At 42.4% G+C, this 59,943-nt stretch overlaps 1 protein-coding gene across 1 annotated transcript; it reads right to left on the reverse strand.

Annotated features, from left to right (window-relative positions):
- Positions 1-13,637: 13,637 nt before the first annotated feature.
- Positions 13,638-41,202, reverse strand: slc7a5 (solute carrier family 7 member 5). Its single transcript, XM_039018082.1, has 10 exons — positions 40,502-41,202; positions 31,345-31,470; positions 20,208-20,313; positions 19,042-19,086; positions 18,692-18,815; positions 18,419-18,522; positions 18,207-18,303; positions 17,836-17,985; positions 16,624-16,801; positions 13,638-16,507 (listed from the first exon to the last, which is right to left on the reverse strand). The coding sequence occupies exons 1-10, from the start codon at positions 41,079-41,081 to the stop codon at positions 16,452-16,454; spliced, it is 1,566 nt and encodes a 521-aa protein (XP_038874010.1). The 5' UTR covers positions 41,082-41,202; the 3' UTR covers positions 13,638-16,451.
- Positions 41,203-59,943: the final 18,741 nt, after the last annotated feature.

Consider the following 59,943-nt stretch of genomic DNA (forward strand, 5'->3'; position numbering starts at 1 on the left):
CCTGTTCCCTCACTCTGTTTACTGGAGTGGGGACTATTAGGCATAGAGTAGGAAAAAGCGTAAGGCATTATCCTTGCCAAGGGTGTGCTAGCGCTTTCACCCCTAGTGGTGCATTATCCCCACTTGGGGATGGAGTCTCTAAAAACCCTTACAGGGTTGTCACCTCTAACAGTCTGGCAGTCAGTCTGGATCGATGCGAGAAGCGGGGTCTCTAGAGGCTGGAATAAGCTAGTGTCTGCGTGTCATGCGCACCCAAGGGTGTAATAAATCTGCAGAGGGGGAAGAGAGTGTGTCCCAGTAACTGGGGTACTTTGAAAATGAGTGAAAACATGCTCAATCCTCTTGGATTGTGCCCTAGTGAGTGGCGACAGGTATGGCCATACCGTGTCACCATGCTGGGCTATGTGCAAGAGAGAAATGACGTAAGAATGGAATGACGTAAGACGTCAGACGTTGTAGCTAAAAGAAAGAAGGAAACATACTGTTTTCCCAGATGTCCTAATCCTGAGCAGTAGAGCAGCTACAGTATGTGTCTGGTCTGTCTTGGCTCTAAAATATTGTGGAAGTAGAGTGTGCCTTGACTGCATGTACCAAGCGCAAGTGTAAAAACAGGACGAGGAAAAGACCTGAGCGTTGTGGACTCGCAAATAACCGATAGCTGTCTGGGGCTCTGACGTCTTCTCTTCTTTTTAACCAGAAAGTATAAGTAACTGTACTGACTGTTCTTTAGCTCGATAGACAGGGTTCTCCATCAATAGAGCTGAGTTGCCATTGGCTTGCCAAAAAATCCCCAAAACTAAGTGGGCTACAGATGTAGGATCTGAGCCAGTTTGCTACAGCAGGAAAGTTCTCCTGCAAATGTGATCAAATTTAGATCCTACATCTGTAAGGGAGTTTCAAAAACCTGTTCCCCTGTTAAATAAATTAAAACTGAGCTAATGAGTGACAGGAATCCACAGAGAGAATGGGGAAGTGTTAATCAGGTTACATTCCATGCCTTGTTCACCTAGAGTGATGGCAACCGATAAGATAAGACCGGAGGGAAAGCGGATATGCTGACTTTCGCCCCTGGCTGAAACCTGACAATTGAATTTAACACAGGTGGACTCCAATCAAGTTGTAGAAACATCTCAAGGATGATCAATGGAAACAGGATGCAGGATGTATTGGTCACATACACATGGTTAGCAGGTGTTAATGCGAGTGTAGCGAAATGCTTGTGCTTCTAGTCCCGACAATGCAGTAATATCTAACAAGTAACCTAACAATCTAACTAAGCCAACAATCTAACTAAGCCATCAACAAAGAGGTCACGTTGAGTGCTCTGAATTACCTGGGCTGAGGATTTGTACATCTTCTGAAAAATGGAGTCAGAAAAGCGTGTTGTTAGTAACACGACGCGTGGGGTGGAGGTGGTCAGACAGTGATGGCTCCACCGTGGGGAGTTGCAAAACCCGGATTCCTCCATATTTTGCATGTCCAGGCTAAGGGAGCCCCTAGCAAGGATCTCACTAGTAAGGAACTTTTCCCACGTGCCCTGAGGAAAGCTGGGACAGTGGGAAGCAGTTGTTTAACAGTGGCCATACGGGATGGGAGTCTTTTCCCATCGTACAGAATGGGGCTGCAAGAAAGAGGGGAGATCAGGAGTAATAGTGTTATCTGACTTGATAGGTGTTCCATTTCTTAAATATGAATCTTATCGCATATAGACCCATACACACAGGAGAAATAACCTGCTATTTCCTTGTTGCCCAGAGACAAGGCAAGCCGTGGTCACGCTCAATTACTCATCTAAACAATACCCCTTTCTCTCTCTCCCACAGATAAGCACACACACTCATTTTACGATGACAGCCACCGCTTTCAAATCTAATGGTGGACATTAATTGCGTCCAGATTGCCCTGTCCTTGTATGATAAGTAAGACTGGTTATTGAGGGAGAGTAGACGTGGGATATAAAGTGAAGGCATCTCCATGGTGATGATACCAGGCCGTAGCACCTGCCAATTCTGCCCAATGGGTGTTCCTCAGTGACATGTTGGGAAATGTTGTACTGGAGGTAACATATAAATAAAATGTTTTGGTCGCGTACACCGATTTGCAGGTTGTATAATCCCCTAGAGTTGATTGAAGCACAGGTGTTTCAATCTAAGTACATAATAGATCCCCATCAAAATCCGTCAGTTTAAGATATTGCATTGGATGCGTCTCAAGCCACCGCATCCACTGAAGTTGCCTTTTCTTATCTGTGGTGAAAGGTGGCAGAGCTAGAGATGTGTTTGTCAGACCATGAGACATCCCGAAAAATCCATCTTCTCAAGAAAACATCTTTAGCATCCAAACGGTTTGATCTACAAAATAATTATGACCACTATGGAAACGGGAGACTCTCACAAACATGATGGGGGTCTCCGTACCTACCCAAAAAAGGGTTCAATATGTGTAAAAAATAGTAATCAAATATTTTTTCCTGAGCTTTATTATCTCCTTTTTTAAAATAATTTTTGTATTTTTGAGACATGTCATTTATTTTTCATTTTTCAGGTTCCTTACGAGATCTTGACACCCACCAAGGGAGCCGGCCACTCGATGCAGAGTCTGGCCGCGGTTCACTTTTAAACACTGAAGAGCCCAAACTTCAAGTTGGGGAGAACAGCTCCCCCATCCTGGGGGCAGGGAGACATATACATTTACATTTACATTTAAGTCATTTAGCAGATGCTCTTATCCAGAGCGACTTACAAATTGGTGCATTCACCTTATGACATCCAGTGGAACAGCCACTTTACAATAGTGCATCTAAATCACATATACACTTGAGAGAGACGAAGAAAGCGGTCTTCACCCAAAGCCTTCCCAGAAGAGTGGAGGCTGTTATAGCAGCAAATGGGGGGACCAACTCCATATTAATGCCCAGTTCTTCCTGATCCCGTGAACCCCTGCTGGTCAGGACACATGGTCAGGAAAAACTCCTGGTGAGGTCACATGGTCAAGACTAACTCCTGGCCCTAAGCAAAGTGCCTATACATATACATAGAATCACCATGCATGACACTTGGAGATCCCAGTGATATGGGACATCAGCACATCTAGCACCACAGTAACCCCTAGCAAGTTTATCACTAGTGGAGGAGAGCAGGCGACAAGGTCAAGGTTATGGACACAGCCGGTCAGTGATATACTTGTGATATATCTGTCACCCTTCTGTCACCCTTCTGAACAAAACACAGAGAGATACACACAAAAATACTGTAGATCCAATGTCTGTGTGGAGGACATAAAGCTGTCTTTATGTCCTCCAGTGGAAATAAAACTACTTGGAATTTCCTCTGTGACAGCCTGAATGCAGAAGATGTGTCCTTATTAGACCCCTACAAATCAGGGGTTGGAACCGATTTAGGGAATACTGTAGAACCGAAAACCTGAAAATAACAAAACATTTTGAGGAACAGAATCAGAATCGGGAACAAAAGAGATCTATACTGTTCTGGAACAGAACCGTTATTTTAAAAGCATGGGAATGGTTAATAAGTTATTTTATGTCCCAGGCATTTCCAGTCCTACAAAAAATGCCACAAAGCGTCTATGCAAAGCCCTTAATTTGTCACTCAGAAACGTATTCCAGTATCTGCCAGCTGAAAATCTTTGCCAGTGTGTGTGTGGGCAACCTGCCCTTCCCCCTCGGAAGCATAGGCTACTGCCTACTGACGTTACAAGCGTGATTCAGAAATTACGGTGAGAGATTTTTGCTAGTTAAGGATACTATCGCATTAGCTTTATTAACTACAAAAAGGTAAGACGTGTTTTTATTTTAAACACACAAGCTTGTTAGCTAGTCTAACATTAAGCTAACTCTCTGAAGGTCAAAGACATTCAAAGTTCCTTCATAAAATCAAATCAAAGTGTATTTGTCACGTGCGCCGAATACAACAGGTGTTGGTTGACCTTACAGTGAAATGCTTACTTACAGGCCCTAACCAACAGTGCAATTTTTAAGTAAAAAATAGGTATTAGGTGAACAATAGATAAGGAAATAAAAAACAACAGTAAAAAAGACAGTGAATAATAACAGTAGTGAGGCTATATACAGTAGCGAGGCTATAACAGTAGCGAAGCTATAACAGTAGCGAGGCTATATACAGGCACCGGTTAGTCGGGCTGATTGAGGTAGTATGTACATGTAGGTATGGTTAAAGTGACTATGCATATATGATAAACAGAGAGTAGCAGTAGCGTAAAAGAGGGGCTGGCGGGTGGTGGAACACAAAGCAGATAGTCCAGGTAGCCAATGTGCGGGGGCACCGGTTAGTCGGGCTAATTGAGGTAGTATGTACATGAATGTATAGTTAAAGTGACTATGCATGTATGGTAAACAGAGAGTAGCAGCAGTGTAAAGAGGGGTTGGGGGACACACAATGCAAATAGAATCTGGTCCTCCGTAGGTATAATTCTGTGGGCCTGATTCAGGTAATGCATGTCATAACAAGATGCCCAAGTCAAGCCTCCTCCTCCACCCTCTCTCAGCTCTCTCCCCACCTGCAAACTTTCAGTCGCATTTCGCCCCCTACATTGCCCGCTCCATAGCAAGCTGCTCTATCCGCACTGATTGCTGAAGTAATTTAATGTTGAGCTAAATGTTAAAGAAATGTAGATTCCAGAGGTTTAAAAACGAACAGAAAGAAACAATAGACACCGTAACTTTTTGGGGTGTCGAACCGGTTCCGAACATTATTTTGCTGTTCGGAACAGTGGAACGGAACGAAACAATGGAACGGAACGAAACAAATTATGATTCTGTTCCGAAAGAAATGATTGGAAAATGATTTAAGTTCTAAACCCTGCCTACAATACAGTGCCATCCATCTACTGCCACTGTGTCTGCATGCACGTGTCTGTGTCTATGTCTGTATCTCTCTGTTATGTGATAAGGAGGTGGTGATATCTGTATGATAATGTTATGTGATAACATAACATGATATGTAATAACATCATCACACTACCTGTGTTAGCCTGTCATATGATGCAATACACTAAACTGGCACAGTGTGGCAGCACTAATAATGAAACTGTGAATAATGGTAGGGGAATGAGAAACTGACTGCAATGATAGCTGGGGCTAGGTAGGTAGAGAACTTTTGCACAATAATTGTTTGAAATCATTCAATGAATAGATTTGAAAACATGCTGTAAATCATGATTTATGGAGGTAAAAATGTACACACATTCACACTTTTCCTTTATTGTATTTCCAAGAACTTGTAAACCCCTTTTTCAAGGGTAGGCGTATTGTAATATTACAAGAGGGAAAGTGTATGTTCTTTCCCCTTTCCTGCCCCATAGACCACATGACTGCTCCCTGCCTTCTACTCCTACCTCCTGACCGACTACTAACCTTTTTCTGTGAAGGCGGCATTGTGAGATTTGTGCTCGAGCGTGGATGTTGGTAGCTGAGGGTAGTCACAGACTTTATCACAAGCCCCCCTCACGCTGCCCTCGGGGGGGACACTCTCCTCCATGCCTCCTCTGTTCCCTCTAATGAAGATGGACAGAAATCTGCTTTGCAAACTATGAACGCTTCCTTTAACTTATTGTTTCAAATTTAGAGAGCTTGTTTCCTCTCTTTGATTGTTTGTTTGCAAGGAGCAAAAGTGGCGATGGTTGAGAATCGTTTAAAGTGTGTGTGCTCACACGCACATGTGAATCAGCACAACCTGTGTCAATAATAGCATAGCAGTTAGAGCACAGGGCCAGTAACTGAAAGGATGCTAGTTTGAATCCCCAAGCCGACAAGGTGAAAAATATGTTGATTTGCCCTTGAGCAAGGCACTTAATCCTCATTTCTCCAGGGTAGCTGTTGATAATGGCAGATCCTGGCCGTGAACCCACTCTCAGGGGGAGTTGGGATATGCAATGAAACACATTTCCAATTCACACGTGTATTAATACACACGTGTACATGTGTGAAATAGGACAAATGTAAGCACCCACCAAATTATTCTAGCTGGGTGCAGGTGCCTGGTATCTGTCCTCTCAGAGCTGAAAGGCTAATCTATCTGACCGTGATGAATGGGGCTGCAAGAAAGAGGGGAGATCAGGAGTAATAGTGTTATCTGACTTGATAGGTGTTCCATTTCTTAAATATGAATGTTATCGCATATAGACCCATACACACAGGAGAAATAACCTGCTATTTCCTTGTTGCCCAGAGACAAGGCAAGCCGTGGTCACGCTCAATTACTCATCTAAACAATATCCCTTTCTCTCTCTCCCACAGATAAGCACACACACTCATTTTACGATGACAGCCACCGCTTTCAAATCTAATGGTGGACATTAATTGCGTCCAGATTGCCCTGTCCTTGTATGATAAGTAAGACTGGTTATTGAGGGAGAGTAGACGTGGGATATAAAGTGAAGGCATCTCCATGGTGATGATACCAGGCCGTAGCACCTGCCAATTCTGCCCAATGGGTGTTCCTCAGTGACATGTTGGGAAATGTTGTACTGGAGGTAACATATAAATAAAATGTTTTGGTCACGTACACCGATTTGCAGGTTTTATAATCCCCTAGAGTTGATTGAAGCACAGGTGTTTCAATCTAAGTACATAATAGATCCCCATCAAAATCCGTCAGTTTAAGATATTGCATTGGATGCGTCTCAAGCCACCGCATCCACTGAAGTTGCCTTTCCTTATCTGTGGTGAAAGGTGGCAGAGCTAGAGATGTGTTTGTCAGACCATGAGACATCCCGAAAAATCCATCTTCTCAAGAAAACATCTTTAGCATCCAAACGGTTTGACCTACAAAATAATTATGACCACTATGGAAACGGGAGACTCTCACAAACATGATGGGGGTCTCCGTACCTACCCAAAAAAGGGTTCAATATGTGTAAAAAATAGTAATCAAATATTTTTTCCTGAGCTTTATTATCTCCTTTTTTTAAATTATTTTTGTATTTTTGAGACATGTCATTTATTTTTCATTTTTTTGTTGTTGATATTGTTATTATTATTGCAATAAAAAAAATGACATCAATACAGGGACATTCCTGTGAATACAATGAAAATAATTGAATAATAGAACATTAGGTGAATAATTCAGCTTAGACCCCCCCTCACCCCCCCTGATATACATACAGTAGTAGGTATACCAGGATGAGCTATGTTGGGAATACAGTATATTCATACACAGTGAGTAAAGAACAGTATATAAACATACAGGACAGGAGGAGAGAAAGTAAAACAACAATAAATCACTCTGTGTCAGTAACTTCCAGTTCCACCCCAGACTTCAGGAAGCCTCCCGGTGCATTGTGACTGGCATCCTCTATCTCCCCAACAAACCAGCTCAACAACAGACTGTAACAAGCACAGTAAACAGACAGTGTTTAACCCCCCCTCCGTTTGTGTTGACACAGGGAAGTGTAAATCAGGGTGACATTGTCTGCCCCTCACACCTGTGACAATCCCCTTCCTGCAGAATCAATATTGGGTGCCTGTTGTTGAGGCCTATCTCATGTCCCCCTCACATACAGCAGACAACGTTTCACCAGCAGGCTCACAGTGTGGGAAGGAGCTTGATCCTGCACTTGTTTCCCCCTTCCCAACTCTGTCTTTGTGGTGGGTTATCGAGAAGACAAATCAATCAACTAATGTGGTTAGCAATGAACACCTGCCCGCTCTGCATGTAACTCTGAAAGAGGGTATCTACAAACTATCAGTTTAAACAAAAAATTAGGCACCATCAGTGAGGACACATGGAATAACCTCTAATGCACTTTAGTGAATTCACTCTGAGCACTCTAATGGGAAATGCTTCCATGTTTTTACCTTTTTGCCCTGTCTTCTTTGCTCAGTCTCATTGAACTGTGTGACTGGCACTGGCATGTCATAATTAACTGCAACATATTTAATCCTGTTTACCAAATGTTCTAGAACTACCAGGTATGCAAACACATTGATCCGATGTCACGTGAATGCTTCGCAAGATTACATTCACTCCTATGCCACAATTACTTGAATGGAATATACGTGCACAACCTCATATTTTTGGCTATTTTCTGTCCTACAGGCTTAGCATTATGTTCATTGTCACTTCAATGGGTGACAATGATGGTAAACTGGAGGTGTCTTCAGGAGCCTCAGAGACCAATGGTCAGTTAGGTCAATTAGGGCCTGTGTGTGAAATGTGGCAGCAACCCCAAACGCCATACTACAGATTCCCAAGTAGTTTCATGCACCTCACTACACTCAACTTCAAGTGTAAGTTTGGGAGTACATGGACCGACTTCATGCCTACATAACTCCACCATCCCATTTCCAACAAGCCCAGTTCCCCATGTGCACATTGTCAGCTTATTATTAATGAAGAATTCTCTTTCTTAAAGGAAGTGTGTCAAAGGCCATCCTCTGAACATTCACACTAACATCTATCACGTCATATAACACATCCAGACCATTGTAAAGACTGAAGCATCAAACACAATGACAGAATACACCAACCATGTTTAATCATTAATGATTTGCAAGAACAAATAAACCACTCCTCTCAATTTCCAATGATTCTAGAGCACTAATCTACTTTTTTAATGCATAAAGCATTTACAAAACACCACCCACTATGAGTCTTGTAAGAGAAATACACAATGGTTAATCATCTTTATTTGGTTCTTCCAAACAGGAACAGGTCAAATTAATGTAATAATTACTTACTAACTTGTGAGTCTACAGTATGTTGCTTGCTGATGTTGTCATCCAAACAAAGAGGCTACACACAGTAAGCTCTGTAATGCAGAGTACTTTACTTTACTCTCAGAGAGAGCTCAGTGCCGAATACAGTCCAGAGGACAGACAAAGGTACAAAGCACAAGAGCTTTACAGAGACTTAAGCACTAAGAGTAATAAAGTAAACTTACAATAGAGCTTTTCGCAAAGCATTGTGACAGGAGAGAGGGAGGGAAACAGAAGAACAGAGGCTATGGTGGGAGGAAGAAAACAGTCCTGGGCACAGTTTCCAAAAAGCATCTTGAGGCTAAGTTCATCATTAGAACCTTCGGAGGACCATCGTTAAATCTCTGAACTGTTTCACAAAACCATCAGTGTTTAATTCTGAGATTCAGAGTGTTTAATAGTCACATGTACATGGGTTGCAGGTGTGATTGTAGGGTACAGTGAAAATCTTAGGCACCTAGCTCCAACATGCAGGACTAGTGAAATAAAATCATGAAAATGGTCATAAAAAAAACAACAATAGAAATAGCACTATATACATCATAACAACTGTAGTAGTGATGAATAAATAAATAATGTCCATTGGGCTGGAGGCAGAGTAAAGACTGTTGAGAGGTTGGGAGGGAATGACAATAGATGAAGCAGCTGATCTCCGGGAATGCGGTCTCCAGTTTGTTCCAGGTCCAATGAAGAACTTTGAGGGCCTTTTTGGTGTCGGCTTGAGGCGGGGAGTACACAGACATGGTGATAATCCCTGAGAACTTTCTCGAAGGTAAAAAGGGCGACATTTGATGGCCAAGTATTCCAAGTCGGAGGAGCTCGTCAAGTTTGTTCATTAATGATTGAATAACAATTGGCGAGTAGTATACTCGGTAACGGAGGAAGAATCACCCGGCATCTTAATCTCACTAAGACCTCACCACATTTGCCTGTCCATCAGCATCATCACTTCCTACCCTCAGGTACTGTAGGACTCCCAAGCAACTTGGTGTAACAGTATTACTTTAGTCCGTCCCCTCGCCCCGACCCGGGCGCGAACCAGGGACCCTCTGCACACATCAACAACAGTCACCCACGAAGCATCGTTACCCATCGCTCCACAAAAGCCGCGGCTCTTGCAGAGCAAGGGGAACCACTACTTCAAGGTCTCAAAGCGAGTGACGTAACCGATTGAAACGCTATTAGCGCTCACCACCGCTAACTAGCTAGCCATTTCACATCCGTTACACTCACCCCCCTTCAACCTCCTCCTTTTCCGCAGCAACCAGTGATCCGGGTCAACAGCATCAATGTAACAGTATAACTTTACGTCCGTTCCCTCGCCCCGTCCCGGGGACCCTCTGCACACATCAACAACAGTCACCCACGAAGCATCGTTACCCATCGCTCCACAAAGGCCACGGCTCCTGCAGAGCAAGGGGAACCACTACTTCAAGGTCTCAAAGCGAGTGACGTAACCGATTGAAACGCTATTAGCGCGCACCACCGCTAACTAGCTAGCCATTTCACATCCGTTACATTGGCACCTGGCTGAAAATAGCGAGTCCATTTTTACGCTGTCTCAGGGAATTCGGGGAGGTCTGGTGGACTGTAAGTACCCAGTGATTCGTATTCCAGTAGTTCTACCCGGGTGTATGTAGTAATGCATGAAACAAACTGACTAAGACAATTTGAGAAAAACACTAGAAAACACTCAAGGTTCCACTTGAAAATGCCCCAGACCACTTGTAGAACAGCTAAGTGCGTTGTTAGATGCTTTTTTTGCCCTGCTGCATCACTTTATAGACAGAAGATCTCCACTAAACATAGAATGGTTTATCCATCTCTCTGTGACCTCCTATAACTGCAGAACAAAGTTGACTACAATTAAAAAGTTGCCAATGTCTTTGATACAAACAAGGGGCATATAAAAATATCCTTCAAATGAAACCCGAGATGACTGCATAAACATTTAAACAGTAAATGTTTGCCTATATAGTATGCCTATTTCAATCATATTGAAATACATTTTATGTTCAATCAATTTAGTTATATTTTGCTACTTGTAGGCTACTGTGTGTAATTTGTCTCAATATATTTAATGATGTGTAGCCTAACACGTGCGCAATGATGTGCTGAATCGATTATTTAGTGCATTTTTATTTGGTAAGCATTACATTACAACAAGCCGCCTCAATATTTGCAGCCATAGGTGGCAGCTAATCCATCGCCAGAATTGTGAAATAATTATGTTAAAATTTGAATGGAGAAAGCTTACCCGGGAGCAGCGCTCCCTTTCTTTCGATACTATCATGCCACTTTCAAAACAACTGATAACTGAGACTTGGGTAATCTCCGACTTCAGTGCGTTCCAGACATCTGGGAACTCGTAAAATAATTATCTCCGAACGGTCATCCAACTTGGAATTCCAATTCGAGAACTTGGGCCTCTTTCTAGAGCGCAAACTTTCTGCCTGAAGATCACTGAAGTCATGATTTGATCTCGTATTTTTCCCGAGTTCCCAGTTCTTTTGAACGCCGCATCAGTATCGACACATGCTCCAACGCGTCTGTTCTTTCTGCGTCATGTTTTGGAAAACGTCATTGTAGGAAAGATGCATCGTTAAAACACTCGTAAACACGTTTTTCTTTCAATATTTGGAGCGCAACACGTTGTTAAAAAAAATTATTCATTGGGCTTGACTATAAATTGGGAAAATGAAGGCTTCTAGGGCATAGGTTAACTTTGATTTTGTTCGATGAAAATGATATAGACCTTTCAAACGTATGCAACGTTGTATGAATCATTATTGGCAAGTGACTTGATGCGATAGAGTTGTTAAACGGGAGTGACGAGTGTGTTGATATAATGGTAATTATAGTCAAAATTACGAATTTAACAACCATCAGAATTGAAAATAAAAAAGGTTATGTATATTATGGAAAGTGATCGTGGCAAGCGGAATTGATCAAAAGTTGTACCATTGCAACATTTGAAGTAGTTACATGTGATTCACCATGCTTTTCTGAAGCAATGCTTGTTGACAGATGGCAAGGTCTGGTCGGATTGGTTATTTAAGCAATAAAGCAGGAGGGCGTGTGGTATGTAAGAATGTGTTCTTAACTGGTTTGCCTAGTTAAATAAAGGTAAATATATATATATATATACATATACATATATACCAAGGCTAAGGGCTGTTCTTAGTCAGGCAGAGTGCCTGGATAGAGCCCTTAGCTGTGGTTTAATGGCCATAGACCACAACCCCAGAGTTGCCTTATTTCTTATATAAACGTGTTACCAATGTAAATAGAGCAGTACAAATAAATGTTTTGTCATACCTGTGGTATACAGTCTGATATACCATGGCTGTCAGCCAATCAGCATTCAGTGCTCGAACCACCCAGTTTATAATTGTCAAGTCTTCTCCTGCTATCCCACGCTTGACATAGCCGGTCTACTAACCACCGGTCCTGGCAACCTATCATCATGCACATCTGGCAACCATCTTTACCCACACCTGCGCCCCATCATGAGACACATCTGGACTTCATCACTCCCTGATTACTTCCCCTTTATCTAGCGCTCCGTTGTATCACCCATTAGGTAGTATTGTTTCCTGTTTTCATGTTTAGACGCTACTCCTGTTTTTATATTCACGCAATGTTTGTGCCTATTAAACTCACCTACTCCCTGCGTCTCCATTACAATCATCCTAAATTTGCAACAATGTCAATGAGCGTTATCACCATCTTTTCTTTGCGGAACCTCAAACTGTCGTGATTACAGCTGAGAAACTTTTATTATTTGATTTTACTCCTGGCTCAGAGTTTGTCTGTGCAATGTCTTATCCTAAAACCTACTCTGAGCTGGGAGTTTGTCTTAAAAGACACCGATGTCACAGGAAGGCCAAAAAGATCAAGGACAACAACCACCCGAGCCACTGCCTGTTAAGATGCATCAAAGCTGAGAGCGAGAGACTGAAAAAGATCTTATATCTCAAGGCCATCAGACTGTTAAATCGCCATCACTAGCAAAAAGAGGCTGCTGCCTACATACAGACTTGAAATCACTGGCCACTTTAATGGAACACTAGACACTTTAATAATGTTTACATATTTTGCATTACTCATCTCATATGTATATACTGTATCTTTGTCTATGCTGCTCTGACATTGCTTTTCCAAATATTTATATATTCTTAATTTCATTCCTTTAGATTTGTGTGTTGTGAAGTTGTTAGATATTACTGCACTGTTGGAACTAGAAGCACAAGCATTTTTTTTACACCTGCAATAACATCTGCTAAACACATGTGACAAATACAATTTGATTTGAAGCATGTGTATGGAATAAAGTGTATTACAGCCAGATTTAGAAGTTTGTCAGGACACACCTTGCTGAGAAAGAACAGTATTCCGTTCCATCCTGGCTTCTGCCCTCAAGGCAGAATCAGGAAACCTGTTATCCTCTGAGTAGCAGGTCTGTAATTACACATAAAGGCTTGAGCAACTTAATGATAATCAGCACGAACCACTGTATAACATATAGGGCTGGTTTCCCAGACATAGATCAATCTTAGTCCTGGACTACCAAGCTATTTCAATAAAGATTCTCCATTGACTGTGCTTCTTAGTCCAGGACTAGGCTTAATCTATGTCTGGGAAACCAGCCTGTAGTGCATAAAGATGTGTGTAATGTATCCTGGGAGGTCAAGGATCAAAGTTGAAAGGATGGACCAAGTCATTGGTGTAGGCTACTTATTGTCTTCTGTTTCATCCCTTCAGCAAATCACCTGGTATAGCATATGGGCTACGTACAATCAACATAACATATCTGTTACGGAGAGGATTGTATTGAAACATTTTACACTTAAGAACACTGAAAAACGAAACAAAAAATGGACAATACATGTATGGAATAAAACGTAAGATTTATTCATAAAGCACTTTCACAAATGCCCTGTAAAAAATTTAAGGACCCCAAAAAATTAGAAGGCTAACAGTTCCTACAATAAATAAATAAACCTACTGTACTATTTAAATGACTTCTGATGGCTGGAGTGTTAGCTTGCTATGCAGCTGTTCTACATACAATGACAGATCCTCCGAGAAACTGACGGGAGACCAGACTTATGAACTATACGTTACCATAGCAACCACGTGGTCTATAGCACAACACATCATACGCTTTACCATGGTAACGATACAACGTGGAGGAACAAGCTTCTGGAGGATGAGTTCAGTTAATAGAGTACACAACACAGTTCCTTTCAGCAAAAATAATAAGAACAATGAATTAATCTTGTCAACCTTCCCAACCCCTTTTCCACCTCCTGTCCTTCCCCCTGAGGCATCTGTATCCAGAGACTATGTGGTTTTAACCTCTACTCTGAATGCTCTGCCTGCCTCCCCCTTTTGACTGGGCAACTACCCATCTCCCACTACCATGGTCCATACCTCATCAAACCTTTACAGCACAAATCTCATTATCACCCTAAAATAATGAAATCCTTCTATGAAGTTGGTAGCTGACAGTAGTGACAACATACAATAGACCTTTTCTAATGTAGGATACCAAGACACATAAGCACTAAAACACTGAAAGAATATTCACAGCTATGAACCTATTCTTAGACACATGATCTCACACACTCACAACGGCCCATTCTAACCCAATATCTAAGGTTATTAGCCACCCTTGCCGTCGTAGGTAAAAACAGTGGCTGTGACATCAGTGCTCCTATCGGGGGCCTTTGTTACGACCTGCTCTGTTATAAAAACACTATCTTAACAGTAGTATTATAGCAACAACACCAATGTGTATCAGATACCCACAAGATAACCGTGATCTAAGAACAAATTAAGAGTCCTCAAGCAGGCAACTATTATGTTCATAAGCTGGTGTTAATGCCAGTATTAAAAAACCATGACGTTGTGACCTTCACAGGACACAAGCAACTTGTATACGAGAAATAGTTGTTATCATAACTATAATTAAAATGTCCCCTGCATGGTATAATTGTGAACCAGCAATCTCATAGGAATTTACGAATTGCCTGGATTTACAAAATTGTTAATTGACAGCATTAAAAAAAGCTCCACTGCATCTACCTATAAAAATAAACTAATTCAAGTAGAAATTCATATCTACAAAGAATTTAAAAAATAACTGCCAAAGCAGGGATTTCCATCGTGTACAGTCTAGGCGCAGTGAACCAGTCTGGTCTGCCATAGATGCCGAGGGGAGGGGTGCTATCACATAAGAAGTATACCACTGACACTCCTCCAATCGCTGTTACACGTGCATTTACCTGTCTACCTCTGTCTTCAGCTTCTCTGGGGTCAGATGAGTTGTACTATGTCTGTAGTCGGGGAACTGAATAGCCTTTGGCTTCATCAGAGGCACTAGTTTAAGCAAATGTTATTTGTGGGGCCTTCATGTTTGGCTACTCTTTACAAATACATTAATACTTCCCGCCCAAAAAGCTGAAAACATAAAAGCATTCAGAAAACACAAATATACACAGATATTTAGACACATCCAGATGACAACACATAATGGCTGCATTATACAGCCTGTAAGGTGCTGAAATAGAAGCCATGGCAACACAGAGATGATACCCTAGTGGGAAGCAGTTGACTCCCTGACTGGGTAATGGCAGAACTACTGAGAAACAGTGAGTCTACCATGAAAATCTGAACAAAAGTTCTAGCTTTAGCCTACAAGGAATTGGCAAAAAGCCAGGCCACAAGTATCCATCACAACTCCATGAAAGCACAGATTGTAATTACATGAACACACGGATGCTAAACCCTCAGTGAAATAATAGTTTGAACGAGAGGACATTTCTCTGCAACTCAAATATGAAAAATAAAAGTAACATCATTCTTATAAAAACAATACTTGTGGGTCATGGTGGGATAAGAGTACAAAGATATTCAAAAATACAAATCAACAAAAAATGTAAAGGTCCAATGCAGCAGTTTTTTTCTTATCTCAATAGCAAATCATTTCAGGGTAAAAATTAAGTACCTTACTGTGATTGTTTTCAATGAAAATTGTCAAAAATAATAATAATTGCTTCTTAGCAAAGAACAATTTCTCAAGCAAGACTTTTGCTAGGACTGACTGGGAATGTTCTGAGTGGGGAGGGGAAAACTGACAACTAGCTGTTGGCAGAGATTTTTGGATCTCTCTTTCTTATTGGTCTATTAACTAAATTACCGCCTGGTGATGTCACTAGCCAGGCCAAAGTTCCATCCCACCAAAACAAGCAGACATTTCAGGTAGTCTTTTCAAATAGCTCTTCACGAAAAGGGCATTAAGATAATTTTCACAATTTCACAGTATTATTCCAACCTCGTAGTATGGAATTATAAAACACAGGATCACCATGTTTTGACTGTATTGGCCCTTTTAAACGGATACTATGCAGTGAAAACCTGTCTGAATATATCCCAGCACTTATCAAACGGCCTATGAGTAGCGTGGAGGTGGCCGTGCCCCTGCCTGGTGCGGAGGAATGAAGGAGGGGCTCTGACATGTAAACCAGTCTGCAGCATGGCTCTCCTTCACTACAGCAGATCAGGGGGAATGATTGGAGTGTGCTTGAAGAACACATTGATAGGGGCTGAGTTAGGGTGTACACTGGGGGCAGGGGTAGGGGTGCAGGGGGGTAGGGTAAATGAGCAGTTACTGGGTTTTCCGTGTCGAGGGCTTCATCGATTTATCTCCACTTTAGGACTCCTGTGGTACCACCTCCATCATCTTCTGGCACAGCGCCGTGGAAGAGACTGGAGAGAGAGACACAAATACACACCGTCATTTATAATCATTGTAGAATCGGAAACAGACTACATCATGAAGACAGATCAAGAGTACAGTGAAGCAATTCAGAAGTAAAACTTACAGATTAATTGAAGGAGCCATTTGGGCTTGTTTTGCCACCAAACGCCAATAAAGTAGACTGGCACTCCCGTGGCAATGATGCCAAAGCCGATGGCACACTCCACAGGTGTTTTCCAGATGGACACCACGATAAGGAACATACAAGCCAGGACGAAGCTGATAGGCAGCAGGATATTCACCTGGGGGAAACGGTTCAATGGGATACTGAATATATTACAAACACAGACAAACACATTGAAACTCCCGCTAACAAAATACACAGAGATCGACTGGATTCAAACTAAACTCATCGAGGAAATTGAAATAGGAAAATAATGTGAAATTGTGTTACCGTAATTGGCAAAGCATCTTTATATACTAAATATAATATTTTAAATGCAATATTTTGAAAATAGGGAATCCTTTCATCAGCAAATACTCCTTTTCATCAGCTTTACTGAGGTACATGCCTAAGGTTAAAGTTCTGACGAGGGTTAGAGGTGAAATTCTGACTAACCAAATGGCATTCATCCAGAGGACCAGAGAGAGAGGGAGAGTGTTGGTGCTCTTGGTCACACAGTGATCAGAACACTAACTCACATCCAGCTGAATGTGGAGCATAAGACCAGTAATCAACTGTAATCTTTTCAGAGGCTGACAAAGGCTGTGTGTGATGTTAAGCCACACAAACTTAATGAGTACCAGCGAGTGCGTATATGAGAGAGATATTCAAAGGCCGACAATTGAACGAACAGTGTTGAAAAAACCCTCCACCCCCTCCTCTATGGTGGCACAGAGCAGGCCACTGTATGGTCCTCTGTCCCAAACACACAGGACATATTTATGTGGTCAATAGATAAGATAGATCCATCTGAACAACCAGCACTGTGCAGCGATGGCCTCTTTCACTTCACTGCCTTTCTCGGCCACTCCCCTCATTAACACATCGCTATGTCAACCAGGAATTAGGGGTCCATTTTGAGGGCAGGCAGAGGACCCACAGTCCCACAGTTGCACAAAGGGGCTCTTTGTGCCCAACAGTCCTAGGGCGACTGTATCAGTGCACATGCTGCTCTACCCTCACTAGCCAGCAGCTCATGCCAATGGCAGGTCACATTGCAGCCTACGCTTCCAAGTAACCAGTTCCAGTTCCTTTTATCACTCTCTTTCTCCCTCTCCCTCTCTGGTGCCTGATCAGTTGATAACAGGTTAGAGACATTACACATATTCTCACCTTGATTGGTCGTTCCAGCTCAGGTTTCTTGTAGCGCAGCCACATCATGCCAATGATCGCCATGGCAATACAGAGCCAGTTGAAGAAACTGAAGAAGTTGATGACGGAGAAGATGTCGTTGGAGAAGGCGTATAGCAGCGTCATCAGGCACTGTGAAGGAGAGAGGGAAGTGTGAGAGGTTTGGAATGCAGCAGACAGCAGTGACTATCAACGACAGCCATGGAAAAAAGCTAATATGACAATAATACTGAGCCTCAATTCTCGGGATTAATGTTTGACTTCCAATATGTTTTACTTGTTGAATGATGAGAGCCCTTGGTGTTGGGGTGGTTTTGAGAAGCCCCTGGTTAGAGGGAAGTTTGTGTACGTACTGTGAAGATGAGTGACGGCAGAGGGGTCAGCAGGTTGGGGTGGATCATGGACAGCAGACTGGGGAGGTGGCCCTCTCTTGAGCCCACAAAGAACAACCTGACAGAGGACAGGGGTTATAGTAATTCTACATACACACAAACCAAAGTAGTCCATAAAGGAGCATACTCGTAGTTGGTGTGTGTGAATGAAAAAGTATGTGTGTGTGTGTTACCTGGATGATGTAAAGAGAGAGCCATTGACGGAGCCGAAACAGGACAGTCCCACAAACACAGGGATGATCCAAGCCATGGGGCCCAGGTGGTAGTTTCCAAAGTCCTGAAAGACAGACAAACAATTTCAGCAAACTGTCCATCTACCAGTCACTGGGGCTGTGTGTACAGGGACATAGAGCGATGTATTTATAGCCAGAGATTGTGTGTGCTTAAGGGAACATAGAGAGTACAGTATGTGCAGGCTGCATGGTGGGGTATGGGGGAGAACTCACCACAGCCACTGCCTCAGAGCTGAGCATCTCATCTGGGCTCAGAGTAGTGAAGTAGGCCAGGTTAGTTAGTACGTACACCACAGTGACGATGGGAAGGGAGATGATGATTGCACGAGGCAGGTTCCTGTGGGAGAGGGGGCAGTGAGGGTTACGCACAGTTAAACTCTTTAGCTGTGACATTATACTTCCTATGTTTACCTACGTCTGAAGAAAATCTCATGTAATTCTACATTTAATACGGACTGAGAAAGGGATCGTGCTAACATAAAACCAGTAATTCTTCTAAATTCATAGAGTCATTCTTGACCTATAGCATGTTACAGGGAACATAGAATAGAGTTGACACTCACTTGTAAGGTTCAATCATTTCTTCTGTAACAAAGTTCAAGTAATTCCTGCAAGATGAGGATGACATGGTTTAGAGACACTAGCTAGGTTTCCATCCAATTGGCGACAGATTTTCATGCAAATATTCTAGAATCCGCATAAAGAAAATATGTAAATTTTTCCACCATTGGTGGGTTTCCACCAAATGGACTTGTTGCTGATAAAAAATGTAATGTACTGAATAAAATCTAAAGTTCAATTTGTTTCCATCGCATGTTAAACACTACCGATAGTTTTGTCACAAAAACGGTTGCGTTAAATAGCAAATGTGCCTACACTGGGCATGGCACGTGTGCTCTAGCCAACAGCTCACAGATACAGTGCGGGTAGGCTAGTCTACATGATGAGATTATTATGGATAAGAGAGAGAATATTTGTATTTGTCAAAAACAGCAGTCAAGCATCGATCATCATGTCACCAGAATAAGACTCTTGATATTTATTGAAAAAAAGGAGCATCTAGATCCTGTGAAGTTCATCATAACGTATTTCATCTGTAGCCTAATAAATTGCGTGGTTTCCCCGAGTCGTGGTGGGAGGACCACACACCATATCATCGTGTGACTCCAAGTTTACTTCGATACAATGGTTATTATATAAATATTTGCACATAAATACGTTTCCACCGTAATTTCTCGCATAATACATTTTACAGACACAAAAAGATCCCACCATGTCGAACAAACAAATGATCTGTCGGCATTTATAAAATTATACCGAAACTTCCTGTTTCCATCACAGCTGCGTGATTTTACTCTCATAAAAACTGTGGATGGAAACGTGGTTACAGACAGACAGAACACCGTGTGCAAATCTATTGTAGACAGGCTGTGATTTCATTAAGTGTGAGTGAGGATAAAGTATTCAATCATACAGTAATTATCATGTCCCATAGAGCAACAAAACAGTGCTAAAAAGACCAGGGGGAAGAGGGACTGTTTGAGGTTGAAACCTGAGCAGGCATTGGGAGGATTAGTCTGAGCAGAGTTTTCAATTCACTTAGTAGAGTTCTTAATTGGTCAGCCCTCCTAAAAGGGGGTTTACAATGGGATTATATAGAGGACAAAATGCGGCTCTAGTGTTAAATACTCCTGGATGTGTCAGTCAAGTTCTAGTTCTCTGTACTTACCAGCCCCCATAGGCAAACAGACCACTGTACAGGGCCAGACCAATGTTCCCAAAATCGTAATTTGAATTCTTGAAAGAATTTTCTGGTAGGAGGTTGACTGTGTCACCTGGAAGAAGGGAAGAAAGAGTTGGAAAGGTAAGTCCAAAGTTGACACTGAATTATTGACCACAAAGTGGACAGAATCAGCAGCCCTGTGAATTGTGTCAGAGCAGGGCCCTGGAATAATGAAACACAAGATAACATAAATGCACCATGAAAACTAAGATCAACATGAGAAAGTTAAAATAGTGGAAGACTAGACAAATAAACCCAGACAAAATACCAGCATTAATACCAGAGCTAGATTAAAAGGCTGTGAGCATGCATGGGTTCAACCAAAATCCCCTATAATAAACAGTTATGGGGGTTTCACTAAATCCACCACTCAGGGGGGTAGAATGGCGATGGGGTTACCTGTTTTATTAAATGAAAAACAAGACAAATGTGGAACGTATGCCTGAGGGGGGACACAAGGGATGGACATTCCAGGAGTACCAGCCGGCCAAAAGAGCCAGACATCCTCTGAACAAACAACTCCCAGAGTGTTGTTTCAGACAGAGACCCATGCTTAACCAGGACCAGCACTGGGCCGTGTCCGTCTTCATGTAGGACCATGACCTTCCACCTTTACTGTCCCCCAACTCCAACCCTAAAGCATGCATGACATCCCAACATGGAAAGGGTCTTTCCAGGGTTGTGCAACGTCAGCTAGTACACTGAAACTCTATGGCACAAATACATAGTAACCACAGTCCTATATACACGGAGTGTACAAAACACTAGGAACACCTTCCTAATATTGAGTTGCACCCCCTTTTGCCCTCAGAACAGCCTCAATTCGTCGGGGCATGGAATCTACAAAGTGTTAAAAGCATTCCACAGGTATGCTGGGCCATGTTGACTCCAATGCTTCCCACAGTTGTGTCAAGTTGGCTGGGTGTCCTTTGGGTGGTGGACCATTCTTGATACACACAGGAAACTGTTGAGCTTGAAAAACCCAGCAGCATTGTGGTTCTTGAAACAAACCGGTACACCTGGCACCTACTACCATACCCCATTCAAAGGCTCTTAAATATTTTGCCTTGCGCATTCAACCTCTGAATGGCACACACACACAATCCATGTCTCAATTGTCTCAAGGCTTAAAACTTCTTTAACCTGTCTCCTCCCCTTAATCTACACTGATTGAAGTGGATTTAACAAGTGACATCAATAAGGGATCATAGCCTTCACCTGGATTCACCTGGTCAGTCTATGTCATGGAAAGAGCAGGTGTTCCTAATGTTTTGTACACTCAGTGTAGATCTATCTGTGGCTCTGCTAGGAACTGCTTTGTCAATCATCGAACATCCCAACAGCGTATTGGCTGCTCTCCACACACACACAACATACACACACACACACACAGATTTCTGAATGCCTTGAGATTGGTGGTGATGGAAAGGTGAGAGGCAGTGCGTGGTGTCGGGGTATATGACTGACTGAAAAGAGTCATGAGAGGCCGTGTTGGCCTCAGCTCATGTGACCCACCGCACGCCCGGGACAGGCCTCAGGAGCCTGCCAACAGTTATTCACATGACTGCAGTACCAGGCAGAGGGAGGGATGCAGTGGCCTTAGGGTCAGGCATGGCAGAAAAGCAGGCAGGCAGACAATGGGCCAGACGGGCCCCAGAGGCAAAATAGCCCTGAGTATTACCAGTTCAGACATGACTCTGCAGAATGCAGATAAGTGTCAGAGCCTCGAGGCAGTTCGTCTGAATGGAAGCTACCGCTGTGAACACACCACATCTTTCAAACACACAGTGTACTGTATGTACAGTATGGGTGATCTGTACCTTTCAAGTTTCAAGTTGTATTAGTCATATGTACAGGATACACATGGTGTACACCGTCCAGTGAAATGCGTACTTGCAGCTTCCTTCTCGATAATGCAATAACAATAAGAAATAATAAAAGATAAGAATAGGAACATGAAGTAAATGGCTCAGTAGAATAAACATTTTATCATGAGTATAATTTATAGTCCAATGTTTACACGTGTTTTGGGGAACGGGGCATTGTAGGGCAAGTGTTTAAATTGTGCAGTATTTAGCAATCATAATAAGAGTCTGGTAGCAGCAGTTGTGATGTGTAGCGTGTGTAGCGTGTGTGTGTGTGTGTGTGTGTGTGTGTGTGTGCATGTGAGCTAAGGTGCAGAGAATCAGCAGGTAGTCAGTCCAGTTCAAGTGTTCAGCAGTCTGATGGCTGGTAGATAGAAACTGTCATACCTCATGCTCCGATACAGTCTGATGGCTGGTAGATAAAAACTGTCTCTGAGCCTGTTGGTATCAGACCTCATGCTCCGATACAGTCTGATGGCTGGTAGATAGAAACTGTCTCTGAGCCTGTTGGTATCAGACCTCATGCGCCGATACCGTCTGCCTGATGGTAAGAGAGTGAACAGCTCGTGGCTGAGGTATGTGGGGTCCTTGATGATGCTGCAGGCCTTCCTCAGGCACCGTTTCGAGTAGATGTCCTGGATGGGTGTGAGCACTGTCCCAGTGATGTACTGGGCCTTACCATACCAGGCCATGATGCAACCGGTCTGGATGCTCTCGATGGTGCAGCGGTAGTATTTGTAGAGGACCCGGGGCGGGATGCTGAATTTCTTCAGCCGCCTTAGGAAGTAGAGACGCTGTTGCCCCCTCTTCACAATAGTGGTGGTGTTGTTGGTCCATGTCACACCCTCGGTGATATGTGTGTGTGTGTGTGTGTGTGTGTCATTTATCTCAAGTTTCTCGAGCAATTTCAGGTGAACACATCACTACATCAAACAAGTCTATCCTTGTTTGATGAATAAAGGTTCATTAATTCATACCAGTGAAACATTAGATGACCCTAAAAGAGCTCTCCTCTTGTAAACTTTACTTGTACCTTTCTGCCTGAGAGATTAGATCTCTGAATCACTCCAATAGAGTGTTCTCTATAGCTTTGGGATAGCTGGCAGACACAAAGACAGCTAGTTCTTTCACACACACATGCTGCCAAAGAGGAGCGGTGAAGGGTTGACATAATAAAATGGGTGGTATGCTGCCTGTATTCTTGAGTTTGTACAGGGAAATATAAACAAAGATGGCTGCCACATCAGATCAGAAATGGATTATATCATCATGTCCAGGGCGGTGGGCACAGAGATGCATGCCCCCGAACCCCAAACCTAATATTTTCAGGAACTCCTACTGAGTAGTAGATGACTGTGGAATAGTACCAGTAAGATGACACAAGGACTGAGTTTACACAGGCAGCCCAATTCTAATCTTTTCCCCACTAATCTGACCAATCACATTAGATCTTTTTCAGAGCTGATCTGATTGGTCAAAAGACAATTAATGAAAAATATATCAGAATTGGGCTGCCTGTTTCAACGCAACCACTGATGGCCAGTACAGTGTACATACTAAAGGTCGACCGATTATGATTTTTCAATGCCGATACCGATTATTGGAGGGCAAAAAAAGCCGATACCGATTAAATCGGCCGATTTATATTTAAAAAATAATAATAATTATATCTATATATATCATACACACACACACACACACACATTTTTGTAATAATGACAATTGCAACAATACTGAATGAACAATGAACACTTATTTTATCTTAATATAATACATAAATACACACACACGCACACAGCTCTGAAGTGACAATGATACTGAAGAGTCTGCTTAGGAGACAAATACCCTCAACTGTTTGAATAAAAATAGAGTTTAAGTTACCTGTGATGAATGTTGAAAACAAAAACTTTAATTTCTATATGCAGGCAATGCTATTTTAATAATGGGCATGGTAAGAATTGACGACCAAAGTGCGAGTCATAATTCCCATGACACCTTCTAGCAAAATCTGAAAAGCGGTTCCTTCATTTATTCCATAGGATATTTTTAGATTCACTTAAAATAAGGTCTGTGTTTCGTGTAGGCTTACATCACCGTGCCAATTTTATAACTGTGTAGATATCCATAAGACAAGGTAACTCTGATCAATATTGGCTAAATATAAGCGAAGATACATTTTTTTGTAGAGTGGATTTATGAAAATATGTTGACAAACGTTACCTTATCCTAGTGAGATTTACACGGGTATCAAAACGTCGAGGCGGTTTAAGCCTGCACAAAACACAGACCTTATTTGAAGTAGATCAAGACATTCTCTATGGAAGACATGAACGGTAAAATAACGAAGGAACCCCTTTCAAATTCAGCCGCAAGTTATCACAGGAATTATAACGCGTCGACTATTTCTCTCTAAACCATATACCTTTGACTAATCTGGAAACTATCACCTCGAAAACAAAACTTTTATTCCGTTCCGTATTTTATCTAACGGGTGGCATCCATGAGTCTAAATATTCCTGTTACATTGCACAACCTTCAATGTTGTCATAATTACGTAAAATTCTGGCAAATTAGTTCGCAAAGAGCCAGGCGTCCCAAACTGTTGCATATACCCTGACTCTGCGTGCAATAAACGCAAGAGAAATGACACAATTTCACCTGGTTAATATTGCCGGCTAACCTGGATTTCTTTTAGCTAAATATGCAGGTTTAAAAATATATACTTGTGTATTGATTTTAAGAAAGGCATTGATGTTTATGGTTAAGTACACATTGGAGCAATGACAGTCATTGATTGATTGTTTTTTATAAGATAAGTTTAATGCTAGCTAGCAACTTACCTTAGCTTACTGCATTCGCTAACAGGCAGGCTCCTCGTGGAGTGCAATGTAATCAGGTGTTAGAGCATTGGACTAGTTAACTGTAAGGTTGCAAGATTGGATCCCCCGAGCCGACAAGGTTAAAAATCTGTCGTTCTGCCTCGTCATTGGAAATAAGAATGTGTTCTTAACTGACTTGCCTAGTTAAATAAAGGTGTAAAAAAAAAAAAAACGGCGCCCAAAAATACCGATTTCCGATTGTTATGAAAACTTGAAATCGGCCCCGATTAATCGGTCGACCTCTAGTACATACAGTGCCTTAAGAAAGTATTCATACCCCTTGACTTATTCCACATTTTGTTGTGTTGCAGTCTGAATTCAAAATGTATTAAATATATGTTTCTCACCCATCTACACACAATACCCCATAATGACAAGATGAAAACAACAAATGTATTGAAAATGAAATACAGAAATATCTCATTTACATAAGTATTCGCACCCCTGAGTCAATACAAGTTAGAATCACCTTTGGCGATGAACCTGGTGGTTGTAAACCTGGATTGTACAATATTTGCATATTATTACTTTCAAAAATTCTTCAAATTGGTTATTGATCATTGCTAGACAGCCATATTCAAGTCTTGCCATAGCCAATTTAAGACAAAACTGTAACTAGGCCACTCAGGAACATTGAATGTCTTCTTAGTAAACAACTTCAGTGTAGATTTGACCTTGTGTTTTATGTTATTGTCCAGCTGAAAGGTGAATTGATCAGACTGAACAAGGTTTCAAGATGACTGAACCAGGTTTTCCTCTAGGATTTTGCCTGTGGTTAGCTCCATTCAATTTCTTTTTTATCCTGAAAAACGAACCAGTCCTTAACGATTACAAGCATACCCATAACATGATGCAGCCACCACTATGCTTGAAAATATTTAATAATGTGTTGTTTTGCATTTGCCCCAAACATAACACTTTGTATTCAGGACAAAAAGTGAATTGATTCGCCACATTTTTTGCAATATTACTTTAGTGCCTTGTTGCAAATAGGATGCATGTTTTGTCATATTTATATCTGTACAGGCTCCCTTCTTTTCACTCTGTCAATTAGATTAGTATTGTGGAGTAACTACAATGTTAAACAACGACCATCCTCAGATCTCTTATCATAGCCATTATACTGTGTAACTGTTTTAAAGTCACCATTGGCCTCATGGTGAAATCCCTGAGTGGTTTCCTTCCTCTCTGGCAACAGAGTTAGGATGGACGCCTGTATCTTTGTAGTGACTGGGTGTATTGATACACCATCCACAGTGTAATTAATAACTTCACCATGCTCAAAAGGATATTCCATAGTTTTATTCTTACCCAACGAACAATAGGTACACTTCTTTGCGAGGCATTGGAAAACCTCCCTGATCTTTGTGTTTGAAATTGACTGCTCGACTGAGGGACCTTACAGATAATTGAGATGAGAGATGAGGTAGCCATTCAAAAATCATGTTAAACACTATTATTGCACACAGAGTGATCCATGCAACTTATTATGTGACTTGTTAAGCACATTTTCACTCCTGAAATGTATTTAGGCTCGCCATAACAAAGGGATTAAATACTTATTGACGCAAGACATTTCAGTTTTTGATTTAATTTGTAAATCTTCTAAAAACATAATTCCACTTTGACATTATGGGGTATTGTGTGTAGGCCAGTGACACAACATCTCAATGTAATCATTTTAAAATTCAGGCTGTAAGACAACAAAATGTGGAAAAATTCAAGGGGTGAGAATACTTTCTTCAGGCACTGAATATTCTGTCACGCCAGCCAAGGGGAGACACAGGGTTGTTCTGATATAGTGAAGGTCGGTCGTAACTGCTGCCTAACCTGTATTTCTGAGTTGTACGGTTAAACAAATACAAACAGGGCTGCCACGTTGTCCTGTCAGATCACATAGATTAAATCACTCCCTGGTCACTGAGCAATGGCCCCCGTCGCTCTGTTCTCTGCTAATCTGTCTGGAATATAAACAGCTATCTGTCAACCCTCATTTGACACTTCAGTTTAATTCTGATTTCCATAAAGAAACAGGTACAGTAGTTGTCTATTTGACACGAGGGCTGCATAGGAAGAATCAATGACATTTTACTATTTACCCCTATCTTTATCACTAGTGCATTTACATTAACAGCCGCCCCTCAAGTAAGGCTAAGCTCTAAATTCACCTCTTCCCGTTTCTTTGTCAAGAGATACTGGCTTGGCCTACAAGCAAGCAGTCTCCAGCTCTAGGTTCTCCTAGTTTGGACCAACTTCCTTATTTGGTCAAGATAACAAAACAATGGCCCGGTAGTTTAAAACTTCTTAATACAATATCAGTGTATAAACAGCAACTGGTGGACTGCATGGCACATATCTGGTCTAACCTTTAAATCAAGTGCTTGAAAAGGTAGAAACAGGTACGCCTTATATGATTAGCCACCTGGGGGCGGCTGTGTTGTGTTTGGGGAGGGGTTAAAGTCAGTCACAACAGCACGGTGAGCAGCTGGGTCAGTTTGTAAATAAACCATTGAGAGATCCCGTTACACTACTGACTACCGTACCTTCAACTGAACCAGCAGATAACATGTGATGGCGAAACCAAGGCTGGGCTGCCTCTTTCATAAGCAGCCAAGGGGAGAAACTTGTTTTCAAACAGAGACATAGAGATGTACACGCGACACACACGAGAGACACGCAGACAAGGAATGTCCCTACAGAAGACTCAGGACTGGCTCCCAAAGACAAACAAAAATGCTTTTGATTGAAAAGGAACTGGATCATTGGAGTAGCCTAATGAGATTATTTTTGTAACAATCCTGTTGTCATTAACTTGGTAGAGCCTATTACCAAATGAAGGAATGACCCAGAATCGTACACTTCATCCGTTAACCCTAGACGACTGTCTGGTGTAGATAACAGGCATTTTAAAATGCACTGAAGTGAGGATGTCTCTCAGTCAAGAAGAGAAGACAAAGACAAGTGGAGCGTTCATTTGATCTCAGTGGTTAGATTTCTCTCTCCCACCCAGCGGAGTCCCAACCAGACCAGACCAGACCAGCTCTGGAAGAGCCTCCTCCATACAACAGCCCTGAACTGGCAGCAGGAGGACTCTAATAACTCAATATAGGGATATTTCACAACACTGAGTCAGTCACAGGGCAATAAAACTACTATCACCCACAGACAGATATAGACAGACAAACACACTTACATCATTTAGCAGATGCTTTACACAGAGTGACTTACAGTTTGTGCATTCAACTAAAGACAACCACTACCATGATCAACCTTCATAAAAATGAGCCTCTATCTGAAAGATCTGTCCTAGAAAAAAAAAGTACAATATTATATTTTTGTGAGAACTTGGCTGACAGTAAGCAGTGTTGTCCCATGCTCATTGGGGCATGCAAGAGATTAATTGACAAATCCATCGATAGAAAACGCACAATACCATATCGATCTTGCTGACACATAGCTCTTCTTTATTAAAATGTATTTCCCCCCCTCACAGAACCTACCATCCGTCTGTATGTGACCACTGGAAGAACCATGTGGATGGAGGGGAGGAGAGTGCGACTGCTGTATTGAAGACAGGAATACAGAGTTATATATTGTATTTATCTCTGAATTATTGCTAGTCTTAAATCCACCTATCCATCTTAGAATGTTTAACAAAAATATATGTAAGTACACTACCAATGTTATGGTATATTGAATCTAGTCTGTTGCTTCAAAAGGGGACTCGTTACTCTCTGGCATGCTAAGAAACTCTCATGTGCCAGCTCGACTTCAGATGTATCCAAATATACTCCTTACTACCACGTAAAACATAGTAATTAGATGTACTCCACCAAAAACACATGATTTCACATGATGGTAAAGCACCCAAATCAGACACAATCATATTCTACAAACATTGACTCAAAGCTCTCAATGCCTCACTCAACAATCAATATCATCAAATTGTCTACATTTTGCCCTGATTGAAGCTGGGGGAAACCTCCATCGGCTGACTGATTCATTCAGGCAAGCTTACGCTTCACTAAGTCACTGGCTCTTCCAGAAGAATGGCCGTTGCTGGTCTGGTTAACTCCAACTTCCACCAGTAAAGCCTGCCAGGAGTTAATGCAAATCTTGGTGTCTCGTTCTCCCTCCTGCTCTCTTTTCATAGTCTCTCCATCTCTCCCTTTGTATGTGCTCCAGTTCTGAATGGAGAACAATCCCAGGCAGTGTTCTGGGCATGCCATACCACAGTCAGCAGTTCTGACTGCGGAACAGCTCAGCCTGAGCCAATCTAGCTAATCGCATCCACCAGGCCATAGCTTCAGCCCCAGCCAGCCCAAATTCAATATGTATTTGGTATTTGGCCTTTTATTAGGATCCCCATTAGCTGTTGCAAAAGCAGCAGCTACTCTTCCTGGGGTCCACACAAAACATAATACAGAATGACATAATACGGAACATTATAAGACAAGAACAGCTCAAGGACAGAACTACATACAACTACATACATAAAAAGGCACACGTAGCCTACATATCAATACATACACACAAACTATCTAGGTCGAATAGGGGAGAGGCATTGTGCCGCGAGGTGTTGCTTTATCTGTTTTTTGAAACCAGGTTTGCTGTTTATTTTAGCAATATGAGATGGAAAGAAGTTCCATGCAATAATGGCTCTATATAATACTATACGCTTTCTTAAATTTGTTCTGGATTTGGGGACTATGAAAAGACCCCGGGTGGCATAAGTGTGTGTGTCAGAGCTGTGTGTAAGTTGACTATGCAAACCATTTGGGATTTTCAACACATTAATGTTTCTTATAAAAAGAAGAAGTGATGCAGTCAGTCTCTCTCCAAGAGAGACTGGCATGCATAGTATTTATATCAGCCCTCTGATTACAATTAAGAGCAAAACGTGCCGCTCTGTTCTGGGCCAGCTGCAGCTTAACGAGACTAGAGTCACACTCCATGGCCCAGGTCACATGGGAGAGGCCACCGACATGGCAAATACTGGGGGCAACAAGGAGAGGGGGAAGAGCTGTGATAACAAGCAGGTCAACAAGAAGGATCCAGGACCAGCAATGGCTACACAGCTGGCCATGACTACACATATTCACCTAACAGAGGGGATCTGGCCCCTTAGGGCACAGGGTTACCTGGGAAAGGTTAGCAGTTTCAGAAATTATTCGATAAGCAGCGGTGCGAATTGTTGTACCTTAGACATTGCAGTCTTGGTACACTGAAGGAGGGTGGCATCTCTCAGTAAGCTGTTTAGTAGCTTGAATCACAAATTTTCACCCATGCACTGACCACACACTTCTGTAAAGACATTCTCAGTTGCTAACTTGCTACAGTATAACATCAGGTTACAAAATCTCAGTCGTCTCCAGGACAGAGGTCTGAAGAAGTGCAATTCGCTGCACTTCAACGATACCTTAAATTCTAACATAATTACTTATACACAACATTAAAATCAGTCTAACTGGGGGACTTCAAGGTGGCCCATAAGCCCCTTCTGGGGGAGAAGAAGAAATGTATTGTTTGTATAATGTTACAAAATGGTAGCTGTACTTACCATGAATATGTTTTATTGTATGTAAATTATTTTGTATTTTGTGCAAATGATTCTTCAAGATATGGGCACTGTGCGTCACGGCTGGAAAGGCTACGTTTCCGCTGTCAAAATTCATACCATAACCAACCGTGTTACCGCTAAAACTAGCATTTGGTTGGTCTTAAATATTCCTATCAGTGTTGCATGAAACTAGCACTTTGGATCATGTTTTTAAGGACACACCTCAAATATTTCCACTCCGCCTATTAAAATAAAATTAATTTGTTGACGTTGAATCAACGTTCAAAATTGATTGGATTTGTAAAAAGTCATCAATGTAAGGGAATTTCGTCTTTTTTTCACCCAACTTTTAACTTAAATCCAATGACATGGTGAAATGTTTTGTTGATTTCATGTTGAATTCACGTTAGTTGACAACTCAACCAAATCAAAACTATACGTTGAACTGATGTCTGTGCCCAGTGGGATCACTCTCTAGGGCAGGAGTAGGCAACTAGATTCGGCCAAAAGGCAGAAAATGGTAGTTATAATAATAATAATAATTTGTACACTGCAAATTGACTGCAATTAAGCCCAAAAAGAGATAGTACTAGAGTATAACAAAAATGTCATAACTTGATTACAAGGTCATTCCTGATCACGTGACTCAGACTACATCGTTATCGGCCATGAATTCCTTTCCTGTCCCATTGCACTTTATGTCTTGTCTGTTTTTCACTGTGTACCTCCTCCTGTAAAGAGCATTTTGTAGAGTGTGGTAGTGTATGGCTGTATCTTACCTTTGCCAATCTCCACAAAGCCCACAATAATGATGAGGCCCAAGGCAAGGAGCTTGGCAGCAGCGAAGGCATCCTGGACCCGCGTGGCTGCTTTCACACTGTAGCAGTTTATAGCAGTCAACAGCACTGGGCAAAGAGAGAGACAGAGGAAGAGAGAAAGAGTGTGTGAGTTATTCCTTTCTATTTTTGACTACTGTCTACATCAGTGGTTCCCAAACTTTTTATAGTCCCGTACCCCTTCAAACATTCAACCTTCAGCACACTCAAATGTTGTTTTTTACCATCATTGTAAGCCTGCCACACACCCTATACGATACATTTATTAAATATAAGAATGACTGTGAGTTTGTGTCACAAACCGGCTCGTGGGAAGTGACAAAGAGCTCTTATAGGACCAGGGCACAAATAATAATATAATAATCAATAATTTTGCTCTTTATTTTGCCATCTTACATATAAAACCTTATTTGTTCATTAAAAATTGTGAATAACTCACCACAGGTTAATAAGAAGGGTATGCTTGAAAGGATGCTCATAACTCTGCAATGTTGGGTTGTATTGGAGAGAGTCTGTCTTAAATAATTTTCCACACAGTCTGTGCCTGTATTTAGTTTTCATGCTAGTGAGGGCCGAGAATCCAATCTCACATAGGTACGTGGTTGCAAAGGGCATCAGTGTCTTAACAGCACGATTTGCCAAGGCAAGAAACTCTGAGCGCAGCCCTATCCAGAAATCTGGCAGTGGCTTCTGATTAAATAAAATTTGCTTGTTGCAAATTCGATGAGGCTCTCTTGTTCAGATATTGGCAAGTGCACGGGAGGCAGGGCATGAAAGGGATAACGAATCCAGTTGTTTGTGTCGTCCATTTTAGGAAAGTACCTGCGTAATTGCGCACTCAGGTGCTTCGCTATATCACATTTGACATTGTCCGTAAGCTTGACTTCATTTGCACACAAAAAATAATACAATGATGGAAAGACCTGTGTGTTGTCCTTGTTAATGCAGACAGAAAAGAGCTCCAACTTCTTAATCATAGCCTCAATGTTGTCCCGCACATTGAATATAGTTGCAGAGAGTCCCTGTAATCCTAGATTCAGATCATTCAGGCAAGAAAACACATCACCCAGATAGGCCAGTCGTGTGAGAAACTCGTCATCATGCAAGCGATCAGACAAGTGAAAATTATGGTCAGTAAAGAAAACATTAAGCTCGTCTCTCAATTTAAAAAAAAACGTGTCAATACTTTGCCCCTTGATAACCAGCGCACTTCTGTATGTTGTAAAAGTGTTACATGGTCGCTGCCCATATCATTGCATAATGCAGAAAATACACGAGAGTTCAGGGGCTTTCTTTAACAAAGTTGACCATTTTCACTGTTGTGTCCAAAAGGTCAAGCTGTCAGGCATTCGTGAAACAGTGTTGTTTAATGAAGTCATTGTCTGTATAGTTTTTTTGGCATTTTCCCCCAGCATTGTCCCAGCCATATCCGCTGCAGCAGGAAGAATTAAGTCCTCCACAATAGTATGGGGCTTGCCTGTCCTAGCCACTTGGTAGCTCACCATATAAGACGCTTCTAGCCCCTTCTTATTAATGGTATCTGTTGCTTTTATACAGTTGAAGTCGGACGTTTACATACACTTAGTTATTAAAACTCGTTTTCAACCACTCCACAAATGTCTTGTTAACAAACTATAGTTTTGGCAAGTCAGTTAGGACATCTACTTTGTGCATGACACAAGTCATTTTTTCAACAATTGTTTACAGAAAGATTATTTCACTTATAATTCACTGTATCACAATTCCAGTGGGTCAGAAGTTTACATACACAAAAATGACTGTGCCTTTAAAACAGCTTGGAAAATTCCAGAAAATGATGTCATGGCTTTAGAAGCTTCTGATAGGCTAATTGACATCATGTGAGTCAATTGAAGGTGTACCTGTAGATATATTTCAAGGCCCTTCCTTTAAACTCAGTGTCTCTTTGCTTGACATCATGGGAAAATCTTAAGAAATCAGCCAAGACCTCAAAAAAAAAATTGTAGACCTCCACAAGTCTGGTTCATCCTTGGGAGCAATTTCCAAACGCCTGAAGGTACCACGTTAATCTGTACAAACAATAGTACGCAAGTATAAACACCATGCGACCACTCTGTCTCCTAGAGATGAACGTACTTTGGTGCGAAAAGTGCAAATCAATCCCAGAACAACAGTAAAAGACCTTGTGAAGATGCTGGAGGAAACATAACCTGAAAGGCAGCTCAGCAAGGAAGAAGCCACTGCTCCAAAACCGCCATAAAAAAAGCCAGACTACAGTTTGCAACTGCACATGGGGACAAAGATCGTACTTTCCTCTGGTCTGAGGAAACAGAAATAGAACTGTTTGGCCATAATGACCATCATTATGTTTGGAGAAAAAAGGGGGCGGCTTGCAATCCGAAGAATACCATCCCAACCGTGAAGCACGGGGGTGGCAGCATCATGTTGTGGGGGTGCTTTGCTGCAGGAGGGACTGGTGCACTTCACAAAATAGATGGCTTCATAGGGAAGGAATATTATGTGGATATATTGAAGCAACATCTCAAGACATCAGTCAGGAAGTTAAAGCTTGTCGCAAATGGGTCTTCCAAATGGACAATGACCCCAAGTATACTTCCAAAGTTGTGGCAAAATGACTTAAGGACAACAAAGTCAAGGTATTGGAGTGGCCATGACAAAGCCTTGACCTCAATCCTATAGAAAATGTGTGGGCAGAACTGAAAAAGCATGTGCGAGCAAGGAGGCCTACAAACCTGACTCAGTTACACCAGCTCTGTCAGGAGGAATGGGCCAAAATTCACCCAACTTATTGTGGGGAGCTTGTGGAAGGCTACCCGAAACGTTTGACCCAAGTTAAACAATTTAAAGGTAATGCTACCAAATACTAATTGAGTGTATGTAAACTTCTGACCAACTGGGAATGTGATTAAATAAATTAAAGCTGAAATAAATCATTCTCTCTACTATTATTCTGACATTTCACATTCTTAAAATAAAGTGGTGATCCTAACTGACCTAAGACAGAGAATTCTTACTAGGATTAAATGTCAGGAATTGTGGAAAACTTTAAATGTATTTGGCTAAGGTGTATGTAAACTTCCGACTTCAACTGTACATGTCTTGCTACTCAAAAGTCGTCTTTATTCTCACTCAAAAAACTCCTGTGGCATCTTTTTCAAATTGTCATGTTTCATTTCGAAATGTCTGCGCAAGAGTGAACGTTCCCCGTGAGAGAGTAACAGTTAATGTGATTAGATGCTAATTATTTGACTAGGCTACCTGTATTTGACATTGTGTTGTTATTTCGCTGAACACTTGCTGGTTAAATTTTATTTTTGGTAGTGACACGAGGCTACTCAGGCGAGGGGGAAAAAACTCACCCAAATGTATAGCCCCGTTGGAAAATGTAAATGTACTGTTTAAAAAAAAAAGTGAATCACATTTTTTATTTGGCGTACCCCAGGCGGCATTGCGCCTACCCCAGTTTGGGAATACCTGGTCTACATGAATGAGTCCCAAAAAATATTCATTCTCCCTCTTTTTGTAAACTCAATTCATCTTCCTAAAGGTACTAAATGTTTGTGTAGATTCCATTCAGCACACACAGGACAATGTGTATGTGATAAGTGTGACAAACTGCTGTGTGGTGTGTCATGTGGCACAGAGGGGGGAATTGTTCAGAGACCTAGTAAACAGATTCTTGAGGGAATAAAATCAAGCCCCCCACAGCCAGCCTCCCCTCCCTGTCCCCCAGGCTCCCCTCCCTGTCCCCCAGGCTCCCCACCCTGTCCCCCAGGCTCCTCTCCCTGTCCCCCAGGCTCCCCTCCCTGCCCCCCAGGCTCCTCTCCCTGTCCCCCAGCCTCCCCTCCCTGTCCCCCAGCCTCCCCTCCCTGTCCCCCAGCCTCCTCTCCCTGTCCCCCGGACTCCCCATTAAAAATGATTAACTAACAAACACTTCAAAGCACCATAAGCTGTAAATCAGCCCGGGTAACAGTAGGGAACCCAACAGCCTCTGTGTGGACCCACAGCACAATGAGGGCCTGTGTGGGAGAGTACAGTATAGACTGGGAAGAATGGTACAAAAACGCACACTCCCGCTGAGGGTGAGAATGAGAGAGCAGAGCAGTCCTGTTGCCTGTGGGATCAGGGCAGACAGGCTTCAGAGTCTCAGCCTCCTAAACACACCACATGGACTGAGACTGAGGTTTCCCCACAACCCACTAAAGAAGTCATACAGAGCCAGCCAGGGGGTCACTCTATAAAACCTCACCACTGGGACCTACAGTATGCACTAAACTAAAGCACAGTGACCTAATAACTACAAAACACTAAATAAATAGGTCACTGGAACAATAACTCACAAAGTCGGTCAGACAAATCCTGTAGCCTAGCACAACAACTCAATAGATTAGCAAATGTGGATAAGAGTGGCTTGGCTATCCAGACTGACCCTGTCAACCACCAAGACCAGAATAAGCAGACTGGACTAACAACATCATGGCTTCAATCCTATCTCTTTATCTAGACATTCGCCCTGGCCTGGCTGCGGCCTTATCTCAGTTTCTATCATGTGGTCACTGGCGATTACACACTTAGAATAGGGATTAGAGACTAGCGCAAGTACTGAACCGTACAACATTCACACACACAGAGTCTGTGAGAGCTTTTTCCACCAGGCAGGCGCAGCCATGATCATGGCTTGAATTCAATCTCTACAGTACCACAGCCCTGCAATGTATGCTGCTTCTGCTTCCGCTGCCCACACATTTCTCATTGCAAAATGTATTGACAGACGGTACTGTTAGGTCAGGTATTCAGCATCCACTGGGAAGTGGTAATGAACACTGATCACACAATGTCCAGAAAGAGAACCATGGCAAGGTTTGAATAGAATGTTATATATATGGGGGATACAATCTTCCCAGCTGTGCAGATTTTGCTGCGAGGAGGCAGAGTCATTAGATAATTTATTTTGGAGCTCGTTTTTAGTCACAAGTCCAGGAATGGCTGAAGAATTGCAACATTTACCTAGAGCTACACTGCAGATGCTGTAGCAATACTGGGTGATTTGAAAAGTCATAGTCAATCGATCAATAATTATTTTAGCAAAAATGTTTCTTTAATTTACAATCTGTAGAAACTATGAGAATAGAAAATGTCATAACTTTTGTGAAGCATTACAGCACAGTTGAAAAATATATGGCAAATAGAAATCCAATATGGATGGTGTTAAGAGATAGATGGGAGGGGTTGAATGGAGCTGAAGGGTGGGACTAATAACAACAAGATAACAAATGTAACACATACGGGGTCTGTAAAATGTATATAGGTTCAGAACTTTTGTGAAATAGCACAGTTGCAAATAGAAATCAGATGGACATCAGAAATAGAGGAAGGCCAGGACTAAAAACAAACAAAATATAACTATTGTAAAATAGATTGTGTCTGTAAAATGTATATAGTGTGTATAAGCTGGAAGTAGAAGCCTAATTGTTATTGTTTATTAGTTTTCTCCAATTGGGGGGGGGGGGTTGCAGGGAATAATAAAGGCAAATATATTCAAAAACAAATGTGTATATATGTATGTGTATGCCAAACAAAAACCATTGATTTTAAAGTTGAACAAACCATGCACAAGGACTACTTTGAACATTTTACACAAACACATTTATTGGAAGAACTGTGCAGATGCAAAGTTTGGAAACAGAATTACGGTAAAATCTCCCTCAGTTTTTTATGCGACCACGTTCTTCAAAAACTTTGGTAGATATCGACTGAGAATTGAGGATTCAAAGATGTCTGCAGAAAAAATGGGGTGTCAGCTATATAATGACACCTTGAGTTTGAAACAATTTCTTTTGGTTATTGAACTACAGTAAGTGAAGTGGATTTACATCCGTTAAGGTAACAGATATTCTGGTAACGGAATTACATCATGGGTCCCTGGTCTGTACTGGGTAATTCCACCAATTAGCTGCCTTTTGAGTAGTGTTTGGGGGGGATTATTATAAAAAAAAAATGTAAATGACATTCTGTCATAAAGAGGTTAATGTTCAACTTAATAAAAAACACTTTCTCCCATCTCAAGAGGTTAAATAAATAACAAATCCTATAGTAACTGCCTATTTAGTGCCAAATAAAGTAACAGGGTTGATCGTAAAAGGGTATTTAGCGTGGCTATCTATGGGTAACAGGGATGACATGTTACACTCAGTTTTCCATCACAAAACACCAGAAAGTGGCCAAAAAGAGTAGAACCAGCTCACCTGTTTTTACACTATGATTTGACTATTAGATGTTCAATGTAGAACAAATAAAAAGGAATATTTTCACCATATTAAAACAAGAGTTCAGTTCACATAACAGGGTTGACCTTAAAATGAGGGACAGTTGGTTGTTCGGTTTTAACCTTAAAATGTATTAAATAATATTCAGAAATTCAGAAATTACTTTGTCAAAGCAACAAAATACCTAGGGTTTACAATGATGGTGAGTACCACAATATAATATAACTGAAAAGCTTCAATCTGGTACGTTAATGCTAAAAGATATATATCAAGAAACATGATGCTTATGTGTATACAGTACATTGCATTCAATTGGGTGAAGATTAGTGTCAATATCAAATCAAATCAAAGTTTATTTGTCACGTGCGCCGAATACAACAGGTATACAGTGAAATGCTTACTTACAGGCTCTAACCAATAGTGCGAAAAAAAGGTATGTGTGTGTGTGTAGGTAAGTAAAGAAATAAAACAACAGTAAAATTACATTTGAAAATAAGAGTAGCAAGGCTATATACAGACACTGGTTATTCAGGCTTATTGAGGTAGTATGTACATGTAGGTATGGTTATAGTGACTATGCATATATGATGAACAGAGAGTAGCAGTAGCGTAAAAGGAGGGGTTGGCGGGTGGTGGGACACAATGCAGATAGCCCAGTTAGCCAATGTGCGGGAGCACTGGTTGGTCGGGCCAATTGAGGTAGTATGTACATGGGTGTATAGTTAAAGTGACTATGTATATAAGATAAATAGAGAGTAGCAGCAGCGTAAAAGAGGGGTTGGGGGGTTGGGGCACACAATGCAAATAGTCCGGGTAACCATTGGTTACCTGTTCAGAAGTCTAATGGCTTGGGGGTAAAAACTGTTGAGAAGCCTTAATATTGACGCCAAGAGATACGCATCAAAGACATGATGCCTAAGTGAATACATTTCATTCAATGGGGAAAATTAGTGCAACAATATTTATTCATAGATAGCCATCATAGACAGACGCATAAGTGCCAACAAAATCCAAAACAGTTTCACATTGTGGAGATTGCTGGTCATCTCAAACAGACTGTTGGAGCTAGGAACACAAGCATTTCGCCAAACCGGCAATAACATCTGCTAAATGTGTATGCGACCAATAAAATTTGATTTCATTTGACGCCCTGGAACAAAGCCACTGCCTCAAGCATTGTACACGACCAACAAACATCTACAGGTTGCATGCGCACATACAGTACCATCTAAGTCGCACGCATATGCACTTTGAGGTTCGCAGACCAGGCGCCGTCAGCGCTCATAATCACAGCTGGATGCTTCTAAGCTAGCTAGCCATTGTAGCCAATTTATCAAGGTGACAGCTAAAGCACAAGCAACTGGGATTTCTTGGTTGTAGTGCTAGCCAGCTAACTCTCCAAAGTTTGACCACTGCAATACTAACGCAATAATATAACACCCCAGACCAGGGCTACTGCACCGACATTTGTGTACTGCATCATCCAATTCGTATGATATGTTACGTCCTTTTTTTCGGGTGCAATTCGTATGCTATGTTACGAATCCAATTCATACAATATGTTATGAATTTGTTTGTGCTTAAGATCCCAGACTGCATCTTTAACTAGAGAGAGAAAGAAGAGACAGAAAGAGAGAAAGAGGGAGGGGTTGTCCAGACTGCTCCACACTCTCGCTTTGACCACAAGACACAGAAAGAAAACAGTTATGAGCTGAACATAACAGTGTGCCAGTGGAAGGGAGGACAGTAGAGGGTGACCCTGTGGTTTGTGACTACTATGATTTGTCATTGTAACCAATTCAATTGCAGTAATTCCATTGCTGATTTTTCTGTAATTCTGTTACCAATTTGGTAACAAAAATGATATCAGTAAAAACACTATAACTAATTGATAGGTCTACCCTTTACGTGTTACTTCTGTGAACGTTCATTATCGGAGAGAAATTAGAATATGTGGGTTTTTGTTAATGGCATTAAAAGGCACAAGGCAACGTTTCTTAAACTTACAGAAGGCAAGTCATTTCAAGTGTTGATATGAGATGGCAGGGGTCTTTACTTCAACATGATTGTTGACATAGAAAACATCTAGACTACCAGAAATAGTATTTAAGACCCATTTTCCATCTGTTTGACCAGAAATCAAAGCCAATACCTATTCTTCATTTTTATGATGGAAAATTGTTGAAAAATGTATCTATGGCTTAATTTCCCAAAAATATAGACTTAGCTTCATTTGACACCCAATTTAACATGCTGCTAAGAACTTCACGTTGGTGCTCATGGGTCCTTTTACATGGAAATTATATGTGTATTGCACGTGCAATAGTGTAACGCAATGTGCATGAGACAAAAGTCTGAATTAATTGAATTTGCAATCTATTGTAGAATTTATTTTTTGGGGTATTATTTTTCTTATTATTGTCATTATTAATAATGAATTATCTTATCTAAAAGATAAATACAATTTCCATTTGAGCTTGATGAGACATGGCGCGTGGGTGATGCTGGCTCTATAGGCGTACTAACCAAAGATGATGAAATAACGCGGTATTTTTTCAACAGTATCCTAGTACACCCAGTGTTTCCGTTTGGGTGAGTCTCGTGCGGCTGCCAAGAGAACAGTGCATACTACGATATCCTTATGTGGCGCAATCCCACTGGACACAAACTTCAATTCAACATCTATTCCGAGTTGGTTGAACGTAATTTCATTTAAACAAACGTTTATTCAACCAGTGTGTGCCCAGTGGGATGCAACGTGTAGGCTACAACAGTTCCAACTTCTAATCGTGATAAGTGTGGTAATAGTGAATTGCATCGGCTTGGATACTTACAGATACAAAGACAGGCTATCAGCTTCGCCCCATTCTCGGGCACTGGGCAGTCAGGGAAAATGGGCTTGAGGAGGTAGGTAGCGAAGACGTACGCGACAATGTACTGCGATGATGGCCGGATGATGAGCAACTCGATCCACAATTTCAGGAAAGCCGGCAGGGAACCATACACTTCAAGGATGTAAGCATAGTCTCCACCTGATTTGGAAATAGTGGTGCCCAGCTCAGCATAGCACAGGGCACCTATGGTTGAGAACACTCCACACACTGCCCAAACAACAAGGGACAGTCCGACTGACCCGGCTTCCTTTACCACTCCAGTCGGGGTCACAAAGATACCCGAGCCGATAATGGTACCCACAATGATAGCTACGCCGTTCACCAGGGTAATGGTTCTCTCTAGGACAACCTTATCTTTGCCGGGTACAGATACCTTGTCCGGGCTTCCTGGTGCGCCTCCCGTTCGGCTCGAGTTTCCATTCTCCCCTCCGGCCGGAGAGAGCATCTTCTCCGTAACCTCCTTGTCTTCCACATCCCGGTCGACTGACGAATTCGAATTTCTTTTCTTTAAACTAGACATTGCTCGATCCTGTGGGGACACAGATTTTAGCTTGTTGTCTGTGTCTCTCCTTGCGTTGTTTTTTCTATTCAATGTCTATGATTCTGTCTGAGTCGCTCCTGTAGCACAAAGACACGATGCTGCCTTGGCTGACACGGAAAAACGTGCTTGCTCTGTGCTGTGTCAACGCAACTCTGTATAAAGGACTCGAGTAGAAAGCATCAAGGGAAGAATCTCAAGTGCCCAGTTGCGTCCTCTCCCCTCACCTCCTTCCCATTTGAAAAGGTCAGAGGGGCGGGACCTCTGGCTTTCTCATTCAAAGTGTTTTTGAGGACGCGACGACAAAGCAATTGAAATTGTCATATGAGCCAGCTTCCTTTTTTTGTCTGTCATGACAGCGTCACAAATCCACCCCAAATGATGCTGCTGCGTTGCTAAATGCGAGACCGAAGCTTTTACGCCCTCTAGTGATGTTTTCGCTGAGACAATCTGTTTAAGGGGCCAAACTGCCAGACTAGCTGAAATGCTTTTGTTGGCATTCTCTGTTAGGCAGTTGAAGAGTGAAAACTGAGATAATTTTAAGGAAATTACAAACTACAAAAATGCCATTTTGGTAAAGACGCACTAGTTGCCAATCCATGCGCATTCCTTTCATAATGTGACATGTTGGCCTTTGTTTCTCAGTGCCACGTTAACTGGACTACTTGTGATATATTTAACTTTAATCCTTGACATTTCAAATAATCTAGAATGTTTGTTTATGGTAATTCCTGTTAGTTTACTCAATATATTATTGGGGTATACATTAATTTAGCCTACCACTTTCATTCTACAAGTGGACACGTAGCTTGAAGAGCTCACAAACTGCACTGCCTACACTTATGTGGAATTCGTTTTGGTTCATTAAATTCCATTTACATGTTTTATGTCAATTTCTTAATTGTCTGTTGTCTGGAGCGCTTCATGTAAGTGTAACGGATGTGAAATGGCTAGCTAGTTAGCGGGTACGCGCTACTAGCGTTTCAATCAGTTACGTCACTTGCTCTGAAACCTAGAAGTAGTGTTGCCCCTTGCTCTGCAAGGGCCACGGCTTTTGTGGAGCGATGGGTAACGACGCTTTGTGGGTGTCAGTTGTTGATGTGTGCAGAGGGTCCCTGGTTCGCGCCCGTGTCGGGGCGAGGGGACGGTTAAAAAATTTATACTGTTACATAAGCCTATGCATTATGTGTGAACGGGCGCACATAAAAGTACCTAGGCTAGAGCTGCCGCTTTCAAGGAGCGGGAGACTAATCCGGACGCTTATAAGAAATCCCACTATGCCCTCTTACGAACCATCAAACAAGCAAAGCGTCAATACAGGATTAAGATTGAATCCTACTACACCGGCTCTGAAGCTCGTCGGATGTGGCAGGGCTTGAAAACTATTATGGACTACAAAGGGAAACCCAGCCGCGAGCTGCCCAGTGATGTGAGCCTACTAGACGAGCTAAATGCCATTTATGCTCACTTTGAGGCAAGCAACACTGAAGCATGCATGAGAGCACCAGCGGTTCTGGACGACTGTGTGATAACACTCTCGGTAGCCGATGTGAGCAAGACCTTTAAACAGGTCAACATTCACAAATCTGCGGGGCCAGACAGATTACCAGGACGTGTACTCAAAGCATGCACGGACCAACTGGCAAGTATCTTCACTGACCAAGTCTGTAATATCTACATGTTTCAAGCAGACCACCATAGTCCCTGTGCCCAAAGAAGCGAAGATAGCCTGTCTAAATGATTACCACCACATAGTACACACGTCGGTAGCCATGAATTTCCTTTAAAGGCTGGTCATGGCTCACATCAACAGCATCCTCCCGGATACCCTAGACCCACTCCAATTCGCATACCGCCCCAACCGATCCACAGATGACGCAATCTCAATCGCACTCCACACTGCCCTTTCCCACTTCCCACCTGGACAAAAGGAACACCTATGTGAGAATACTGTTCATTGACTAGAGCGCAGCGTTCAACACCATAGTGCCCACACGGCTCATCACTAAACTAAGGACTCTGGGACTAAACACCTCCCTCTGCAACTGGATCCTGGACTTCCTGACGGGCCGCTCCCAGGTGGTAAGGGTAGGCAACAACACGTCTGCTACACTGATCCTCAACACTGTGTGCTTAGTCCCCTCCTGTACTCTCTGTTCACCCACGACTGAGTGGCCAAACAACTCCAACACCATCATTAAGTTTGCTGACGACACAACAGTGGTAGGCTTGATCACCTAATGATGAGACAGCCTATAGGGAGGAGATCAGAGACCTGGCAGTGTGGTGCCAAGACAACAATCTCTCCCTCAATGTGAGCAAGACAAAGGAGCTGATCGTGGACTACAGGAAAAGGTGGGCCGAACAGGCCTCCATTAACATCGACAGGGCTGTAGTGGAGCTGGTCGAGAGTTTCAAGTTCCTTAGTGTTGTCACAAGCCAGCTCATAGCCTGTGACAAAAATGAGGGGACACAAACAACAGGTATAGGCCAATTAAAAGTGTTCTTTATTATAAACAAAACTATTAACTTTAAACTAAGGAAAAGGAATGAGGTGTGGAAGTATCATAATGTAAGGTGTATGTAAAGTGCATGGATGCGTGAATATGTGTGTGTGAACATGACTGAGTGAAAACTATGCAAAACTACAAAGGAACAAGCAAAACATGATCATACCTGGAGGAGCAGAGAGAGAGAGAGGTGATTAGTGAAGCAGTTTTATACCCTGAGCCCAGGTGGCTCCAATCACTAACGACCCTCCTCTGCCTGCAGGAGGAACCGCCCCCTGCACTGCAGAGGAGGAGCCGTGACAGTGTCCACATCAGCAACGAACTATCATGGTCCAAACACACCAAGACAGTTTTGAGGAGGGTACGACAATGCCTATTCCCACTCAGGAGACTGAAAAGATTTGGCATGGGTCCCCGGATCCTCAAAAAGTTCTACAGCTGCACCATCGAGAGCATCCTGACCGGTTGCATCACCGCCTGGTATGGTAACTGCTCGGCATCTGACCGTAAGGCGCTACAGAGGGTAGTACGTACGGCCCAGTACGTCACTGGGGCCAAGCTTCCTGCCATCCAGCACCTATATACTAGGCAGTGTCAGAGGAAGGCCCAAAAAATGGTCAAAGACTCCAGTCATCCAAGTCATAGACTGTTTTCTCTGCTACCACATGGCAAGAGGTACCGGAGCGGCAAAGGCGTCTTAACAGCTTCTACCCCCAAGCCATAAGACTGCTGAACAATTTATCAAATGGCCACCAGATTATTTACATTGGCACCACCCCATTTGTTTTTTACACTGCTGCTACTCGCTGTTTATTATCTATACATAGTCACTTCACCCTTACCTACATGTACAAATTTACCCTCGACTAAGCTGTACCCCAGCAAATTTACTCTGTACCGGTACCCTCTGTATACAGCCTCGTTATTGTTATTTTATTGTGTTACTTTTTATAATTTTTTACTTTTGTTTATTTGGTAAATATTTTCTTAACTCTTTCTAGAACTGCACTGTTGGTTAAGGGCTTGTAAGTACGCTTTTCACGGTATGGTCACACGTTGTGTTCGGCGCATATGACAAATAAAGTTTGATTTGATGCAGCCACTTGAAAATGAGGCAGTTACTCAGTGATGTGTTGTGTTGGATTTGCTCCAAATATAAGGCTTTGCATTTAGACCAAAAAGTGTATTCCTTTGCTGTTTTTTTTTTCAGTATTACTTCAGTGCCTTGTTGCATATTATGTATATTTGTATTCTTCTTTTCACTCTTGTCATTTAGCTCATTATTGTGGAGTCCCTACAGTGTTGTTTATTCATCCTCAGTTTTCTCCCATCACAGCCATTGAACTCTGTAGCTGTTTTAAATCACCAATGGCCTCATGGTGACATCCCTAAGCAGTTTCCTTCCTGTTCTGCAGCTCAGTTCAGTAGAGCGACTGCAGCCTATAGCCTAGGCCTACTCTACTCGCTCAGCCATGCATTGAACAGTCTTTTTTGTGAACAGTGATTGAGTTTATGTATATTATTAGCCTAAATTCTTACTATTCAATCTACTCATTACATTAGGAATAGTATGCTATCATACATAAGTCTGCAAATACAATGATGCATGGAATGCTTTATTATAAAGGTGCATTTTTATGGAGAAAATTAACTTCCCCAAACTTGAAAGTCACGCACCGCCTATGGTAAGGTACTTCATTATTACGTAGAAATACTTTTATATTGATATCTCTGTGCCCCACCACGCTACCCCATAGGGGTTAATAAAAAATAAAAAAATGTAATCTTTATTTAACTAGGCAAGTCAGAAAATAACAAATTCTTATTTACAATGACGGCCTACCAGTGAACAGGAAGGGTTAAGAAAATGAGATGAAACAAGCCCCACTATGAGGGCTTTGCAGAGATGTGCCCTGGAGTTCCCTCACCCAGACACACAGACCCACAGACAGACCCTTGCCATAATTGCATCTGGAGCTCAGACAGACAAATATTGCCCCACTCAGACAATTTCCTGTTGTGTCCTCAGAAGAGGAGGACATAGTTAAATAATAGTGGCCAGATTTACCCCTAAGGTCTTCAAGTTATTGGCTCCTCATTTAACACAGCAAAAAGACAGACAGATGCAGGCTTAGCATTTCATATATAGTCTGAGTAGTTTTCCCCTTCCTAAATACCATGTCTGGTCACTGCAGAAAGTTGAAGAAATACATTGGAGTCTGATGTTTGCCCTCTACTTGTGTAATTGCAGATCATATTTTTTTAGAGGCAGGACCTATGATCTCCTATTGCACAATATGACATTCCACATTCTTTGAGTTTAGTCAGTCACAAGAACACAGATATTAACGCACTTGGGAAGACTCATTTGTCCAAATTTCTTGCCCGCTTCTCTTTTTGTGCTATCATGAGGTCCAGTTTTTTTAATTCTCACCTAATTCACCCAGGAATTACAGTATGTTGCCTGTAAAAAAAGGCAATGTTTTTATGACCCCCTTTTTTTATCCCATTTTTTTATCCCATTCTTTCCGGCATAAGCCTTTTCTATATCCGTGCGCATGCCAGCACTGTTGGTGAGTGGGAGTAGCGGGTGTTCCGTTGTTAGTGGGAGTAGCGGTGTCGGGTGTTCCGTTGTTAGTGGGAGTAGCGGTGTCGGGTGTTCCGTTGTTAGTGGGAGTAGCGGTGTCGGGTGTTCCGTTGTTAGTGGGAGTAGCGGTGTCGGGTGTTCCGTTGTTAGTGGGAGTAGCGGTGTCGGGTGTTCCGTTGTTAGTGGGAGTAGCGGTGTCGGGTGTTCCGTTGTTAGTGGGAGTCTATTTTAATAAATCCATTGAATGCATTTGGAAAGTATTCAGACCCCTTCACATTTTCCACATTTTATAACATTACAGCCTTATTCTAAAATGGATTAAATGTTTTTTTCCCCTTATCAATCTACACACAATACCCCATAATGACAAAGCCCAAAGTTTTTTTCCATTTTTTTCAAATGTATTAAAAATAAAAACTGAAATATCACATTTACATAAGTATCCAGAACCTTTTCTCAGTACTTTGTTGAAGCACCTTTGGCAGCGATTACAGCCTCGAGTATTATTGGGTATGACGCTACAAGCTTGGCACACCTGTATTTGGGGAGTTTCTTCCATTCTTCTCTGCAGATCCTCACAAGCTATGTCAGGTTGGATGGGGAACGTCGCTGCACAGCTATTTTCATCACTCTCCAGAGATGTTCGATTGGCTTCAAGTCTGGGCTCTGGCTGGGCCACTCAAGGACATTCAGAAACTTGTCCCGAAACCACTCCTGCGTTGTCTTGGCTGTGTGTTTAGGGTCGTTGTCCTGTTGGAAGGCGAACCTTCGCCCCAGTCCTGAAAAACATCCCCACAGCATGATGCTGCCACCACCATGCTTCACCGTAGGGATGGTATTGGCCAGGTGATGATCTCAGAGCATGCGTCCTCAGAGCATGCGCAGACCAGCTGGCTGGTGTGTTTACGGACATATTCAATCAATCCTTATCCCAGTCTGCTGTTCCCACATGCTTCAAGAGGGCCACCATTGTTCCTGTTCCCAAGAAAGCTAAGGTAACTGAGCTAAACAACTACCGCCCCGTAGCACTCACTTCCGTCATCATGAAGTGCTTTGAGAGACTAGTCAAGGACCATATCACCTCCACCCTACCTGACAGCCTAGACCCACTCCAATTTGCTTACCGACCCAATAGGTCCACAGACAACGCAATCGCAACCACACTGTACACTGCCCTAACCCATCTGGACAAGAGGAATACCTATGTGAGAATGCTGTTCATCGACTACAGCTCAGCATTTAACACCATAGTACCCTCCAAACTCGTCATCAAGCTCGAGACCCTGGGTCTCGACCCCGCCCTGTGCAACTGGGCCCTGGACTTCCTGACGGGCCGCCCCCAGGTGGTGAGGGTAGGTAACAACATCTCCACCCCGCTGATCCTCAACACTGGGGCCCCACAAGGGTGCGTTCTGAGCCCTCTCCTGTACTCCCTGTTCACCCACGACTGCGTGGCCATGCACGCCTCCAACTCAATCATCAAGTTTGCGGACGACACTACAGTGGTAGGCTTGATTACCAACAACGACGAGACGGCCTACAGGGAGGAGGTGAGGGCCCTCGGAGTGTGGTGTCAGGAAAATAACCTCACACTCAACGTCAACAAAACAAAGGAGATGATTGTGGACTTCAGGAAACAGCAGAGGGAGCACCCCCCTATCCACATCGACGGGACAGTAGTGGAGAAGGTGGAAAGTTTTAAGTTCCTCGGTGTACACATCACGGACAAACTGAATTGGTCCACCCACACAGACAGCGTTGTGAAGAAGGCGCAGCAGCGCCTCTTCAACCTCAGGAGGCTGAAGAAATTCGGCTTGTCACCAAAAGCACTCACAAACTTCTACAGATGCACAATCGAGAGCATCCTGTCGGGCTGTATCACCTGGTACGGCAACTGCTCCGCCCACAACCGTAAGGCTCTCCAGAGGGTAGTGAGGTCTGCACAACGCATCACCGGGGGCAAACTACCTGCCCTCCAGGACACCTACACCACCCGATGTCACAGGAAGGCCATAAAGATCATCAAGGACAACAACCACCCGAGCCACTGCCTGTTCACCCCGCTATCATCCAGAAGGCGAGGTCAGTACAGGTGCATCAAAGCAGGGACCGAGAGACTGAAAAACAGCTTCTATCTCAAGGCCATCAGACTGTTAAACAGCCACCACTAACATTTAGTGGCCGCTGCCAACATACTGACTCAACTCCAGCCACTTTAATAATGGGAATTGATGGAAATTATGTAAAAATTTATCACTAGCCACTTTAAACAATGCCACTTAATATAATGTTTACATACCCTACATTACTCATCTCATATGTATATGTATATACTGTACTGTATATCATCCACTGCATCTTGCCATCTTTATGTAATACATGTATCACTAGCCACTTTAAACTATGCCACTTTATGTTTACATACCCTACATTACTCATCTCATATGTATAGACTGTACACTATACCATCTACTGCATCTTGCCTATGCCGTTCTGTACCATCACTCATTCATATATCTTTATGTACATATTCTTTATCCCTTTACACTTGTGTGTATAAGGTAGTAGTTGTGGAATTGTTAGATTAGATTACTTGTTGGTTATTACTGCATTGTCGGAACTAGAAGCACAAGCATTTCGCTACACTCGCATTAACATCTGCTAACCATGTGTATGTGACAAATAAAATTTGATTTGATTTGATCTTTACCTGGTTTCCTCCAGACGTGATACTTGCTGTTCAGGCCAAAGAGTTCAATCTTGGTTTAATCAGACTAGAGAATCTTGTTTCTCATGGTCTGAGAGTCCTTTAGGTGCCTTTTGGCAAACTCCAAACGGCCTGTCATGTGCCTTTTACTGAGGAGTGGCTTCCGTCTGGACAGTCTACCATAAAGGCCTGATTGGTGGAGTGCTGCAGAGATGGTTGTCCTTCTGGAAGGTTATCCCATCTCCACAGAGAAACTCTGGAGTTCTGTCAGAGTGACCATTGGGTTCTTGGTCACCTCCCTGACCAAGGCCCTTCTCCCCCGATTGCTCAGTTTGGCCGGGCGGCCAGCCCTAGCAAGAGTCTTGGTGGTTCCAAACTTCTTCCATTTAAGAATGATGGAGGCCACTGTGTTCTTAGGAACCTTCAATGCTTCAGAAATGTTTTGGTACCCTTCCCCAGATCTGTGCCTCGACACGATCCTGTCTCGGAGCTCTACGGACAATTCCTTCGACTTCATGGCTTGGTTTTTGCTCTAACATGCACTGTCAACTGTGGGACCTTATATAGACAGGTGTGTGCCTTTCCAAAATCATGTCAAATCAATTGACTTTACCACAGGTGGACTCCAATGAAGTTGTAGAAACATCTCATGGATGATCAATGGAAACAGGATGTACCTGAGCTCAATTTCGAGTCTCATAGTAAAGGGTCTGAATACTTATGTATATAAGGTATTTCTGTTTCTTATTTTTTTATACAGTTCCAGTCAAAGGTTTGGACACACCTCATTCAATGTTTTTTCTTTATTTTTACAATTTTCTACATAGTAGAATAATTAAAACATCAAACTATGAAATAAGACATATGGCATTCTCCCAACCAGCTTCATGAGGTAGTCACCTGGAATGCATTTCAATTAACAGGTGTGCCTTGTTAAAAGTTAATTTGTGGAATTTCTTTCCTTCTTAATGTGTTTGAGCCAATCAGTTGTGTTGTGACAAGGTAGGGTGGTATACAGAAGATAGCCCTATATGGTAAAATACCAAATCCATATTAAGGTAAAGAACAGCTCAAATAAGCAAAGAGAAACGACAGTCCATCATTATTTTAAGACATGAAGGTTCAGTAAAAATGGAAAATTTCAAGAACATTTAAAGTTTTTTCAAGTGCAGTCACAAAACCATCAAGCGCTATGATGAAACTGTCTCTCATGAGGACCGTCACAGGAAAGGAAGACCCAGAGTTACCTCGGCTGCAGAGGATAAGTTCATTAGAGTTATCAGCCTCAGAAATTGCAGCACAAATAAATGCTTCACAGAGTTCAAGTAACAGACACATCTCAACATCAACTGTTCAGAGGAGACTGTGTGAATCAGGCTTCATGGTCGAATTGCTGCAAAGAAACCACTACTAAAGGACACCAATAATAAGAGCTCAATTTTGCATCTCATAGCAAAGGGTCTGAATACTTATGTATATAAGGTATTTTATTTTTTTATTTTTAATACATTTGCAAAAATGTCTAACCCTGTTTTCTCTTTGTCATTATGGAGTATTGTGTGTAGATTGATGAGGGAAAACAAATATTTAATCAATTTTAGAATAAGGCTTTAATGTTACAAAATGTGGAAAAAGTGAAGGGGTCTGAATACTTTCTGAATGCACTGTACACCATCACAAATAAATTCAATATTAATTTGTTTAGGCAGGTCCTAAGAAACCTTATACGACTAATCACATTTATTTTGAGTTTAGTTATGTTACTAGCATGGAGCTACATGGCAGCACCATGCAAATGAAATTCAACAGACAAGACACACTTACATTCCCCTGCCCTGATCAAAGTCAACACCCACATATTTTATAGCAGGAATATAATGGTATATAACAGAATAAAATATAAATCATATTTTCCAACGCAACTTGAATGTCACAGGAATGTGTGGAACCGGTGTCATTTAAAACAAAAGTGATATTTTGAGATTTTGTGGGTACTTGTATGTGCTTTAGAAACCTTAAAATCTGCTGTCTGATCATGTACAGATAAAAAAGCACAAATCTGACCTGGATGAACCTTTTCTTTCCTAGCCTCACGCCGCTTTGTTAGATATCATGCACATTGATATCTAACAAAGCTAGCAAACGTCCTCACCAACTGCTTTTTTAATACAGATGTAGCATCTTAATTAAGCAATAAGGCACAAGAGGCATGCTGTGTCGTGAATACAGTCACATGTAGCCTAAATGGCTTTGTTCGGCCCACGCTTGAGGCCCAGTCAACCCATTTACCTGTGACTGTATTCAGGATACAGCACTGCCTCGCGTGCCTTATTGCTTGTATAAAACATTTACCAACATACAGTATTATAACAACTTATTATTTTGATAAGTAAGCTCATACAAATCAATTCTTCCACCAAATGAAACAGTCAGGACAGGAATCTGGTCCGAGTTCTTTTGGTCATGTTTTTACAGACAATCTCTATTCGTTAAAGGTGCTACACATAGGGGGCTCCCGAGTAGCGCAGCAGTCTAAGGCACTACATCTCAGTGCTAGAAGCATCACTACAGACTCTGGTTCAATTCCAGGCTGTATCACAACCAGCTGTGATTGGGAGTCCAATAGGGCACAATTGACCCAGTGTCGTCCGGGGTAGGGTTTGGCTGTCATTGTAAATAAGAATTTGTTCTCAACTGACTTGCCTAGTTAAATAAATACAAATATAATTTCTGCCCTATGTGGAAGCAGGTGAATTGCAACAGCACTAGGATACATTCAAAACAAATCTCCCCATCCGCTGCATCCCATTTCCCTGTAACATTAGTAACGTGCTTGAGCCTTTTACTTTCAGTTTTGGTCCACCAGCTTCACACAGCTGTAAAAACGAGATTTTTTGTAATTGAAAATATATTTCACAGCGACTTAGATGGTACAATGATTCCCTACAATATTAACATTGAAATTAAGCGAACAGTGTAGAATTTCAGCAGCCAGGAAAAAACAGAGAGATTTCTACATTTGCCGCGTGACCCGATTTCCACTAGATAACTCCGCCACAAAGTCAAAACATCTTTCCAATTTTGAGAAGGGCTCGAAATTGATGTCTTCCTGTCGAAAAATGTCTACGGTTCAAAACAGTCTCTGGAACCATTCTGAGACAACAAAAATATAAAAAAGCAATGAGGCTGATGCAACAGATCAGACCATTTAGCTTAAAATGTTGATAAAGTTGTATTTCTTCATATTATAACCTTAGCAATATATGTTATAAACTCAATAATGTGCACATGGCTGTAGGCTACCTGTGAATTTTCCAAAATGCAATTAGTTGGAAAAACTTGTTTTCTCAAAATTGCACCTCATGCGCAAACTGTTTCATGTGACAGATTAAAATATATGTTAGAAATTAAGAAAGATAGGAGATTTTAAGATGCATCAACTAGCATGGGTTCCCAGCTAGCAATGAGGAATCGGCCCAGAAGCGGCCCTGGAACTGATTGAATCGGCCCAGAATCGGGTGTCGGACTCGGCCGGAATCAAAATGAATGACTGCCTAGAATCGGGCCGTTTCTGTCTACCGGAATTCAGGCAACTTTGCCAACATTTTACCAGAATCACCCCAGAATCGTCCCGATGCTAATTTAAATACATGTATACACAATTACCCAATTTAGTAATTTTAAATATTACTAGTATACATACAAATTATACCTGTAGTATCTGGGATCTACATCTGTTTATATTAGTTACTATGCTGTTACTAAGCAGTAATGTATTACGGCAGTGTTACGTTACTACACCTAATAGGAAATGCACATGCGCACTATTGTGCCGGGGGCTGTAGAGCACGAGAGGTTTTGACTAATCGAAAACGAACTGTACTCCCGTCTCCTGCCTGGTCATTTCTCCACAACACAAATATTACAATACCGATCCACAAAAAAAAAATTGGGGGTCGGAGGAAACACCATACACCTGTTGACCGTGTCAGCGTGCATGCGCCTGTCCCGCCACAGCGCGATGGGACAAGGACATCGCGGCCGGCCAAACCCTCCATTAACTCAGACGACGCTGGGCCAATTGTGCGTCACCTCATGAGTGTCCCGGTCACAGCCGGCACGGGTCTCAAACCAGCATCTGTAGCAACACAGCTTGCACTGCAATGCAGTGTTTTAGACCGCTGCGCCACAAGTGTTTAATGCTTATCAATTGCCTTGCACAAAGTATCAAAATACTAAAATACTACACAGGACTCTTAAAGAATTTAATTTCATTGTTCATTGTATTTTTGATCACAGAAACAATTAGAAAATATGGAAAAATAAATAATGAAATGTTAATTATATAAAGCAGCCCGTGTAATCATCTGCCAGAGAGTAGCCTCAATCAGCCCGAGCCCCAAGTAATACATTTGGGCCAGATAACTCACACCGGAATCTGCCCGAGCTCAATCCCCGCAGCCTAGCCATAAGTAAAACTGCCGAAGACGGCCCAGACTCGGGCCACATGACGTCGGCCGAGTCTGACTCTCAGCGGTGTGCCTCGACTCTCAGCCGGAATCGGCCCAGATCCACTGGTTACTAATATCACTAGGATTATGCCATTGGCTGCTGGACAATAAAATAACCTTGATTTGAAAACCAATAGAACATGAGAAAAATGCTGGTTTCAATGGCATATTAAGTGTTTATAAAATAATTCCCTCAACATTTCTATGGTTGTATTGTGTTTACGCTGCTTTGAAATAAGGTAAAACATGCTGCATGAAATGAAATATAACGTCCGGGTTTTAAACAATTAAGTTTATAGTTAAAAAGTAAAAAAATGCTGACCTCCTCCCTTCAGATTCAAGGTGGGTGATGTTTAGTGAGCAACAGGGCATGCACTGTCCTTCACTCTCCAGCCGTTTGGCCATTTGATCTGAACAAGCTGTGCCTTGAGTAGGCCTGTGTCGACAAAATCAAGCCTTTAGACATTAATGTTAATCATCATTCATTATATTTGTAAAACATGTCAGGCGTTTAGCCTATATTTATGTAATTAAAAGGCTCATTAAAGTTTGGCTAACTTTTCAGCATCGGTTTGGACGGACATTAGGCTGTAGCCAATAGGCCTATGCATATCACCTACACTTTGTCATGTAGCCAATGCTTTTTTATTTATGTACATTTATGAAAAATAGATTTGAATATTATTCCAATGTTGGTCTCTGATCCAATTCTGATCCGAGTAATTGTTTGATATTGTGATTTTTGTTTTTTTACTTGAATGTATATTCTTCTTGTCTGATTTTAGTTTTTTTGTACTTGTCCCAGACAAGAGGACAAGGGTTCATGTCGAGCCCTGAGGAAGGTGCAGTACTGCTTTTCTATCAGCTTCCCAGTCCCAGCAGCAAAACCAGAGGAGAGAGGGAGGCAACGGTGTCCCCAGCAACGGTGAGCTCCCTAGCAAAAGTGCACCCCGGCAACGGTGAGCCCTCCTGCAACGGTGACCAGCCCAGCGACTGTGACCCCAGTAGCGGTGACCCCAACAATGGTGACCACAGCGGCAGTGATCCCAGCGGCGGTGACCAGCCCAACAATGGTGACCCCAGTGGCGGTGTCCACAGAGACGGTGACCCCAGCGGCGATGACCCCAGTGATGGTGACCCCAGTGGCAGTGACCCTAGCTGCGCTGAGCCCAGCAGCGTGGGTCTCGACACAGGGCAAGGCCACCACCCTGCTGCCTGCGCCAAGGTCCTCACCCTCAACACTGGTCAGAGCCGCCACTCCTCTTCTGGTACCAAGGGCCTCGACACAGGCACCACCAGACCTGTGCTTCAGCCAGCCAAAGGTGAAGAGAAGTAGTGTGCCCTCACTGAACCTTGTGTGTTCCTGAACATTCTTCCTGACATCTCATGCACTACAGTGGAGAACCCCCAGTCCATAGTGTCAGGAAAGCGCCAACCAGATACCGGCTGCATCCTGACAAAGACTTCCATGACACACCCCACCCACCAAACTTAAAGTGGTTTTGTCATGCTCTTTTCAGCTCAGCCGGGCTGAGAGGCTATTTTAAATAAATGACTGGACATGAAAGAAGACAGATTAGTGAACTCAGGACCCTAAACTAAGAACTGTTGTATTGTTGCCTTGCATATGTTGAATATTTGAACAGGACATTCAGGATTCACTAGTAATGTTTACTTACCTATTGTTCTTTATAGCTTTAACTGTTTACTCTACAAAGTGTTTTTAGAAAATGTTTTATTGTTCCTGCCTTTTTCGGCACTGCTGGAGCAGGGCTAAAGTGCGACCGATTTACTTGCATATGTGCCTAAAAATAGATGTTTGCGAACTGAAAAAAATCAAGTATGAGCACTTGCGAGTTGTGATTGCCATTTTGTTTCATAGCTGGTAGCTAATCACACAAAAAACTACAGAGTCCTATACATCTCACAGTCTCATGCAGCAATAGTGCTTGGGGCGCTGTGCCCACCCAACTACGCCATGGTTCATTGGACAAAGCCTATGGGGTTTTTGTAGCATTTTAAGATAAATGCCGAAAATAAGCTCTCTGGTAAACACAGGCATAGGAGATCTTATACGTTTTGTTCTATGAGATATTTTTCATCAGCTTTCATTTTTTGTGAATTTTGAAGCATTTATGTAAAAAAAAAAAAAGCACAAGGCTTCATAATTTATTAAGGTCATGTTAACTGACTGATATGTCATAGAACAAAACGTATAAGATCTCCTAAGCCTGTGTTAACCTCGGACCTTATTTTCGGCGTTTATCCCAAAACCCTATTCTTTCCCCATTAATTTCCCTCATAGGAATGGCTGAACGAACCAGCGGTAACTCATTTCCGGGTTTTAGGACTACAAGCTGGTTAGCTCTACATCATCTCTCAAAGACAGACATCTGAGGCCCACCATTACCATGGTAACAGCCAGACCCTTAAAGGGGCAGCTGAACATTGTTGTGTCACCTAAGTTCACTATATTGATCATGGAACACTCCAAAAACCTTTTCATTAACTTTTAGTCATTTATCATAAAAACACTCTTCCTCAAATACTTTCATTCTGCTCTTAAATGTCTTTGTGTGCTACTCATTTATTTTACTTAGGAGCACATATGAAAGTCAGTGTAGAGCCCTCTGGAGGGGATAGTGTTGTGAATGCAGTTATGCTCTTTTATGCCCCGCCTACTGGGTGGATTGATTGGAAGTAGTGTTGGCCAATCATCTATCAGCCCCACATTGCCATACTATGTAACTGACAGTTTGCCTTCAGTTTTGTTGTATGGCCCCAGTATGGAGACACTGTGCTGTGTGATCTGTGCTGAAGCTCAACAGTAACTAAATGCGATTGACTGCAATAAACATCCTAAAACAAGATATAAGGTTGTCATAGACCAGGGTTCCCCAACTGCCGGACCGCGTTTTATTTGGCCCTCCATGTTTTCTGAGCAAAAAAGTATTTATTTTTATTTTCATTGTTGGACATAAAAGACAGTAAAAACAACAGGAAATCAGTGACTTTAATTTAAGAAATCTGTTCTCAAGTATAATAGAGAGACACGTGATAATATACAAATGTAAGCAAGGTTTGATATGATTATGTTTTCGTCAAACATTCCGTTTGGGCTTCTTGCGGTCAATTTGCAGTCTACAAATTATTTGTAATTGTGTTCCGGCCCCCCAAACATCCGCTCAACAAACAAACAAAACAATCGGCCCACGGCTGAATCTAGTTGATGATCCCTGTCGTAGACCTTCCCACACCGTCCACACAAGGTCTGTGTAGATACAAGAGATTAGGCAGCTACAGTACAGTAACGTTAGTTTAATTCAGCTTGCTAATTGTTAGCTAATGGTCATCTGGAGACTGAAGAGCCTATCTACACTGAGTGGACAAGACCAGCAAATCTCCAAACATGACAATAGCTAGGTGAGACCACCACATCACAGTCATTGTAAGTACATTTTTCCTCAATAAAGAAGTTACCAGCAAAGTTAGTGCCAGTAGAAAAAGACAAGTGCAAGGTTGTTGTTTTTTTTGGGGGGGACTGATACATCTTATTTAACATACTCTTTGAAGAGGTAGGGCTTCAGATGTTTTTGGAAGATATGCAGGGACTCTTCTGTTCTAGCATCAGGGGGAAGCTGGTTCCACCTTTGGGGTGCCAGGACAGAGAAGAGTTTTGACTGGGCTGAGCGGAAGCTGATCTCCCATAGCGATGGGACAGCCAAAAGATCAGAGATGGCAGAACGGAGTGCTCAGGTTGGGATGTAGGGTTTGAGCATTGCCTGAAGGTAGGGAGGCGCAGTTCCCCTTGTTGCTCCGTAGGCAAGCACCATGGTCTTGTCGTGGACGCGAGCTTCGATGGGAGAACATGGGAGAACTTGGGAAGGTTGAACACCAGACGGGCTGCCGCATTCTGGATAGGTTGCAGGTTGAGTTTGATGGCACAAGCGGTGAGCCCAGCCCACAGAGTTGCAGTAGTCCAGATGGGATATGACAAGTGCCTAGATTAGGACCTGCGCCACTTCCTGTGTGAGGAAAGGTCGTACTCTAGGGATGTTGTAGAGTAGGGGTATTCAGCTCTTCCTACGAGGTCCAGAGCCTGCTGGTTTTCTGTTCTACCTGATAATTAATTGCACCAGTTCTATCTGATAATTAATCAGTCCCTGATTAAAGGAGAACCACTTTAAAAAGCAGTGGAACTGGCTTCGAGGTCCAGAGTTGAGTTTGAGGGTTGTAGAGCATGAATCTGCAGGAGCGAGTCACTGTTTTGATGTTTGTGGAGGACAGGGTCACGTCAGGATTCTTTGATGAAGGTGCTGCTGCCTCCAGATGTGGAGGTTCTGCTTTTTCTCCTGGCAGATAATCTAAGGGTGGGACTGACCTCAATTTCAGGGCTGGTCTACATCAAGAAGAGAAAATAATCATTCCATCCTCTGAATGGAGCCCATAGTAGGCCTGTCAGCAGGGGCACAGAGAGGATCTGAGGCATGGAACACTTTTGTTTGTTGAGAGTGTTGTTATTAGGATAAGGAGTCCCATAAACAGTGATCCTCAAAGCAGTGAGGATAGGTGAAAACAATGACACAACTGAATGAATGTTATACAAGCTCTACTGTGTTGGAAGCTCACATTATCTGAGATGAAGGCAAAGTTACCTGGAAGTAGCCTAACATTCACTGCATGCAGTATTTGAACATTTCAGCAAGTCTATTGAAAAATCAAGAGAACGACAGTCCCCATTCCCATGGTCTCTGTGTGTAATGTGATTTGGACTGATAAATCAATAATCAAATCAAAATCAAATCATATCAAACTTCATTTGTCACATGCGCCGAATACAAGTGTAGACTTTACCGTGAAATGCTTACTTACAAGCCCTTAACCAACAGTGCAGTTCAAGAAGAAAATATATACCAAGTAGGCTAAAATAAAAAGTAATAATAAAAAGTAACACAGTAAGACTAACGAGGCTATATACAGGGGGCACCGGTACCGAGTCAGTGTGCAGGGGTACAGGCTAGTTGAGGTAATCTGTACATGTAGGTGGGGGTGAAGACACTATGCAAAGGTAACAAACAAACAGCAAGTAGCAGCAGTGTACTAGAGGGGGGGTGTCAATGTAAATTGTCCGGTTGCGATTTTTATGACTTGTTCAGCAGTCTAATGGCTTGGGGGTAGAAGCTGTTGAGGAGCCTTTTGGTCCTAGACCTGGCGCTCCGGTACGCTTGCCGTACTGTAGCAGAGAAAACAGTCTATAACTTGGCTGACTGGAGTCTGACAATTTTATGGGCCTTCCTCTGACACCGCCTAGTATATAGGTGCTGGATGGCAGGAAGCTTGGCCCCAGTGATGTACAGGGCCATTCGCACTACCCTCTGTAGCGCCTTACGGTCAGATGCCGAGCAGTTGCCATACCAGGCGGTGATGCAACCGGTTAGGATGCTCTTGATGGTGCAGCTGTAGAACCTTTTGAGGATCTGGTGGCCCATGCCAAATCTTTTCAGTCTACTGAGGGGGAAAAGGTTTTGTCGTGACCTCTTCACGACTGTCTTGGTATGTTTGGACCATGATAGTTCGTTGGTGATGTGGACACTAAGGAACTTGAAACTCTCGACCCGCTCCACTACAGCCCCGTCGATGTTAATGGGGGCCTGTTCGGCCCGCCTTTTCCTGTAATCCACGATCAGCTCCTTTTTCTTGCTCACATTGAGGGAGAGAGGTTGTCCTGGCACCACACTGCCAGTTCTCTGACCTCCTCCCTATTGGCCGTCTCATCGTTGTCGGTGATCGGGCCTACCACTGTTATGTCGTCAGCAAACTTAATGATGGTGTTGTATTCGTTTTTGGCCACGCAGTCGTGGGTGAACAGGAAATACAAGAGGGGACTAGGTACGGTATGCGAATTGGAGCGGTATGCGAATTGGAGTGGGTCTATGGTATCCGGGAGGATGCTGTTGATGTGAGCCATGACCAGCCTTTCAAAGCACTTCAGGGCTACCGACGTGAGTGCTACGGGGCGGTAATCATTTAGGCAGGTTACCTTCGCTTCCTTGGGCACAGGGACTATGCTGGTCTGCTTGAAACATGTAGGTATTACAGACTCGGTCAGGGAGAGGTTGAAAATGTCAGTGAAGACACTTGACAGTTGGTCCGCGCATGCTTTGAGTACACGTCCTGGCAATCCGTCTGGCCCAGCGGCTTTGTGAATGTTGACCTGTTTAAAGGTCTTGCTCACATCGGCTACCGAGAGCGTTATCACACAGTCATCCAGAACAGCTGGTGCTCTCATGCATGCTTCAGTGTTGCTTGCCTCGAAGCGAGCATCAAAGGCATTTAGCTTGTCTGGTAGGCTCGCGTCACTGGGCAGCTCTCGTCTGGTTTTAACTTTGTAGTCCGTAATAGTTTTCAAGCCCTGCCACATCCGAGAGCCGGTGTAGTAGGATTCAATCTTAATCCTGTATTCACGCTTTTCTTGTTTGATGGTTCGTCTGAGGGCATAGCAGGATTTCTTATAAGCATCCAGATTAGT

Source organism: Salvelinus namaycush, chromosome 21, assembly GCF_016432855.1.
Source record: "Salvelinus namaycush isolate Seneca chromosome 21, SaNama_1.0, whole genome shotgun sequence".
Taxonomy (NCBI): domain Eukaryota; kingdom Metazoa; phylum Chordata; class Actinopteri; order Salmoniformes; family Salmonidae; genus Salvelinus; species Salvelinus namaycush.

Coding starts and splice junctions, on each gene's coding strand:
- slc7a5 (XM_039018082.1), bottom strand. CDS start 41,081: ATGTCTAGTTTAAAGAAAAGAAATTCGAATTCGTCAGTCGACCGGGAT. Junction 17,986..18,206: donor TGCCGTCACTCATCTTCACA/GTACGTACACAA, acceptor TCTCCTTCACAG/TGCCTGATGACGCTGCTATA. Junction 16,802..17,835: donor AGCTGGAACGACCAATCAAG/GTGAGAATATGT, acceptor CGTTTCCCCCAG/GTGAATATCCTGCTGCCTAT.